Source organism: Meles meles, chromosome 14, assembly GCF_922984935.1.
Source record: "Meles meles chromosome 14, mMelMel3.1 paternal haplotype, whole genome shotgun sequence".
NCBI lineage: Eukaryota > Metazoa > Chordata > Mammalia > Carnivora > Mustelidae > Meles > Meles meles.
Genome location: NC_060079.1, coordinates 7254912 through 7327000, shown reverse-complemented (window position 1 = coordinate 7327000; position 72089 = coordinate 7254912). Strand labels below are relative to the sequence as shown.

The following is a 72089-nucleotide window of genomic DNA, read 5'->3' as shown; positions in this document are numbered from 1 at the left end:
GCTCAGGTCATGATCCCAGAGTCCTAGCATTGAACCCCACATTGGGCTCCCTGCTCAGTGCGGAGTCTATTTCTCCCTCTGCCTCTTCCTGCTGCTCTGCCTACTTGTGCTCTCTCTCTCTCTCTCTGTCAAATAAATAAATAAAATCTTTTTAAAAAATAAATAAATAAAATGTTAAAAAGAAAAGTTTGCAATTTATTTCTCTTTTTTAGATTTAGAAACGTTTGTGGTCCCAGGACCATGGTTAGTACTGTAAAAGCAGGATTGCTCTATGGTATCTAGTATAACATAATAAAAAATAAATAAGTAAATAAAGCAGTACTGTCCAACAAATATAATGAAAGTCACATATGTAATTTCAAATTTAAATTAAATCAAAGTAAAATTTAGGACCCCCATTAAAACAAGACAAACGCATGGAACTAATTTTTTTTTTTTTTAAGATTCCATTTATCCACTTGACAGAGAGAGAGATCACAAGTAGGCAGAGAGGCAGGCAGAGAGAGAGGAGGAAGCAGGCTCCCTGCAGAGCAGAGAGCCCGATGCGGGGCTGGATCCCAGGACCCCGAGATCATGACCCGACCCAAGCCGAAGGCAGCGGCCTAATCCACTGAGCCACCCAGGCGCCCCGGAACTAATATTTTATTTAAACCGAAATATTATCATCTCAATGTGAAATCAATATGAAAATATTAATGAAATATTTTATTCCTTTTTTCATGCCAAGACTTCAAAATCCAGTGTGGGTTTTATACCTAAAAGCTTCTTGGATGCTAAATTTGCTTTGGAACAACTTGATCTGCATGTAGATTTCATAAAATTTGCCATCTAAAAGTAGACTCATATATCTAGGTTGTTTCAAACACACTTAAATGTCGCCCAATATTTCAATTGAATGTCCATTTTCAAACTTAAATTGATTCAAATGAAAATTTTTTCAAAGATTTACTTATTTATTTATTTTTAAAGATTTTACTTATTTATTTGACAGAGAGATCACAAGTAGATAGAGAGGCAGGCGGGGGGGGCGGGGGAAGCAGGCTCCCTGCTGAGCAGAGAGCCCGATGAGGGACTCGATCCCAGGACCCTGAGATCATGACCTGAGCCGAAGGCAGAGGCTTAACCCACTGAGCCACCCAGGCGCCCACTTATTTATTTTTTAGAGAGAGAGAGAGAACACAAGCAGGAGAGATGGTGGAAGAGAGAGAAAGAATCCCAAGAAGGCTCCACACCCAGCACAGAGCCCCATCTGGAGTTCCATCTCATGACCCTGAGATCACAGCCTGAGGTCAAACTGAGAGTCCAAGGCTTAACCGATGGCGCAAACCCAGGTATCCCTCAAATGAAATTTTTAAATTCAGTTTCTCAGTCACACTAGCCATATTTCAAGTGCTCAATACCCACACATGGTGACTGGCTACCATTTTAGATGGTGCAGATTGAAGTACTAATTCTGAACCAAGGCAGAATGACTTACCACACACTCCTGCTTGGCTTATCATAGGTGTTCTTTCTAAATATGTTTGTTACTATCAGAAAGCATAGGATATAAAAAATAGGGAATCTGGGCCACCTTGGAGGCTCAGTTGGCTAAGCATCTGCCTTTCACTCAGGTCATGATCTCAGGGTCCTGGGATCAAGCCCCAGTCAGGTTCCCCACTTGGGAAGTCAGCTTGTTCCTCTGCTTCCAGCCTTTACCATGCTCATGCCCTCTCTCCCTCTCTCTCAAATAAATAAAATAAAAGATTTTTTTAAAAAGAAAATAAAATAAAAAATAGAGAATTACTAATTCTAAAGTAACTGCAAATAAAGCCGTGTATAAGATGGGAGGAATTCTTCCGGAAACCATGAGGAATAAATGCTCGGCACAGTATTTATTTGGGCTGTTATTTAAAAGAACACTTTTCTTTAGACCAGCCCTCTGTTCAGCTACATAGAAAATGTAAACTATGATTAGAAAGAATTATTCTCTGTTATTAACGTACCTACAAAGTAGTAAAACACAAAACACCAGTCCCAACAGGTCAGGAAACTTACACCTCATCTCCCCTGCCCCCTGCTGTCAACTGCCTGTCACTGCAGAGCTCCAATTCTGAATTCACTGCATTCAAAGGGATGACGGATGGCCCAAGGCTTTTCACAGCACCAAGAAATTTGCCAGATGGTGAATACATTTCCTTCCCAATGATTATTTGAGCAGACTAACTATCGTCACTCTCACATCTCTGGGAGTAGGGAAGACTGGGAGCCTGGCTCCCTGCCGGTTGGTTTCCCCACCAGTCATGGCACCAGTAAAGGAGACTGTAGAGAGGACACCTATGATAGTTAAAGGAGAGAAAAGTAATGGACAAGGCCAGTGTGCAACAGAGCAAATGATTATACTGGCACAGTAGGTCATTCAACAAGTGGTGTGACCATAAGAGATGGCAGGGGGCTGTGGGGACTAGAGTACACTGGAGGGTCAGTGACAGCTCTGGACGGACAGCTCCCTGAGGAGGTGGGGAGGCCAATCACTGCTGCCAGATCTATCCACTGTCTGTTCACAAGAGAGAGATTGGGGATTTCATGTAAAATCAACAAACATCCTGTGGGCCAAACAGGTCAAGTTGCAGGTCTTTAGTTTACAACCTCTGAACACACAGTTACAGAAGGTCAAGATTAGGGGTGCCTGGGTGACTTAGTCGGTTGAGCATCTAACTCTTGACTTTGGCTCAGGTGTTGATTTCATGGAATCTGTCCTGTGTTGGGCTCCACAGTCAGTGGGAAGTCTGCTTCTCTCCGTCTCCTGCTGTCCCTTCCCCTGCTCATGCTCTCTCTCAAAAAACAAAAAACAACAAAACAAAACAAACAAACAAAAAAATCTTTTTAAAAAAGGTCAAATGAAAGAGCAACATCAGAAACAGAGTTAAAGTAAAAGTTATGTGGAGGATAGTTATTTTGAAGAAAGAATAATGCAAACTGGATCATAGACAAAAGAGAATAAAACCACTGCTGGGATAGATGCAATCTAGATCAATTTATATCCATATCAGGAATAAGATAGAGTCAATCGAATATGTACCCATTACAATTAAGTAAATGCCCTCTCTTTAGAATTATATTTGGGGGCGCCTGGGTAGCACAGTCAGTTAAGCAACAGACTCTTGGTTTTAGCTCAGATAATGATCTCAGGGTCATGAGATTGAGCCCAGCATGGGGCTCTGTGCTCAGCAAGGTGTCTGTTTGAGATTGTCTCTCCTTCTTCCTCTGCCCCTCCTGCTCATTCTCTTTCTCTATTTCTCTCAAATAAATGAAATCTTTAAAAAAAAATCTATATTTGGATTAGATCTCTTAAAATACACTCCCACTACAAAACACCTAAAAATGATGTGTAGAATTTTTTTAAACACTTTTCTTTAAGTGGGCTCTATGCCCAATGTGGAGCTTGAACTCATAACCCCAAGATCAAGAGTTCCATGGTCTTAACTGACTGAACCTGCCAGTCGCCCCTAAAAATACCTTCTAAACTCATAGCGGAGCTAGTAAGAAAAGGCACATTCTTTAGAAGTAAAAAAAAGAAAGAAAGAAAGAAAATTGAAGTGGAAGCTTGAGGGAAGGAGGAGCACAGATGTTGGTAGCTGCCAATGATCTAGAGGGTTTAGCAGCTGCTTAGGGAACAGACCAAGGCCCGGGAGCCTGTGCAGTCTACCAGTTTTGCCCAGAAAACACTGTCCCCTTCTTCTTTACCAATAGGACCTTTAGCTCAGTGCCTGACCACCTACCAAAAGACATATCCCAACCTCACTTGAAGCCAGGTTCTGGCCACTGTGATGTGGGCAACAGTGACATATGCAACTTCCAGACCACACTCTTAAAAGAAAGAAGGTGTTCTTCACTTTATGCTTTCCCTCTTCCCATGAGCTGATAGGCAAATATATTCCATTGTGCAGACAAGAACTTTACTCTCCAAAGAGCAGAACAACACTATTAGGATTCTGGAACTCTGAGTCTGCTGAGCAGTCATATCAACCCTGGACTGCTGCTTGGACCATCATCTGAAAGAGAAATAAACTATCTTGTTCAAGCCGCTGTGTTTTGAGGTCTCTTAATAAAGTAGCTTTGACTGCATCCAAAGTAATATGAGCCATAAAAGTAAGGAGATGAGAGAAACACCCCCCCCCCCCCGCCACCTTGTAGAACAGGAACACCAAATGTCTACAATGAGAACCACCTTTTTCATTTAATGGACCAGAAGACAGTGATTATTTTAGGCTTTGTAGGCTGTATGGCCTCTCTAGTTAAGAAAGACAATTCTAACAATTAGAAATTCTAATTAAATTCTAATTAAAATTCTAATTCTAACAATTAGAATTTGGAATTAAAAATACAATCCCATTTACATTTAGCACTAAAAATTGAAGTACTTAGTAGTAAATCTAACAAAATATGGGCAAGATCAATATGGAGAAAACTACAAAACTCTAAGGAAAGAAATCAAAGAGAGGTGACCTTGTGTTTGAAGATGACTATAGATACAGTGCCAAAAGAATGATCCATGAAGGAAAAAAATTGCTAAGTTGAACTTTTTTAAAATAAAAAAAAATCCTACTCTGTGAAAGACATTGTTAAAAGGATGAAAAAGCAAACCAGAGCCTGGGAGAAAATATCTGCAAAACATTTCTGATAAAGGACTTACACCCAAAATATACATAGAATATAAATCCACTAGTTAACTCTGCCATTGCAGACCAGAAGTGGCCACAGACAAGAAGTAAACAAATGGGTATGGCCGTGTTCCAATAAAATTACTTACAAAAACAGTAAGTGGGCTTGATTTGGACCACAGGTATAGTTTGCCAACACGTTATCAGTATGTTGCTAAATAAATAAATAAGAAAGTGTCTAATAAAGAAAAGTTGCCTGTTGTAGCTCTGGCTCTCTCAAGTGAAAGAAAATTCTACTGAGAATTCATTACTTACAACTGACTCTCAGAAGCAACTATATATGAGGCTTAAGAAAGTCCTTAGAGTGAGATGTTATTTTGAAGTGGAGCTGGGTCAAGTGCCTAACAAAAGCAAATACAAATCCTCTGGAGGACTACATCTTCAGCCTCAAAGAATTCCCAATGATAAATTCCTATCAAGTATGAGCTCACAAATAAAAATTATGAAACACACAAGGAGAAAGACATTCACATAGAACAAGTCAGAAGAAAAAAGAATCAGACTTTACTGATTTTAAATACTTGACTTATCAATGACAAACATAAAATGAGTGAATTGAATAATGCATAAAGAAAAGAAAGTGTAGGGACACTTGGGGTGGTTCAGTCATTGAGCGTCTGCCTTTGGTTCAGGTTATCATCCCAGGGTTCTGGGATTGAGCCCCACATCAGGCTCCCTGCTCAGTGGGAGACCTGACTCTCCTTCTCTGACTGCCCCCCCCACCCCTCTTGTGTTCCCACTCTTGCTGTGTCTTTCTCTGTCAAATAAGTAAATAAAATCTTAAAAAAAAAAAAAAGAAAGAAAAGAGAGTGTAATTAAGGGTAAAAGAATATCAAAAAATGACCAGACATAGTTTTTAAAGGACTAATGAGAACTTCTGCAAAGGGAAAAAAAATCAAAATGTAAAATTAAATGAATTTTCAATAAAATTACCAAAATGATACAAATTTTTAAAATATGGTCTAAATACATGAAAAAAATGGTCAACATCACTCAGCATCAAGTAAATACAAATCAAAACTATAATGAGATATCACCTCACACCAGTCAGAATGGCTAAAATTAACAAGTCAGGAAATGACAGATGCTGAAGAGGATGTGGAGAAAGGGGAACCCTCCTCCACTGTTGGTGGGAATGCAAGCTGGTGCAGCCACTCTGGAAAATAGCATGGAGATTCCTCAAAAAGGTGAAAATAGAACTACCCTATGACCCAGCAATTGCACTACTGGGTATTTACCCAAAAGATGCATATGTAGTGATCTGAAGGGGCACTTGCACCCCAATATTTGTAGCAGTGATGTCTATAATAGCCAAACTATGGAAAGAGCCCAGAAGTCCATCAACAGATGAATGGATAAAGAAGATGTGGTATATATATATACAATGGAATATTACTTAGCCATCAAAAAATTTGAAATCTTGCCATTTGCAATGACATGGATGGAACTAGAGGGTATTAGGCTGAATGAAATAAGTCAGTCAGAGAAAGACAATTATTATTGATCTCACTCATATGTGGAATTTAAGAGACAAAACAGAAGGTCATAGGGGAACGTAGGGAAAAATAAAACAAGAAGTCAGGGAGGGAGAAAAACCATAAGAGACTCTTAATCATAAGAAATAAACTGAGGGTTGCTGGAGGGGAGGTGAGTGGAGGGATGGGGTTCCTGGGGAATGGACATTAAGGAGGGCACATGATATAATGAGCACTGGATACTATATAACACTGATGAATCAGTGAACTCTACGTCTGAAACTAATAATACACTATACATTAATTAATTGAATTTAAATTTTTAAAATAATGAATAAAAATTAAAAAATAAAATATTGTCTAAAACCACAAAGAGAATGAGAATAGGAAAAAAGTTAATAGCAAAGGAATTTTAGGAACTTGAATGGAAAAGTAACTGACTTAGCAGGTCAAGAGGGAGGGACAGAGAGAGAGGGAGAATCTTAAGGAGGTTTCAAGCCCAGCATGGAGCCCTGTTCTATCCCACAACCCTGAGATCATGACCTGAGCTGAAAGCAAGGTTTGGATGTCTAACTGAGCCACCCAAGCACCCTAAGAAAGCTACTGATACTTCTGCAAGTAGGGGTGAAGACAGGACTGAAAACAGAATTGACTAAAAGCTTCAGGAGGTGAAAAACAGTCACTTCCAAATGGAGAAAAGAGAGACTGCTGCTTTTGTAACAAGGCTTATTGAAACAGTTGATTCTTTAAACTGTGTCATGTGATTTTGATAAAAAATAAGAACCCGGGGCACCTGGGTGGCTCAGTGGGTTAAAGCCTCTGCCTTTGGCTCAGGTCATGGTCCCAGGGTCCTGGGATCAAGCCCCGCATCAGGCTTCCTGCTCGGTGGGGAGCCTGCTTCCTTCTCTCTCTCTCTTTGCCTGCCTCTCTGCCTACTTGTGATCTCTGTCTGTCAAATAAATAAATAAAATCTTTAAAAATAAAATAAATAATATTTTTTTAAAAATTAAAAAATGAAAATAAATTCTATTTTCAAGAGTAAGAAATTCACTAAACATAATTAAATCAGTTAGAAGGACATAATATTGATATACAAAAATATATTAAGATTCATCTTTAATGTTTATATATCATCAAAAATAAGGATGACTTTCAACAATACACTTTTGATCTTATTTATATACAAATGATTTTGATTATTTCTGTATACACACAATTACAGTTTTAGGGGAAAAAAATGCAAGTAAGACCACATCTACATAGGCTCAACACTACCTACATAAGGATTCTAAAAGTAGTAGTTTCTAGAAACTTAACAGATTATTTGAAAAATAAGATAAAAGAATTCTATCAAACAAGGGCTCAGTCTAGAATGTCCAATTAAAAGATAGTTTATCCCAGTTTCCATAATGACACCTACACAGTTCACCATGTAAGGTAAACTCAGGTTGTTTATCTAAGAGTTGGTGTCCATGAATCAAGTTATTATGCCTGTCTAGGAGAAACATTTTTAAAAAGAAAAAAAAAATACATTGGCCACAGAGATTTAACTTTTCTTCTGCCTTCTCAATATAACAATATAGAGGGCATGAATTTGGAAATGACACTGAGCTCAAAGTGCCATCATTTAATAATGGGTTTCTAAAAGACTAGAACACCTGGGATGTTGGAGTTTGAATCTTTAGCATCATCAATTAAGACTTGCATCACTTCAGGCAAATTATTACGTTTCTTCTCTCATCTCTAAAAGAGAAATGGTATCACCTACCTTAATGTTACTGTAATGCTTGAAAACTTCACGACTGCCAACGCACTCTAGAAAGTGGTACGCATGAAGTTTTCTTTCAGTTCTGCCATTCTCTAATTACAACCTGGCACCAGCCACCTCGCTGAGTCTTCTAAAGGCAACTTCATACAATTATGAAGTTGAAGTGGTAAATAAATACAAGACTATAAATTGTATAACTTAAAATGTCTTAATTCCCTTTTTTTTCTTCTCACTGGCTTCTCACTTGTTCCCAGAAGTCATTAAAAAAAAAAAAGACTAATAAATTTTGGCAACATAAAAAATTAAAATTCCTCCACAGCAAAAACAAAAACAACCATAAACAGGTGAGAAGGTTAACTGTGAAACATTTGCAATACATAAGAAATGATATAAAATATTAAGAAAGTTTGAAAGCAGAGAATATTCAGCAAGATGGCGGCGGGGGGGACTCCATTTCAACTGGTCCCCTGAATTTAGCTAGAAATCTACCAAGCCATGCTGAACACCCATGAAATCACCCTGAGATGTAAGATTATATGTCTGGATCTCTATGGGGGAAGAAGATCATCAGTCCAAAGGTATGAAAGATGTTGTGATTGCACAGGTATCCAAGGACAAATAGAAGGGGGAGGGAGCCACCAGAAGCTAGCCACTGGAAAATAATACCCCAGTGCAAGAGTGCCCTGTGCCTGGGGACCAGCGATAGCTTGGAGAGGTGGCAGTGAGATGGGAAGGGACTGATAACAGCGCTCAGATAGAACACAGGCACTTAAGGGGCCAACACTTGGACCCGGTGGCCGTTGACCTGAGCCTGCTGTCCCAGAGTGGCTGCCGCTGCCTGTGGCACCCGAAGAAGACCTGGCTTGGACTGGAGCCCATAGTTCCAGGAACAACAGCTGCCAGGGCCCAGGATCACCAGGACCTGGCTCATTCACAGTTTTGGTGGCATAGAGGTACAAAGACAAGCAAGGGGCCCGGATCCCCTGCTGAAAGGATTGGCAGTGGCATGCACCACCTGTGGGAGACTGTAATTTTCAGTAGCACCTGCAGAGGTGGAGACTGTGTGTTCTGGAGCATTCAGAGAGGAGCAGACTGTGGCTTCTATGCTCTGAGGTAGAGGTCTGGGTGCGGACAGTTTACTTTGCTCTGACCCTCCCAAAAGGCCCAAAAAGGCCCCAGAGAACAAAAGGCAAAAAACTGGTTTCCACAGAGCCCAGACCCTTCACAGGGGAGAGGGTAACTCCGTCCAAGCAGCACTGACTGAAAAATAAGACAGCAGGCCCCTCCCCCAGAAGACAGTCTGAAAGAATAAGAGGACTCCAACCACTGGGTCCCCATAAAACTATAAAACCCCCATGGGGCGCCTGGGTGGCTCGGTGGGTTAAACCTCTGCCTTCAGCTCAGGTCATGGTCTCAGGGTCCTGGGATCGAGCCCCACGTCAGGCTCTCTGCTCAGCGGGGAGCCTGCTTCCTCCTCTCTCTCTGCCTGCCTCTCTGCTTACTCGTGATCTCTCTCTGTCAAATAAATAAATAAATAAATCTAAAAAAAAACACAAAACAAAACTATAAAACCCCAACATCAGGGGAAAACAGTATATTAAGCTCCTGGTGTTGCCTCACAGTCGGTGTATTTCTTAGATACAACTTCTACCTCTCTTCTTTTTTTTAATTCTTTCTCATGTTTCTTTTTTTTTTTTAACCTAGTTATCATTTCAACTATATGTTTAATACAACATATTCCATAGTAACTTTTTTTTTTAAAGATTTTATTTATTTGACAAAGAGAGATCACAAGTAGGCAGAGAGGCAGGCAGAGAGAGTGAGAGGGAAGCAGGCTCCCTTCAGAGCAGAGAGCCGGACGCGGGACTCGATCCCAGGACCCCGAGATCACGACCCGAGCCGAAGGCAGTGGCCTAAACCACTGAGCCACCCAGGCGCCCCCCATAGTAACTTTTTAACTTGAACTTTTTCACACATATATTTTTTTCTTTATATATATAGATAGATAGATAAGAGCTTCAATGTAGTCCTTTCTTCTCTATTCAGTACTACCTTTATATATATACACCAATTTTAATTTCTCTATATCTCTGGGATGTAGAGTTCTCTAACAAAGAGAACAAAATACACCCAGTAAGAACTGAAATACATTTCCTCGCCCACATTGAGGGATTATAACCACCTTCCCATCAACTCCCCTTTTATTTGGGGTTCCCTTTTTTGTTTGCGTGCATGTGTGTGTATGTGTCTGTGTGTATGTTGGTCTTTTCATTTGTTTTTGGTTTTGTACTTTATAAATCATACTCTTGGGTTTCATTTTGACTGGGGGTTTTTGTTTGTTTTTTTGTTTTTGCCTTTGTGTGTGTGTTTGTGTGTGTGTGTGTGTGTGTGTGTGTGTGTATGATGACTTCCATTGTTCCAAACCTTCCCAGGTTGCACCTTGCCTGGAATGTGGTTGATATTCTCAGCTGTACATCCTCTCAACCACAACACAACAAAATGACTAGGAGGAGGAATTCCCAACAAATAAAAGGCCCAGAGACAATGGCCCCTCCCACAGACCTAATGGATATGGATATAAACAAGATGTAAGAAATAGACTTCAGGGTAGCAATTATGAAGATAGGCTGGAGAAAACTATTAAAGGCAACATAGATTCCCTAAGGGCAGAAATGAGAGCTGATCTGGCAGAACTTAAAAATGCTATCAATGAGACCAAATCTAATCTACATACTCTAAAAACTAGGGTAAATGAAGCAGAAGAACGAATTAGTGATCTAGAAGGCAAACTGATATAAAAGAAGGAGCAAGAGAAGGCCTGGAAAAACAGCTTAAAATACTTGAAAACAGAATTAGAGAAATAAATGACACCATGAAATGATCCAATGTCAGAATTATTGGGATCCCTGAAAGGGGTGGGGAGGGGAATAGACAGAGAGAGAGGACTAGAAGATACATTTGAGCAAATTGTAGCTGAGAACTTCCCTAATCTGGGGAATAAAACAAGCATTCATGTTCTAGAGGCAGATCAAGGAGGCCAGACCAATGCCCCAGCATGTAATAGTAAAACTTGCAAATCTTGGAACCAAGGAAACCATTTTAAGGGCAGTTAGGGGGAAGAGATTTCTTGTACAGAAGGAGGAACATCAGAATAATGTCAGACCTGTCCACAGAGACCTGGCAAGCCAGAAAGGGTTGGCAAGACATATTCAGGGCACTAAATGAGAAGAATATGCAGCCAAGAATTCTTTATCCAGCAAGGCTGTCATTCAGAATGGATGGAGAGATAAGGAGTTTCCAGGACTGGCAAAGACTGAAAGAACATGTGGCCACTAAGCCGGCCCTGCAAGAAATATTGGGGGTGGCAGGGGTGTTCTATAAAAGAAGAAAGACCCCAACAGTGACATAGAACAGAAATATACAGAGACAATTTACAAAAACAAGGACTTCACAGGCAACATGATGACAATAAAATCTTATCTTTCAATAATCAGTCTCAACGTGAACAGCCTAAATGCTCCCATAAAACAGCACAGGGTTTCAGATTGGACAAAAAGACAGGACCCATCCATATGCTGTCTACAAGAGACTCATTTTGAACCTAAAGATACATCCAGACTGAAAGTGAAGAGATGGAGAACCATCTTTCATGCCAACAGACCTCAAAAGAAAGCTGGGTTAGCAATTCTCATATCAGACAAATTAGACTTTAAGCTAAAAACTGTAGTTAGAGATACAGAATGACACGATATCATTCTTAAAGGGTCTATCCAACAAGAAAATCTAACAATTGTAAATATCTATGCCCCCAACATGGGAGCAGCCAACTACATAAGTCAACTGTTAACCAAAATAGACAAATTGATATAATACATTAATAATAGGAGACCTCAACAATCCACTCTCAGCAATAGATAGATCATCCAAGCAGAAAATCAACAAAGAAAACAAGAACTTTTAATGACACACTGGACCAGATGGACCTCATTGATATATACAGAACATTCTGTCCTAAAACAACACAATACTCATTCTTTTTGAGTGCACATGGAACTTTCTCCAGAATAGACTACATGCAGGGTCACAAATCAGGTCTCAACCAGTACAAAAAGACTGAGATTATTACACATATTCTCAGACCAAAATGCTTTGAAACTGGAACTCAATTACAAGAAAAAGTTTAGAAGAAATTCAAACAACTTGGGATCTAAAGACCATCCTGCTCAAGAGTGTTTGGGCCAACCAGGAAATCAAAGAAGAACTTAAACAATTCATGGAAACCAATGAGAACAAAGAAAATCAGTCCAAAACCTATGGGATATGGCAAAGGCCATCCTAAGGGGGAAATAGATAGCCATCCATAGCCAATACATAAGAAACAGAAAAATCCCCAATATACAAATTATCTTTACACCTTAAACATCTGGAGCATCAACAACAAATTAAACCTAACCAATGCACGAGAAGGGAAATAAGACTAGAACAGAGATCAGTGAATTAGAAACCAGAAATACAGTAGAACACAACAATGAAACTAGAATCTGGTTCTTGAATTAATAAGATCAATAAACCACTGGCCAGACTTATCTAATAGAAAAGAGAAAGGACCAAAATTAATAAAATTATAAATGAAAGGGGAGAGATCACTACTAACACCAAGGAAATAAAAACAATTGTCAGAAATTATTACCAAGAGCTATATGCCAATAAATGGAAGAAATGGATGCATTCCTGGAAACCTATAAACTTCCAAGACTGAAACGGGAAGAAATTGACAACCTGAATAGACCAATAACCAGTAATGAGATTGAAGCAGTGATCAAAAGCCTCCCAAAAAACAAGACTACAGGACCTGATGGATTCCCTGGGGAATTCTGCCAAACATTCAAAGAAGAAATAATATTTATTCTTCTGAAGCTGTTTCAAAAAATAGAAACAGAAGGAAAACTTTCAGACTCTTTTTACAAGGCCAGCATTACTTTGATTCCAAAACCAGACAAAGACCCCATCAAAAAGGATAATTTCAGACAAACATCACTGGTGAATAATGGATGCCAAAATTCTCAACAAGAGCCTAGCTAATAGGATCTAACAGTACATTAAAAGGATTATCCATCACGACCAGGTGGGATTTATCCCTGGGATGCAAGGCTGGTTTAACATTCCCAAATCAATCAATGTTATAGAACACAACAATAAGAGAAGAGACAAGAACCACATGGTTCTCTCAATTGATGCAGAAAAAGCATTTGACAAAATACAGCATCCTTTCCTGATTAAAATTCTTCAGCATATAGGGATAAAGGGAATATTCATCAATTTCATAAAATCCATCTATGAAAAACCCACAGCGAATATCATTCTTAATGGGGAAAGGCTGAGAGAGTTTCCCTTAAGATCAGGAACACAACAAGGATGCCCATTGCCACTTTTGCTCAACATAGTACTAGAAGTCCTAGCAATAGCAATCAGACAACATAAAGAAATAAAATGTATTCAAATTAGCAAAGAAGTCAAACTCTCTCTCTTTGCAGATGACATAACACTTTATGTGGAAAACCCAAAGACTCCACCCCCAAATTGCTAGAACTCACATGCTAATTCAGTAATGTGGAAGGATACAAAATCAATGTACAGAAATCAGTTGTTTTCTTACACTAACAATGTAACTATAGAAAGAGAAATTAGAGGGGCACCTGGGTGGCTCAGTGGGTTAAAGCCTCTGCCTTCGGCTCAGGTCATGATCCCAGGGTCCTGGGATCGAGCCCCGCATCTGGCTGTCTGCTTAGCGGGGAGCCTGCTTCCTCCTCTCTCTCTGCCTGCTTCTCTGCCTACTTGTGAGCTCTGTCTGTCAAATAAATAAATAAAATCTTAAAAAAAAAAAAGAAAGAGAAATTAGAGAATTGATTTCATTTATAACAGCACCAAAAACCACAAGATACCTTGGAATAATCCTAACCAAAGAAGCAAAGATCTATACTCCAGGAACTACAGAACACTCTTGAAAGAAATTGAAAAAGACACAAAAGATGCAAAAACATTCCATGTTCATGGATTAGAAGAATAAACATTGTTAGAGCAATCTGTATTTTCAACACCATCCCAATCAAAACACCAATGGCATTTTTCCAAAGTGCTGTAAGAAACAATCCTAAAAATTTGTGTGGAATCCGAAAAGACCCCAAATCCTCAAGGAAATGTTGAAAAAGAAAAACCAAGCTGGGGGCATCACATTACCTGACTTCAAGCTATATTACAAAGTTATGATCACCCAAACAGCATGGTACTGGGACAAAAACAGACACATAGACCAATGGAACAGAATAGAGAGCCCAGATATGTACCCTCAACTCTATGGTCAAAAAATCTTTGACAAAGCAGGAAAAAATACTAATGGAAAAAAGACAGTCTCTTCAATAAATGGTGCTGGGAAAACTGGATAGTTACATGCATAAGAATGAAACTCAATGATTCCCTTATACCATACACAAAGATAAACTCAAAATGGATGAAAGACCTCAATGTGACATCAACCACAGCAACTTCTTTCAAGACACATCTCCAAAAAAAAAAGCAAAAACGAACTTTTGGGACCTCATCAAGATAAAAAGTTTCTGCATAGCAAAGGAAACAGTCAACAAAACAAGGAATGGGAGAAGATATTTGCAAATGACACTATAGATAAAGGGCTGGTATCCAAGATCTATGAAGAACTTCTCAAGCTCAACAGCCAAAAAACAAATAATCAAGTCAAAAAATGGGCAGAAGACATGAACAGACACTTCTCCAAAGAAGACATACAAATGGCTAACAGACACATGAAAAAATGTTCATCATCATTAGGCATCAGGGAAATTCAAATCAAAACCACATTGAGATACCACCTTATACCAGTTAAAATGGTAAAAATTGACAAGGCCTGAAACAACAAGGGTTGGAGAGGTTGTGGAAAAAGGGGAATCCTCTTACACTGTTAGTGGGAATGCAAGTTGGTGCAGCTACTTTGGAAAACAGTACAGAGATTCCCTAAGAAATTAAAAAGAGATATCTTATGATCCTGCAATTGCATTCCTGGGTATTTACACCAGATACATATGTAGTGAAAAGAAAGGCCACACGTACCCCAATGTTCATAGCAGCAATGCCCACAATCCCCAAACTGTGGAAAGAGCCAAGATGCCCTTCAACAGACAAATGGATAAAGATGTGGTCCGTATACACAATGAAATATTGATCAGCCATTAGAAAGGATGAATACCCAACTTTTCTATCAAAATGGATGAGACTGGAGGAGATTGTGCTGAGTGAAACAAGTCAAACAGGGAAAGTAAATTATCCTATGTTTTCACTTATTTCTGGAACATAAGGAATAGCATGGAAGACATGAGAAGGGGAAAATGAAGGGGGTGGGGATTGGAGTGGGAGACGAACCATGAAAGACTACGGACTCTGGGAAACACACTAAGGGTTCTATAGGGTAGGGAGGTGGAGGGATGGGTGAGCCCTGGTGATGGGTATTAAGGAGGGCACGTATTGCCTTGAGCACTGGGTGTTATATGCAAACAATGAATCATGGAACACTGCATCAAACACTAATGATGTACTGTATGGTGACTAACATAATAAAAGTTTGAAAACAACATGAAAATACATAATTTTCATTTTAAAAAGTCACATGGATCCAAGACTAAAGGTTTAAAATTGATAGTTTTTCCAACCATCTTTACAAATATAAAGTGATTACATCCAAAGATGGCTAATACCACACAAAAATGTTCAAACATTCTTATAATTAAAGAAGTTAATAAAAATGGATGCCATTTTCACCTATCCTACTAGAATTATTTTTAATAGCAAAAAAAAAATCTAAATTCACTAAATTGAAATTCACTAAATTCACCAAAATGATCTGATTATTAAACACAATGTGGACATATATGCTATGCAGCCATGAAGAAAAACAGTAAGTATCAGAATAAAAAGAAATGTAACTGAAACTTCCTCTGGAAAGTGTGATATTAGTTACCTTTTATTTTATCCCTTTGTTGTTCAAATGCAAAATTATCTTTAATCAAATAAACATTTGGTTCTTTAAATTCAAATTAATACTTCATTAAAAACAAATCATGTTCTGGAGCACCTGGGTAGCTTGTTGGTTAAGTGTCTGATTCTTGGTTTCTGCACAGGTCATGATCTCAGGGTTGTGAGAATGAGTTCTACATCGGACTCTACACTCAGCACAGAGTCTGTTCAAGATTCTTTCTCCCTCTGCCCCTCCCTCTGCTCTCATGCACTCTCTCTCTCAAATAAATAAGATCTTAAACAAAAAAATAAATCATACTCAGTCATTGCTCAAAGCTGCCTATTAAAAAATTTCTTTGAAGTTTCCCCAAGCCAAATTAGTATATCCTCTGTGTTCTCAATAATTTTCTTTGTAGGGGCACCTCAGTGGATCAGTCGTTAGGCATCTGCCTTTGGCTCAGGTTGTGATCCCAGCATCCTGGGATCAAACTCCGCATTGGGCTCCCTGCTGCGTCCCCTCTCTTGCTATGTCTCTGTCAAATAAATAAATAAAATCTTTGAAAAATTTTTTTCTTTGTATATTTATCCTACCACTTAATAGTCTCATGTTGTATTATACTTGTTTACACATAGAAAGGGTTAAAATCCTAGACTCTAGAAAAACAGCCAGGGCTTATCGGCCCATCTACTTATTACCGACCTATTAAGTTACTGAACTTCTCTGTGCCTCTTTCCTCATTTGTAAAAAAGTAATAGTATCCACCTCATATGACTGAGAAATAAATGAGTTCATATATGGAAAGCTCTTATCCGACTGAGAAATAAATGAGTTCATATATGGAAAGCTCTTCAAAGTAGGCCCTCATCTGCACTTAACACTGGATGTTAGCTGATATTATTGAGCACAGAAAAATACCCTACTCAGATTTATATTCCTCTAAACTCCCAGCAGTGACTTGCATACAGCAAATATTAACAAATGTTTACTGAATTAAACTGACTTGCTACAAGGGGATTCAAATGGGGTTGAGGATGACAAAAACAAGGTCTCCGAAAGTTACATTTACAGCCCACTCTTGAGCACTGCAACCTCTATTTCCTGTTGTGCTTCATTGGCAGGTTAAGTAGAGAGTATTAACCTAAATGCATTAGATTGAGTAGGAAAAGGCAAAAAAACAATTTGGACCATGACCAATTTTTCCAGGAATCCCTACTCCATCTGCTGCTGTCTCTGAGCACCTCAGCTTCTTGCCCATTTCCATGGTCTCATTGGGCCAGTTGAGGTTCATCTGCCTGTAAGGAGAGATCTAGTCTCACGTAGTCTGAGCATGTAGTGCTCTCTTGGGCTCCAGGAGTCAGGCAAGCCTTGCTGGAAAAGGCTTTCTTGTTAAGCTTCTTACTGTCCTAAGATTCAAATAGCCCAAATTACTCCCCCTTACCGTTTTCAAGGTGAGCAGAGCACCCCTCATGCTGGAATGACTGGCTTTTCTCTGAGCCTCTTCATAGGGAAGCAGTGGGAAAAGATGGCTACAGGAGTGTGGCCCCTGCTTCTTCCTAACACTCTTTACATCCTCAATAGGATTTTTTTTTTTTTCTCAATAGGATTACTTACCCTCAAGTCCCAAAGCCCTTTGTACTTACCTTGCCTTGATCTATAGTTTATTGTATACTTGGAATTTCTCCATGTAAATCATGTAATGTCATTATAACCTCAGTGCCTCTGAGAGCTTAGGCACAGATCAGTGTGCTATTCCTGTTACCACAGAAAACCGCAGCTCCATGACTTCATAGCCATGTAACCTCCAGTAAACTGCTTAAATTAAGCCTCAGTTTCTTCATCTAGAAATTGGGAGTTTCTGCTTTATAGGATAATACTGAGATTTAACAGGGAAAAGCATCTAAAATTTGTGAGCGTGGCACCCAGAACACACTACACACTCAATAAATGGGAGATACCATAGGCAAAGGTGCCTTTGAGAATGAGATTTAAACTAGGCCCTCCAGCTCCCTGCATTATCAAGTCCCAAGGTTGTGTCCCCTAAGTAATAACTCTGTGGTGTGAGTTCCAAAAGAAATTACAGTACAGCCAGGTTTATACATGGTGAGACTGGAACAAGGCATGGAGGAAGGGGATGCCAGAGCAAATATGATAAATCATTCAAACTCAAATATTTCACACATAAAAATCCCATTTACAATATTGCCAAAAGCACCATTCAAATTCCGTTATTGCCAAAAAACATTATTTGAGATTAGGAAGACATTAACTTGGGTTTACTGTACCATCACAGAAGAACAGTTAATCCGCTTCTGTAATAATGCAAACGACCTTGTACCAAGGGAAGTAAAAAATCCACACTCAGAACTAAAATCAAGATGCTGTTAGGGAAAACAATGAACCAAGTATCTAACAAACACTATAAAACTTTGCTGAAAAAATAAGAGACCTCATAAACACACATATCATGCTATCCATATTAAGATGTCAACTCTCCCCGGTTTATAATCTATTTTATTTGTAAAAACCCAATCAAAATCCCAATAAGATCTTTTAAAAGAAAATATAGGTACTCAAGTTTATTTGAAAGAATAAGTGTCCTAAAATAGCCCCCCAACACACAAAAACAAATACTTAAAAAAAAAAAAGAGTAAGCTAGGGCAGTTGCCCTATCAGGTACCAATACAAAGCACCCAGCTCTAGTGATTCACCAGCAGTGAGGTACTGGTAAGGAGTAAGAGCAGTGATGCCTGCAAAGTATCAGGGGCTCATGCCATCCAAGTGCTTTACAACAGATTCTATTATTAGTAGAATTATTGTCACTTTTCAGATGGTAAGGCTTAAGGTCTAGAAAAGTGAATGACTTGACCATGATCACACAGGTTCGAGGTCTGAACTCAGCTGACTCCAGGAATCCAAACTACCTCACAAGAAAAATATTAATGTCCACTATCTACAGAGATTAAGAAAAAAAAAAAACCTACTAAATAACCTGGTATAAAAATGGACAAAGAATATCAACAGGCAATTACATTCACATGCAAATGGGTATTTTAAAAAGGATATATTAAAAAGCTCAACCTCACAAATACTTATTATTAGGGTTGATAATATCTAGGGTTACAGAGAATACTTGGAAATGGGTACTCATGCTGCAGAAATGTATTACTTATACAGCAAATTTGGAAGGCAATCTGGTATTAAAAAATATAATCTGTATGCCTTTTCAGGAATTCCTCTTCAAGCATCAATCCCAAAAAAAACATGAAGCATAAGTACAAAGAGCCACATACAAGGATATTCACTGCAGCTTTTTCTGTAAAACTGAAATACTGCAAAGAACCAAACTGCTCAACTACAGAGAATATGTTATGGGATGGTACATAAAAAGCAAATTACATGGACTGACATGGAAAAGCACTGGTGCTCTATCATTAAAGGACAAAATAGGAAATCACAGGGCATACAGATTTTTAATCCATTTATTAGAAAAAGGATCTAAGAGAGAATAATAAAATGTGAGAAAATGAGAGAGAAAAAAATAAGAGAAAAAAAGAAAGAATGAACATTTGTACATGTTATGTGGAAAACGGTATTTTTTTAAAAGGGTCTGCAAGGAAAGACACCAAACTATGAAGAGCAGATACTCAAGAGAAGAAAGTGGGATTAAGGCCTTGGAGTTGAAGGGGACTTTCGCATTCTACCCACTATTCTTCTAAATAACTAAGTGTGTTTTTGTAATCTTGAGAGGACAAAAGCAAGTGACAAAGAAGTTACTATCTTGTGTTCACTCTACAATTTTTTAAAGCAATATATTTAACCTGGTAAAAAGAAAACACTAAAAACTGACCAAAGAGAATAAAAGAGCAATAAAAAGAAAGTTACACATTCAGAGCAATTACTGACACCTATAAAGATTCAAAGCAACTGACACAATAAATTTTATTGTTTACATAATGATAGGCTCTGGACAGAGTGAAGACAACGGCGACAATGACAACACGTTTAAACTCCTACCACAAAATGATCTGTTACAAATTTCCAGTGGTTCAACATACTAAAATGTAAAATATATAAAGAAAAAAGTAAGAAATATAAATATTCAGATTTTTGCAACACAACGCATCATCCTTTAAAAAAAAAAAAAGTTTGCTGTAATTGGGTATTTAATTCCAACAGTAATTCAAAACACAAAAATCCTACATTTTCCTACCCTTCCCCAAAATCTGGATCTGGGGATTGCAGTATTAGAGAAGTATGCAAAAATAAAAACAACTTCAGTGCTCAGAAACAAAGCATTTTCCTTATTTTAATGCATCAAGGCGCAAAAGTTTCAATTCCAAAAAGCCAATCATTGCTATAGGCGGATAAATAAAACAGATTTAACAACACTTTAATAATCAAACCCAACTAACATTATACTAAAAATATATATGTGTGTATATATATATGCAATACCTATTTTAGAAAAAAGGTGCCTTGGTGAAAATGATTCTGAAAATATTCACTTGATGCACATTATGTACAAAACCTTCTATATAAAAAATTAAACTATTTTCAATGAAATTCCATGTTCACATCCCATTTGAAAACTGTACTTGAAAGATAAGTAGGTCTACCTAATGGTTTCTGTCTGAAATCATGGCTAAGGCAGTTCTCCTTCCAAGGGCCCTCTTTTTCACCCACTCTATGTCACTAATACTAATATAGACAAATATTACACGGATGCAATCTGACATGCCTATGTGTTATTACCTGGAGTTCTGGTTTACTGTTAAAATGGGAGAGTTAATAGTTGCTACAAAGAATACTTTTTTTCTTAAAATATATTGTTTCTCTATTCCAAATTAAGCACTTACTTAAGACATTAAGAGGCTGATAAACCACTCCATTTGGTGTCAATATCAATAGCCCTATAAGAAAGAACTCTGTATTGGAATAGCTAGAAAAGTTTCCACTAAAGTAATAGTGCATCCTTCACCTGCATAGAATCAATTTGGCTTAATAGCTCTTTGCCCCCAGACACCAGTCTGGAGTTCAAATATGCTCTTGAAATACATTTCAGATATGAGAAAACATCTCATATAGGCAATGTGAGGGTATATGGAATAATAAAAGTTGTTAAAGTCTGTCCAGTGATTCTTACAGCACTCCTCATTCAGAGTAGCTGCTAAAGGTTAAGGTGGAAACAAAAATGGAAAAGACCGGGGGCAATGAAGCGGAGGTGGTCAAATATTTACACCAGTAATCATTTTACTAAGTCTTTAAGCAAATAACTACAATGACCTGGTACCTCTAGCTCATCATTCTACAAGCACTGAGGATTTGAAGCTTAAAAGGTGAAAAATAGAATACCCTTAGAAAAGGGGAACAAGTCTGAGGCAAAAGTTGTAGGTCGTAAATATATATTTTATATGAACACACACACCTGTGTGTTATTATTCTGTATGTATTTACACATGTATTCACAAGATGCCCTGCAGTGTAGCTCAAAAGGCCTTTATCAAGGAACAAACTGATTCTAATATAGGACTTAGAGTTCATACCATCTGTATAAGAAACAAATGTGCATATAGTCACATCGTGTAAACCTTATTAACAAAAACATTGCTATGACACTAGGTTAAATAGGTTTTACCTAATCAGTGATGTAATCAGAACATTTCTTACACTGACAATCAAAATAATGAAAAATACACAACTGGGCTTCAAATTCACAAGAAAAAAATGTTTAGCATGGCAAACAAGAACAAAGTTCAGATTCCGGAGTAGGGAAAAATATCAAAACTTTATAAATCTCCTGGGATGCAATTTAATTACTGCATCGATTTTAGAAAAATAGACTCATAGAATGAACGATGCTGCTATGAATTCTCTCAACCACATCAACCCATTTGTTTATCTCTTTCCTCTTTTGTTTCCAGCTGGAGGTTTCTTCAACTGAAGGAGTTGTCCTCCTGTTCCAAAACCTGCAGAGGCAGGATTGGACACCCCAAATGTCAAACCAGCTGATGCCGTGATGCCAGGATTGCTGAAGTTAAACCCAGATGTACTTGAGCTGCCAAAGCCTTATGTTTAGGGAAGAAAATATTCATATCAGAAGTTAAATCACAAACAAAAATACAAAAAATGGGGATGAGAGATAAATTTCTAGCTAAAAGAATATATAATCTATAAAAACAGCAAATATCTTAGAACCCTAAATTTGTAACATGGAATTTTACAGGAAAATAATTTAGCTAACAACTTAGAGGCACCTTTAAAGACAGAAGTTTAGTGATCCAGGCCGAAAGAGAAACCTTAGCACAAGTAACTGAACTCGATACAAAACTTCAAGTTGTCAGATACTTTCCTGTTAATCAAATATGCCATGGTGCCTTCCCCAGCCCCTCTAGAAACATACTACCAACATGTAGAAGAGAGACTTCACAACCCTTGGGCCCACTCCTATAACCCTAAGTCCTCCAAGAAGGCGTTAGCCCACGATTTTCAGGGCATTGAACATACCAAAGGGTAGTAGCAATTGTTCAGATTTTGTAAGAACTCTTGCAAAACTAAGATCAAGAACTATTACTGCCTACTTAAAAGTACCATATTTAGATTATAATCCTCAAACCACTGAATTCTACTGTTATTTTACTCTTCTGGAACTGCTGATTTTAAATGCCACTTAATATTAAATGGAATTTCCTTAAAATTCCCTCAATTTAAACATAATTTAGTAAGTATTATATCATTATTTTAGACATGCTATTTATCCCTAAGCACTGCATGTTAAAATTAAAACAAGCCATTATTTAAAAGACAGAGAAAATGGAGAAGAAATTTGGAATTTTCTCCTCAAAGACTCAAAAAATTATACACCATGAACAAAGAAACCAATCAATCATCTCTAAGCCCGGTGTTCTTAAAACCAAAGGGACAGGTAACTAAAGAACATTTCTTTGGGAGGAAAATTAGTCTCCTAAATAAATGATTAAAAAATGGGTTAAAACCTTTGTAATGATGGGTTCATTTTTATAATAATGAAGAGACTGGTTTAACCATGAAACTAGTCTTTGGGTTTAAAAGACTCTCTCCTTAGTTAAAAGAGGACACAATTTATACCAAACTAGTAAGTCTTGTTAGAAGTATTTCACAAATCTGACTTTTAGTTTATAAGAGAGATAAAACTATGTGATCTGTTAGGCTTGCACGCTTCAATCAGGGGGTAGAAACTGAATCAGGGATTGTTTTTGGATACTGGAAATAACATTACTTATACTCTTAAATTAAATAATTTGTATCTTTAAATTTGCCTGAAATTCAGGCCAAAAACACACAAACCTGCACTAAGACTTCCTGAGGGTTTATTTGTTGTTCCAAATCCAAATGTGGAGGCCCCTGTGGTGCTGCATCCAAAACCAGAGCTAGTTCCAAATCCTAGTGGAAGGGTAATAGAGAAATATACAATGGTATGTAAAACATAGGTTAAAGGATACTGACAAGTAAAACCTAGTATTACCAAAGATCTAGCAAATACAGTGCTATTACAGAAATCTGCGATTTACTCTGTCTCATAAGACTTTTGGAAGAATCAGGTTAATTCTGAAATAAACTTTTTTTATGTATCTAGACTAAAATTTATGACCCATCATAATTTTTAAGGGAACAAAGCCATAAAGAATAAGATCATATTAGTATTTTCTCTCCCAAATGAACTAGTAATGTTAGTAACCATCCAAACATGATGTCAAACAGATATAAACCTATCTACTTAGGGACAGTTCATTAAAAAATAAAAACAAAAAAAAAACGGACTAAAATCCATAAATAAAGCTGACATGCATAACAATTTAAACACCAAGTACCAAAAGGTAACTTTACTCTGCTTTTTACCAAAACGTTTTCACTTACAAACCTTTACCATTGAAAAACTGCGTAATTACAACATAGTCAACCACGTTAAATCTACTCAGTAATGGTAGGCTTCTGTCACATACCAGCCAACATTAGCAACTGAGAAATTCAGAGCGGGAGCATCATGGTTTTTCTCTTAGTAAAACTATGTACAATTTAAATAAGAAATATTTTTTGTTATATACAGTTGAAGAGGTGATTCTAAGTAAAGACTTTGTTTCCAGTCTCTTAAAAGTACCCTAAAAATAAAATTCAAATTCTTCTTAGGCTACTTTGCAATAGTGTATCTAAAATACTGAGTTTGACAGTGTTATGGCCTATACTGCTAAGAAATATAATAGCAAATTGGGTTATAAATCATGGGAAATATGTTGTCTGCCAAAATTCTACTAATTCCAATAGAGTCTACTATACTGTTACCTTGATTGCCTACTGGCTTCCCTCTTATGATGATGTATTTTAGTGGAAATAAGGGAACCTTATTCATTATATGACAATATGCTTGTTACAATACACTCTACCTTCAAATACCCATACCAGAGAATTGCAAATACATTTGTATTTAGCATAATGACTTGCAGAAGACTTACCTTACTAGTTAGAATTAACTTACAAAACTATTAATTGCTATATATACAAGTATGCATAAGGCAAATATGCCAAAAATGCTGAAGAAAAGACAGAAGCCATGCTGTTCAATTATAATAAAATTATTTCCCCATTTAAAGTGTTCATTTGCAAAAAAAGAAGATAACGATTAGTAGGATGTATGTCCAGAAGTAGTTTGGACTCCAAACCAATGTTATTAAGACTACTGATTTTTTAAATTTATTAAATTTATTAAAACTAAGTAATTTTCAAGTTCATATTTTAGCACATTGCTTTGAAACTATGAACGTCTCTAACAATTAATTTTACTACTCTTTCATATTCACTATTCACCAAAGATGAAATGATTTTTTTAAGTTCTAAATCTAATACTAGAATGCACTAATTATGTTTGGAGAGAACTGTTTTTGTCAGATGGAACTTTCTCTTCCAAAATAGCAGACCCTCTTAGAAATTTTTTACAGGCTAGTATAAATTCAAATGTATAATAGTCCAATGCAATATTAGAAAAGTGAAAGTGTACCTCCAAGGTTTGAAGAACCTAAGCCACTTGATTGCAAGCCAGTGCCAATACCTGAGCCGAATGGCGTTCCAAAACTAACTCCCAGAGATGGCTGTGGCCCTGGTATAACAAAAAACAAAACAAAACAAAAACAAAACAAAAACAAAACAAAAAAAAATGGGGGGAAAAAAAACAAATTTGCCTTACTCTTTCAAGATTCAAGTTTCTTTATGAAATTATTTTTTAAATAAACAGTGATTAATTTTGACAAATTCTATTCGCTAAAACTCAATTTTCAGGATGTCTCCGCAGCCTGATTGATCTATACTAACCAATTTACCTATCCAAAAAAAAAAAATTTGTTTTTAAGTGACTTGTTTGTGCCACACAATTAAGAGGCTTACAACACTGATAGATCAATGTTAATTTAACCTACTAAATAACTTGAAATCTTTAATGTATTGTAAATTATAATTCTTTTAGTTTTACATCTAGAATGGTTTTTGATCTCCCCGCTTGTTTTCTGATAAAATTACTTGGTGTAATCAGTAAAGGTTTTTATTTTTTTTCCTTTTTAAAACGTTAGAGTCAAGTCTCAACTGATCAAAGAGACTGACACTAAATGGCAAAACTATCATGTTACTTCATAAGAGTAAGTACCAAAAAACTAGGCATCACTTTTTAATAAGAAATATAAATGATATATGCAATAAGTAGATAAAAAACAAGACAATGTTTTATTTTATTAAATTTATTGTTCATTTTAAAGCAAATCAATTACACAGTAACATGACAATTCCAACTTGTTCACAAAAAGTGATAACTGAGTTCTATTTTAAGCTCTGCTACATTACACCACTTATCACCTGATTAAATAAGATAGATAATGAACATTTACAAAGGCACCGCTGTGTACCTTGACAGATTCAATACATTCAAGATTTCAATTCAGAAGTTTCTTTCCAACATTTTGGAAAATGTACTCAGAAGCAGAACAATTAGTCATCCTTTTCCCGTTTGTTACTTTAAAGATTTTGGCTGAGTTTGTTTGGCAAGAATAGCATCAAACTTACTAGCCTCTCTTTTTAACTACTTTTTTTTTCTTTAACTAAGCAGAATACAAAAATCTAAAAATCTCTCATTTGATAAATAATTTATGAAAATTATTCAATAAATTTCATAGTACAATCTTCAGTCTTGTCTTTTTCAAGCACAGTGATCAGTGCATCTCAAAGTTGAGGGAACTGCCAAAGTAATATACAGACTGAAAGTTAAACTTTTCAAAAAAATCAAAGTCTTCAAGTTGTTCAATGAAGAATGAGGTTTGTATATTCAAAAGGTAGTGTAAAATTATAAAGCATTAAAAAAAGAAAAAGAAAACTGAGGAAACTGCATTTTGCTACACTGGGACAGAAACTGGACTTTTCAAATAGCTTCTACCCAGAAAATAAAGAGTAAGAACTAATAGCAGCCAGAGTTCTTAGACTATTATTAAAAAATAAATTAAAAAAGGATTTAAATTTTTACATCCAGTTTGAGATCCATTTGAGAATAAAATACCTGCCTAGCAGCTCTTTTGTAAAATGTTACTATAGGAAAAAGAAACTAAGCATATTACCCTCTTACTCCTAACAAGAATAATACGTAGAAAACACGCGTCCAGTTTCTTGAACACTGAGAGACGGAAGTGTCACATGTGGACAGGAGGCACTGCTGGTGGAAGACCCTACAGAATAACGCACACCACAGCCCTCAACCCTCCAAGTCGCAAGAGTTCCTCAAATAACATGCTTTTTGTTGTGTGTGGGTCTGTTTTTAAGAGTAACCCTAATCATCAATATGCAGGATATTGGTAATCAAGAACTCTGACAATGACAAGACTTTCCATTGCACAACAGGTACATGATACTTTGAGTTTTGTACCTTCACACAAATTCTGAAGGCAACATCATTTATAAAACTAGTAGGCAAATGTATAACATTTTTTAATATTAAAAACTCATGATAAATATCTCCCATGCCAAAGTATTAGCATATATTACACTCTGGCCACCATATAAATTAGTTTCACTATTAGAAAGCAGAATCTAAATCCTTCAGGCAAGTCACGTAAACAATTCAAGAATTCTGTTTCAAAATCTGAATAGTCATTCAATGAGAGGCTTAGTTCCATAAATAAAACCAAGTTAGTAGTAATATATCCCAATAATTGCCCAAAGTGAAATCTTCATGTAGAGTAACATTTTACAAAAGTTACCGTATAATATATTCACACACAACAAAATCAAGTTTAGCACTGTAATTCATATTTTCCAGAATAAATTCTACTTTCTTAAAAGTAAAACTGCATTCACAGGAAAAGGACTAAAGTGCTAAAATTTTTTAGTAATTTTCAGTAATTACTCAAAATACCTAATGTAATTAGTGTGATTATTCCTAAGTCATATTTTAAAAATAATTTTTCTTAGAAACAAAAAAATGCCTTTTCCCCAATTTGAAAAATTTTACTTACTGATTTAATGGGGAATGTTCCTTTGGTTGTTAAATACAACAAAACCACAAAACTACAAGAAACTAAAATGAAATACTTAAAGGTTCCTATTTAACACTACATCTTAAATGTCCAAACCTACACTAAAAGCTAGAAATTGGGAATTCCTAACAAAATGTCTCAGCTCTCCTTAAAAATAGCAGCTAAGTCACATGAGAATAGTCTTATTGTGTAAACATCAAGAACTTTTAAAAGCGTCAAAACACAACAGCAAAACTTAATCCCAACACATTAGCTTAAAACAATCTATCCTAAGTTAAAATTTTACTGATAATCCTAATGTAAATGTCTTAAGCTTTTTAAGAGGCTTCAAAAGCACTGGTGGACAAGTGTACTCAAGATCTACTAATACGTCATTTATTCATGTACTGATGCTTATTTCACACATAATTAGCCTGCTCGTTTTTCATCAATTCTCTTCAACCTTCAGAAGCAATAACCATATATCATGCAGGCCTAATCTCTATTTCTTTTTTCATTAAAAAACACCAAAGAAAAGTTAAGAAGTCACTTAAATCCATACCTCCACCTCCAAGAAAGACTATGCAGAAACCACCTTCAGAAGGTAGCAGCCTAAGAGACTATCTGCACTTTTTACATTAATAAGGTCAAGAACCCATACACAATCAAAAGCAAAACCCGTCAACTCAAACCTTGCACAGATCAACAATGATGTATAAAAACAAAAACAGCACACCAGCTTTACCCAACTGAATCTAGATGGTCTTTAAATTTTGTTATTATCACTTTAAAAAAAAAAAAGAAGACATCCTCAAAGTCTTGAAACAAAGAATAAGTCACTGAGTACAAAGCACAATGCAAAAATTCCTCAACAGGCTATAACTCACGAAATGAGTAGGTATCTAAGAAACCTCATCCATCTCCCTGTAGTGGTGACACGACTAGAGTAACTAACATTCTGACTAGATGCATAAAGGAATGCACTACAGAGCTGGGGAGGCCTTCGAAGAAACAAAAAGAAACATAATGCAAAATTGTTATTACTACCGTTCAGCTTCTCAGTTCTAAAAATCCACACAACTCAAAATGAAAACAATGTGAGACTGTTTCCGTTGATAAATTACAATTCCTGCCAGCCGATGAGGAAGCCCTTATGTGGATTTGAAAACTGCAGGGAACAGAATGCAGTCAAGTCTCCCTGAAGCCTGGCAAAAGTCACAAATAAAATTAAATGAGCAAAGGCTCCTCAAGATGATTACTCTAAATCAAGCTAACATTCTCCACCATGACAGAGAGCAAACATCATACTCAACTCATATTGTTTACCTTTGTATCCTGGGAGCCTAGCACATAGCAGGCACTCGTATTTATAGAACAAACATATATCTTCATATGTCCATGAGCCCAAAATTCATGACTTCTCAAGACTGTCTACATAAGAGAATTAAAAACAACAACCCTGACAAGTGGTTTTGCTTCAAATTTAGTTGTATATCACAGAATATAATTAATTCATTTATGCCATGACACTTTAAGTAACTGACCTTTCTCAAGATGTATTTATTAAAATGGAAATCCCTTATGTTTTAAAGAATACTTAACCAAAACCCATGCTTATCTGATGTATTGTAGGATTAATATTGGCTCTAAAAAGTAAATTGGTACTATGTTGGTTTGATTAGCTGGTTAAATATCAGGAGAATGGATAATCATTAATTATGGGACTGATTCCTATACTGACTTGATGGGAAACAGTCAAATACTGATTTTTTTCCCTCCATAACTTGAGAATGGAATCCTACACTCCAGCCAGCTAGAGAAGTACTACAGAGTGCCACTGTGAGCCACTATTCACATGGATCCAGCCATGTGAAATGTGGACGATTTGGCATAAACCAATCATCAGCCATTCACTGATGGTAAGTCAATTCCGTCATCTCCAAATGTGAAGAATAATTTTTAAACTGCCAGTACTGAAAACCAGAGAATGCTTCCCTAGTAAAGGCAGCCTGAATGCAGTCTAGATACACCTGGTTTTTGCTCTTTTTGTACTATAATTTACTATTGGACTATATGGAACTCTCAGAAAGACACATGCTATAGAATAATAAGCGTTACTCAAAAATTTATGAATGAGCAAAGTAAAAATCAATATCCATTAACACTGTATTTTCTATGTCACACTTCAAGCCTGACCAAAAAAAAAACCAGACTGTAGCAAAGACAATACTCTCCAAAAGACACAGAACCAAACTCCATACACAGAACTAGACCACAAAAATGTTTCTCTCGTTAGAAGTGGAATTAAACCAAGGACTAAATTATCTGCTTTCCAGTATCTCACCAATTATTTTCATCATCTGCCCAGCTTCCCCGTTCAAACTTCTTAATGTGCAATCCAGAACATCGCAAAACATCTTTTTCCTGCTCTTGCAACTGTTCTGCTCATTCTGAAAAGGTACATATAATTCTAGCATGTACTTTCTTCCAAATTTGGTTAAGAGGGGACCTGTACTCTGTTTCCAGTCATTATGCATAAAACAACCAAATGATCTTTAACACACCTTCAGTCATAACAATGTACTTCATCCTAAACGTGGGTACTCTGTAATCACTATGTATGAGGAAATGAGAATGCACCATCTATCAGTATCATATATGAAAAATGCAAAGTATGGCTGGATTATCTCTGACTTTAAAACAATAAATGATACAATCACGATTTTAGAATCTAATATTCTTAAATGTAATTCGGTAGTGAAACACCATATTCTAAAGGGCATTTATAGCAATACAGCAAATAACATTAAGTAATTCACAATACTCAATATCTAATTGATGTATTAATTATTGCTAAGACTACCCTGCATTTTTTATCAGGTATGTTTATAATTGTGTCCATCACAATTTTAAGATTGTATTGGAACAGCTACGCATAGAAATTTCTTCAGTGCTAACACAAAAGGAAGACTTATAAAAATGCACATCAATGTTCTGCATTTGAACAATAAGAAGCTATAACTTGAATGCATTCAGACCTGTAGCAGGCTGTTGCTGCTGTGTAAGTGTTGCAGCCATGGCAATGGCTGCCGCATTTGGCATGTTGCTGAAAGGGGTGGGTCCAGTAGTAACTCTGGGTGCATTCTGCCACTTCTTGGCTTCTGCTCGCCTGGCTTCAAACACATCTACAGCATCTCCTAAGAACATTTTCCTGTAGCCAAGGTACTGTTCTTTTAGCACCTAAATGAAAGAAAAAAGAGACAGTTAATAAGTCAAGTTCTTTGTTGACTTTGGTATTGTATGAATAATCTAACTAGGAAATAAGTCCGCACACAGATGAGACATCACCAATATTATACATTCGCCCTAAAGTGCAAATCAAAGTGGGGCACTGTGTGGGAAGTGATGCACGCAAGCTCTATTATTCTCTTGAGTATCTTTTTTCCCTGCTTTTGTCATGTCTTTCCAATAAACGGCCTAAAATATTCTGGCTCCATGATGCCCTTTTTAAAAATGAGTTAGTAAAGCTTTTAAACAAGCAAAGTAATATCTAAAATTCCATTTTCAATACTCCAGTTTTTCATATTTCTCCAACACCCAACCTTTTGATAACTCTTAGATTCAAAAGGCTAAAAACATGTACTAAATAGTATCTGTTAAATCCTTCTTTAAAAGGCCTAGGTGACACAGGTATAAAAGGTCCTTAGCAGAGAGAGCTTGGAGGCTTTAAGGAGAGCTTTCACTTTATCAGTATTAGCTGACTATTTTACAATTAAGAATGATTCATGTTGCGCTTGTGTCACCAAACTGGGGCAGAGGGGCGGGGGCAGGGGCAGGGAAAGTGAACTTATAATTTCGGAGTAAGAAAGAGAAATTACCAAGTTCATAAAGTAGATTGGTTCACACAGTGCAAAATCTGCCTTGATTAAAGCCATTAATAGGAGCAATTCTACTACACATTTTCATTAATACTTTTTCATTAAAGGTTTAATCTAATTTAGATCAGTTTTAAACAATGTTTTGAAAAATTTAGAATTTTCAGATTTCCTACATTCTCAGCAGAAATTAGTAAGTATTAGTCTTTTTGGTCTTAACATGTAGAGTATTTAGAAATCTTACTGTTATTTGCAGTATTTAAACATTACCATCACCTATTTTGTGTAGTCATCAGTATTTGATGTTCCAGTTCCAAACTTTCCTACCTCTATAATGTATTGAAGCAGGCCTACCAAGAACTGAAAACTAGGAAATCCAGTCAGATGTAGGGTATGTGATACCAGAAGAATGAATTTTATTAAAACTGATCTCCCCTAGTCCATCCTCCCTTTTCTCTGTGCATATATATATATGCATATACCCATGCAATGTTTGGCACCAACAGCCCATAAATTTTAGTTCTACTAGTACTAGAAAATAATGACCTGCCTTCGAGACTTGAAAGACAACTGGTTTCAGGAAAAGGGGGGAAAAAAAAAGAAGAACTGACCTCAGCCATGATTTATATAATTACTGATACAATGTCCAATTTTGTTAATGTCCCTGAAGACTGGCTGGCTCAGGTAGTTTAAGCCTGTTTCAGCAGATTATCTCGTGAAAAAACAACACACAAGAAACAAAAATAAAAAACCAACTCACTGGAAATTTCTGTAAGTAAGTCAGTCTAGAAAGTATAGTTTGCTCACTAAAAGCAGCTGAAAATAAACGGCAACAAAGCAAATCTGCTCACAGAACATCCTTTGGTTCTTAGAGATGTGCATTACAAAAAAAAAAAAAAAAAGAGGTCAAGTTGTCAGGTCTAGTTTATCCAACATGATCAGAGGAGATTTTGTGTGAATCCGTGTGTTTTATGGTCATGTTACTGAAAAGGGTAGTTTTCAAACCAGAGAGGAGAAACTGCCATTGAAAAAGCATGTATACTTATAATTGATATGTCTAGAATTTGCTTTAAAATATTCCAGAGGGGAAAAGCATCTCTGTGTGGAAAAATGATAAAACAAAACAAGCAGGATCTTGGTAATGGTTGAAGCTGAGTGGTGAGTAGCTGAGCATTCATTACAGTAGTGCCCTATTTTTTGTATGTGCGTATATTTGAAAACTTTCACAATAAAAATTAAGAAAAAAAAATCTGCACAACACAGACTTCAAAGCAGCAATAAGGAATCATCTTTAGCCCTTTAAAAAACTAAAATAATATTTATTACAGACCTATAAATTTCAAGAATATTTGTTAACAATTCTTTAAGACTTTTTTAAGATTTTATGTATCAACGAGAAAGGGCTAGGGTGAGAGAGCACAAGAAGAGGGGGCACCAGGAGCAGTGGGAGAAGAAGAAGCAGACTCCCCGCTGAGCAGAGAGCCTGATATGGGACTCAATCCCACCACCCTGGGATCATGACCTGAGCTGAAGGCAGATGCTTAGCCGACTGAGCCACCCAGGCATCCCTAAAACTAAACTATTTAAAAAATTTGGTTTAGAATTTTAAAGATATTAAAGCAAAAGGTCCAAATTATGCTCACTTCAAACATGGTATATTTAAATGGTTAACTTCTTAAAACATTTATTACCATGAACAGATTAAAATAAAAATGAAAATAATGGTAATCTCAAACTTTATTTAGACTCAGGTTTGGATACTTAGAATATTAAAGATTTTTCTAACTATATAACTCCAAGAAAGGATTTAATTATATTTGCCCAACTAGTTGGAAAAAGTATATGTATATTTAACATTCACTTAAATTTTAAAAACTAACATTACACAAGGCACAAAATGTTCAGTGACAAATTATTTTATTTTTATTATTTAATAAACACAAATAGTTCCCTGTATTTAAAGGGAAAAGTGTTTGAAGTACGTGATGATCAATAAGCATTTACATTATTTGTAAAGTTAAAGCAGTGCAAAATGACTTTGCTAACTAAGAATGTTTATTTTCTGTAGTGCTGCTTAAGCGGTACAGATGGAAACAACCTAAATGTCCAACAAAAGAGGACTGGGTAAGGAAACTATACATGTATATACAATGAAATCCTATGTAACTACTAAAAATGATGTTGAAGAAATATATGCATTAACACAGGAAGTTGTTTACAATGTATTACTGAAAAAAGTTAAAATAGCTGATTGCATAGAATACTTAGATCTTTTTGGGAAAAAAAATAGATCTGTGATTGTGTCTGAGCATGATTATGGATTATTTTAGTTTTAGTTTTTTTCACTTACATGTAATTTTATCTAATCCTATAACAGGCATGAATGCTCTGCAAATAAATACTTCACTTGGGTCTAGATATACTGATATGTGAACTGGTAATGAAAACTTACCTTTACATTTTCATGAATAGACTGAAGTTGTGCAGCTAAAGCTACAAATGTTTGATAAATTTTCTGCATAGCCATTGACAAATCTATAAAAGAAAATTATATTATCACACAAATATCTATGTAACACAATCAGTATTATTTTTCTGTAACTTGAGTCCAATTTTTGGTACAAAGTCTAAGAAGAGAAAACTACATGAATATTTGTATGAATAAGACAAGACAGCACAGTGAGCAGACTGAGAGTGGGGTGTTTGCATCAGTCATTGGGGGAAGGGAGGAGGCCCTGAGACTTCTGCCCTGGTTAGCATAGTAACAATTCACAATAATGTACTTTCTATTAACAGAGAATAAAGATCTAATCAAGGCTTTAAGGAAATTTTCTTACAGCAGTCTAAGACAACTACTAGTAGTTATTTAAAATATCTACTATGTAATAACACCTTAACTTCTCTTACCAAAAAATAGTGCTATCAAAAAAAAAAAAAAAAAAATCACCAAAGAAAGCATGTTACCTTGAGGAGTTATATGTGAGTTATTCGCTTGAGTGGCAAGATGGTTTTCTAGTTCTTCAATCTGCTGTCTGTACTGCTGAAGCTGTACCTCAAACTGCTGAACCAAGATTCTGAAGTAGCTACACAAAAACATTTACAGAGTCAGAAGTTTTAAAAATATTCCTCTCCTTACATTCAAAATACCAAATAAATATATGCTCCCATTTAAGTAGGCCTTTGACTTAGTCCAACAACCTAATGACAGAGCACAGATATTACTGAAAGAAAAACAGGTTATCACAAATAGATGCACACCCTTACTCTAATCATGAAAAATCCCAATTAAGGGATAATCTACAAAGTAGTTTTATATTCTTTAGAAGAATCAGGGTCATGAAAGACAAATAAAGATCGAATAACTGGGGCGCATGGGTGGCTCAAATGTTAAGCATCTGCTTTCGGCTCAGGTCACGATCCCAGGTTTCTGGGATCAAGCCCCTCATTGGGCTCCCTGCTTGGCGGTAGGGCTGCTTCTCCCTCTCCCACTGCCCCTGTTTGTGCCCTCTCTCACTGTGTCTGTCTCTGTCAAATAAATAAATAAAATCTTAAAAAAAAAAACTGAATAACTGTTACAGATTGGGAGAGATCAAGGAGAAAACAACTAAATGCAAAGTGAATAGGATCCTGGAATCGGAAAAGTACACTGGTAGAAAACAGATCAGATCCTGGAAAAGAAAAAGCACTTTAGTGGCAAAGTCAATAAAACTCAAGTAATTTCTGTAGCTTGGTTAAGAATATCATGCCTATATTAATTTTCTATTCTTGGTTAATTTCCTATTCTTGGTGGTTACGCAGTATGTATGTTAATGTTAAGGTTGGCAAGGTAAGGGAAATAAGGAAATTCTTTGTACTACCATTTTTGCAGGTTTTCTTAAGGTTTAAAATAAGTTCAAAGTAAAAAGTTTTTTTAAGAGTGCAATTGTCAACCAGAGTTTACAAGGAAGCACTCAAGGTTCTTTTATTTATAATCTGAAAACACTATAGTGTTTACAGAAAGAATGTGTAGTACTACTAGTATTCTGATAAATTTAACCAAAGAATGCTGCTAGAAAGATAAAAAGGGACCTTAAATAGCATGCAAATCAAGCTGAATGTTATTCTGTAAGAAATGGAGAACTATAGAAGCTTTTTGCAGTGGAAAATGATACAATTCACCCATTTTAAAACTAGTTCTGATGGCAGCATGGAGAACAAGACAAAGGAATAAAATATTAGAGGCAGTCCAGTGAGAAAGCACAGACCATGCCAACCTGAATAAGGGGAGCATCACCATCCTTGTTAATTTCCTAATTTTGATCACTGAACTGTGGTTATGTAACAGAATATTACATTTAAGGAATACAAACTAAAATATTTTAATATAAAGGGCATTATGTCTGCAAATAACTCAAACTGTTAAGGGGGAAAATACATATATACACATAAAAAGCAAAGGAAAAAAAATATACAGTAAAAATATTAACATGTAAGGAAACCGGATAAAAGATATATGGGAATTCTTTGTTTTATCCTTGAAACTTCTCTATAAGCCTGAAATTATATCTAATAAAAAGTTAAAAGAGAAAGTGAGGGATCAGAAGTCAGACAGACCTATACCACTCACAAGTTCAGGGCTTCACCTCTTCATGCCTCAGGCTCCTCATCTCTAAGAATGGAATAACAATTGTAGAGGTTTTGTGGAAAATGAGATAAAGCAGGTAAAGTGTTAAGCATACCCCTTGGCATATGGTAAGCATCTGATAAGTATTAGCTATTATTATCTCTAGCAACACAAAAGGATATAAAGAGAGAAGATAGAGATTACATGGCAACTTCACAAATATACAACCTAGGTAGAGATTACAGATGAATTTTTTTCAATTTTAACTTATCTACATTTTCTAATTGCTCTTCCTGAAGACTTACTGCCTATGTGAATAAAACATTTTAAGCAAATAAGTAAAAGGGCTAAACTATTTCTAGAATGCCCTCTTTTAAGAAAGGACTATCATAAAATTATTTTTAAATTAAAAAGTCCTTATTGGTAAAATATAAGATTCTACTACCTGCAAAATTTAATATAGTGGAATAGGCCCTGTAAGTAAAAGGTAAATAAAGTATAACTGCATAATAGTGGTTAAACGCTTAGATCTTAGCTGTTAGTTACCCTCCAATAAAATGAAGGTAAGAACTGCCTTCTTAGGGTTATTATGAGAATTAAATGAGAAATCCACGTTAAGTGCTTATTAACCCAGGTCTGCTACAAACTAAACTAAAAATTCTTAGCCCCTGTACTGGACTGTTTTGCTTTCTTAAAGTGAGAAAATCCAGTAACTTACTCAGCAGGAGCTGTGTTTTCATGTTGGAGTCCAGGTGGTGTTTTCTGGGTTCTTAAAGCTATTTCAGCATTCTTTAACTCCTAATAGATCAGAGGTTTTTAAAAAACAAAAAACAAACAGAAAAAAAAGTTTAAAAAACCAATTTTCTCTGGACTGAAATTTCAAACAATGCCACACACGTTATGAGAACATGCTATATATAACCTGCTTTACAAGTTGCTAAAACCTCTTCCCAAACAAGACAAAGTACATATTTAAAAAAACTTTATGATAAATTTATAATGACTTGCTGATCTATTTTAACAACTATGGACTTCAGGGTGCCTCGGTGGCTAGGTCAGTTAAGCGACTGCCTTCGGATCAGGTCAGGATCCCAGGGTTCTGGAATTGAGTCCCACACTGGGCTCCTTGCTCAGCCTGCTTGTCTCTCTGCCTGCCACTACCCCCGCTTATGTTCTCTCTCTCTCCCTCTTTCTGACAAATAAATAAATAAAATCTTAAAAAAAAAAAAAAAGAACTATGGACTTCTGTAAAATTCATGAAGTTAATTCATCTACAGCAAAAGACTGCTATTATTTAAAAATCTTTAATATACAAATATAGAAAATGCTGTTTTAAAGAAGCAAGGTAGCAGCAGTAATAATGTCGAGGCTGATGTAGCAGCAGTTAAAATTCTGGTAACTTACTATGTACCAAGCACTATGCTAAAAGGCTTTATGTATACTATATCATGGTCTATCCTCAATAACGACCTTCTAATCTACATGACATCCCCCTTGTGACGTCTCCCTTATACCAATGAAGAGGAGAACTTATAAGGACATGAGGTAACTTATCCACACCCATGTAGCTGGAATACATGAGAACTGTATCAAAGCGGCCCCGTTTTAAAGCTTATACACTTAACCATTCTTATATCGCCTTCTATTGTTCTTTAGTGCAATTCCAATCTTCTAACCAGTGGTTTTTCAAGACTGATATTCTGGTTTTATCACATTACATCCCATTCTGCTAGCACCTCACTGATTTTCAATCTCTATTTAAGTTCTCTTACTTAAAAAAAAAAAAGTACCTTAACTTAGTTGACTTGAAGACACATAAGCACATACAAACTTCTAATTTTAAATCAAGTAAGTCCTAGGTATTTAATGTACAGCATGGTGACTATAGTTAATAATACTGTATTGTATATTCACAAGTTGCTAGGAGAGTAGATCTTAAAAGTTCTCATATCAACAGGAAAAGTTTTTTTGCCTTAGTATAGTAGTAGATATTAACCAGATTTGTTGGGTCATTTTGCAATATATATAAATACTGAATCATTACATTGCACACCTGAAACTAACATAGTTTTATATGTCAATATTTCAATAAAAAAGTATACAAACTTTTCAAATTTTTACTTAACATAGTATCTATTTATGAAGAGCATAGCACTCTGATAAGCCCATTTTTTTTTAAGATTTTATTTATTTGACAGACAGCGATCACAAGTAGGCAAAGAGGCAGGCAGAGAGAGAGGAGGAAGCAGGCTCCCTGCTGAGCAGAGAGCCTGATGCGGGGCTTGATCCCAGGACCCCGGGATCATGACCTGAGCCAAAGGCAGAGGCTTTAACCCACTGAGCCACCCAGGCACCCCTAAGCCCATGTTTTAAAAAGGCATATCACAGGGGCATCCGGGTGGTGCAGCTGTCATGAGATCAAGCCCCGCATTGGGTTCCAGGCTGAGTATGGAGTCTGCTGGAGATTCTCTGCCCCTCTCCCTCTGCCCCTCCCACCGGTGAGTGAGTGTCCTCTAAAAAATAAATAAATCTTTAAAAAGACATTTCACATAAAGTTCTTTAACAGATGAGAGAAAACTTTAGGGAAAGATTTCTAGACTGCCATGAGCCAATGAAGTATATTTTATAATTGTGAAATATAAAACAAATCATCTACCATCATTCTTCCCCAACAATGTAGATAAGAACAATGTATTATATATTTTACATATATTATACCATAGAAAGAAAAAACAAGTACACATGAATGGCAAAAAGCATGAGACTCTTTAACATTTTTAACTAAGACATAAGACTGGCAAGTCATCAGAATTTTTAATACTTAAAAAGCATAATATAGTTTTTATTTAATGGCTGGCAGATTTTTAAAAACATATTTTTCTGCCTCACTTGTACGATATAGCAATTTAGCCAGCAGGCACTCTTAGGAAACAAACTAGTTAAGAGTATCAGCTCTTCTACTTACTGACAAACTCTTCCATTTATTAACAAACCTCTCTGCCCATATTCTTATTTATATAACCAAGATAAGACTGCCTACCTCATAGAGCTGTCATGAAAACTAAACTGGACTAATATAAATTGCTTAAAATACTGCCTCATAAATAATAAGAACTCAATACAAACTAGTGACTACTATTATCACAGCAACTTAAAAGTACTCAAGCTAGGGCTCCTGGGTGGCTCAGTTGGTCAAGCGACTGTCTCCGGCTCAGGTCATGATCCTGGAACCCAACACTGAGTCCTGCAACTGACTCCCTGCTCAGCAAGGGGTCTGCTTCTCCCTTTGACCCTCCTCCCTCTCATGCCCTCTTTCTCTCTCTCTCTCTCTCAAATAAATAAAACCTTTTTTTAAAAAGTACTCAAGCTATGCAGTTTTCTTACAGTATATCTGTATCAAGTCTTATAAACTATAAAATAATTTCTACTTAAATAAAACAAAACAAAACCCTACAATAAAATTACTGTAAGTTAGTTTACCTGAGCAGTTTCTATTTTCAACTTGTCAATATTGAGGGTGTTCCTCTGTAATCCACTGGCAGCCAGTGACAGAAGCTGCTTCAGAGCTTTAATATCTTCCTGTACTTTGAGCATGGCTTTTGAAGACATTCTACTAATTTCTTCTTGTACCTGTTTCTGTTCCTTCACAAATTTCCTAAAAAGATACATAAAACTGAATTTTAAAAAAATACACCTTTGGTTTCCTACAGGAAAAAAGTACATTTACTATAGGCTGGTCAGAGTCCTAGTGTTTTAAAAAGGAAATACTAAAAATTCATTCACAGTTCACATGCTTTTTTCAGAATGACAGTAACAATTTTAATTCCCATTATTCTGCTTTGTTTATAAAAATATTAAAATTTTTACCCAAGTTAAAATGTTAAAGAGGAAGAAGAGATGTTCCCCTTAAAATAGATTCTAACATTCTTCAACATGCTCTATCCAATTCTATTTGACACACTTACTGGAGGTTTTCAACATCCTGGCAGATGACAGGAGGTAGGTTTTCATCCTTCAGTGCTTTACTATCCCTAAGAAAAATGCCACAGATATATTAAAGCCATTGAGATTATAAAAAGCTGACAGCTGAGTTCCACTACAGTTAAGTGTTAAAGGGGAGGAAGTAAAACAAATATTCCCCATTTATAGCTCTCATGCTTGATTTCAAATCTCTTTATAAAAAACTGTTAAGTTTCCTGACTTTTAAAGTAGCTTTAACAATTCATCTGACAGGGAGATTTCTTTTCTAAAAAGACTGGCATATATCATAAGTACACATAAATGCATGTGACCAAATGTTTAAGAAAAAAATTAGAAAATACAAGAGATTAAATTTTGAACTAAGTTTCCCTGGCTCAAAAATTCTATGACTGGCCTTTTATTCAGTTCAAAAATATTAAGCATTCAGTAAAGAAAGTCTACAAACTTCTCATAACGAGATGCTCATTATATTTTACTTGATTTTAAAATTTCAATTTATTCTTCAACAAAATAAAACCTACGGATAGGCTAAGGGAATCATACATATTTAAGGATAGGAAAAGGTGAAATTTGGCATGCTGTAATGTAATTATGAGTTAAATCTCAGTCACAGATCTGCTACTACTTCCTTGATATAACCCTAAGCAAACCTCAGTCTCTTCAAGCTTTCTCATTTATGTAATAGAGATAAAATATACATAAGATATTTTGAAGGCATGAACTTGATCATTTATTTACAAATATTTTATCTAATGTAATATAAATTAGGTGAGAAAATATAAGTGGTAATAAAAATAGTGATCTTCAAACTTATATGATGTATATGGAGGCTTTCCTCCCTCTTCAGAAAATAAATGCGACTGGTATAGTAGTTTATATATAAAAGGTATATACACGTAAAACTGAGCATAAAGTATTCCAGAAAGAATTGGTTATAAACTTTCCTAATGATTAAAAATTAAAGATCTGACCTTCCAAAATCTTTCCAGAGCATATGTTTATTATTTTATTTTAGACAAAAACTGATTCAAAGAATTTTTCTTCTAAATGTCTATATAGTTTCATTTACTTCCAATGATATCACCTGCCTATAAATTAACAAATAAAATTCTTCAAATAAAATATTTTAAATGTTAAATTGTAAACTTACTCTGGTCTTGTTCCTGTTTTATCACCTAGAAAATTCAAGAAGCTTCATGTAAAAACAGGTCATTTAACAATGTATTCCAAATTCAAGTTTTAATTCAACACAAACTTAGGTATAAACAGAAACTTCTAAGCATTTTACGGACAGACTTTTAGACATCATGTGAGGTCACCTGTCACAAACTCCAAACACAACATACTATGGTGACATGTTTGTATACATATAAACAGAGAGTTATGTAGCTGATTTGTATCTATTTCTTTCAAGGGCAAGAATCTTCCTCTTTCAACTATCTTCTATGAAAAATATTCTTGCTTAGCACAGTTTAACTCCTGCAAGTACTACTTGATGCTTTCTTAGATTCTATCAGTTTATAATACTAAAATATGTCAGACTACCTGGATGTCTCTAAATATTTACAAAAGAAGCAATTTTTAAGATGATGTTTTTAATGTGTGCAGATATATCAACACCTTTCTCATGAACACCTATTTAGTGGCTATCATTATTAGTGTATGTCTAAAAGTAGAAAAGTAAAAATGCTCCGTCAGCAAAATGCAGTGACTCACTTTCTGCTTTTCCAGAATTTATTTCACACTACAAAATAAGACCCGCTTAATTAAGAAAATACAGGAACACACAAAACTTCATCCCATCAGAGAACCTTAATGGTTTCTCTTACAACCTGTTTTGACACTTTTTTGGCCACACCCATTTTTAAACATGATCAAGATGACCATAAGTTATGTTAACACACTTTCTCAGGATGTTGTAATTAAGTCTTTTTCATGTCACTTAACGTGATTTTAAATGACCACAGAATACTGATGACATAGCTGTATCAGAACCTTTAAGCCCAGCCTTCTTCTTAACATATGAACATTTACTATATAAACAATGCTGCTACAGTCAATGTCTTTATCTCCAAATACTTGTGCATGACTTTATTTGTATTCCCAAAAAAAGAGGAATTTATAGGTCAAAGGTTACATCAAGGAAAGCTGACGTATTATCAAACTGATCCTTTAAAACAACTATTCCGGGGCGCCTGGGTGGCTCAGTGGGTTAAAGCCTCTGCCTTCGGCTCAGGTCATGATCCCGGGGTCCTGGGATCGAGCCCCGCATGGGGCTCTCTGCTCCACAGAGAGCCTGCTTCCTCCTCTCTCTCTGCCTGCCTCTCTGCCTAGTTGTGATTTCTCTCTGTCAAATAAATAAAATATTTAAAAAAAATTTTTTTTTAATTTAAAACAACTGTTCCAATTTATCTTCCCACCTACTATGAATAAGTAATTTTTCCATCACACCATCAACAATAATGTACATTTTTCTAAAACAATCACTGCCAGTACATAGGTGAAAAATGCCACTTCATTATAATCTAAATTCCTATTTCTGACTGTACTAAGTAAAACATTTCAAATAATAATTAGACAAATCTATCTCCTTTAGTGAATGGTCTATTCAGGCTATTTGTTCATCTCTGAGGCATGTTTCTCACTGACTTCTAAGAGCTATTTCAACATAAAGCATATTAATTGTCTCATACATACATTTCATGTGTCTATTTCTAAAATGAGAACCTAATTTTAAGATACATCTCAATTTCAGATGTTAAAATGTGAAAAAAAATAAGCATCTAAACATCAAGTATTTTACTTCCAATCTGTCATTTACCTTTGCCTTTGTCAATAGGGTTTCTTTTGTTTACCTTTTTAATCTAACTACAATTTATTTTTCCTTACTTTGTATTTTGATATTTCTCTTTCATAGTTTAACATTTCTGAAATTGGTATCCAAGTTCTACAGATGGAAGCCTTTGATTGGATGAGACACAGTAAGATAAAGTAGGGATTTAATTTTTTTCCCACAGACTTCAACTTTTTTATTCATTAACGTACTATTTTGCTCTTTCTTTGATATTCCATTTTTATTATATTTACAGACATTTATATACACATAAACCTGTATACATAAAACTTAGGCCTGTTTTTAGCCTACCATGGGCCCTGACTGGTCCATCTAGCTTTGCATCTGTAATACCTGTGGACTGCTATAAAAGCTCGCTGTCAGCACTCCACCTCTGTTCCTGCCCTCCTGCACATTATCTTCCACACGGCTGCCAGAATGCTCTTCTTCAAACATGTATCTCACGTCATATTATTCACATGAAAACCCTAGTGTGTCTCAACAGTCCTCCGTGTAATTACAAAACTCTTTAAGATGATACACACGGCCCTTCCCTTTATGACATCTGGAATCTGACTTTCCCATGCTGCAACTTGCTGGTTTTCCAGCAGTTCTTCAAAAGAGTAAAGATCATCCTCGTCTCTAGATCTTACTCCATGCTGCCCCCACTTACAGAGCATTGCTTCCTACCCCTCTTCATCTATCAAACCCAAAACAGTAGGTCCAGGCTAACTGATGCAGCTGCTAGGGAAACAGAGAAATCCTTTAGATTAAGAAAGAACCCCTTGACACGTAGAGCAGATTAAAAGGAACTGGATGTGGCCTATCAGGTCATGTGCACTTATTCTACATACTCCTTCTGTTCAACTCTGAGGCACAACACAAGAGGAAGACAATGGGGGAAGGCAGAGTTTGGGGAGGGCGAGGGGAGATTAACTCCTTATATTTCTCTTACTCCTTTGCTCAGTCAGGTCTTTCACGTGGAGCCTAAAAGCAATTACAATAAAGAGAGAACCAGTTTCATAATTAAAATCAAAATAGTTCAAGGATACCAGACTGCTTCAGCTGATTAAAAAAATAAGCTGCTAAAACATCTAAGATTATTTTTTCTAATTTTGATGTGGCTACAAAGAAAACTAAGTAAAAACAAGAGACAGACCCCTATGTTTAAAAATCAATTTTGGGGGCACCTGAGTGGCTCAGTTGTTAAGCATCTGCCTTCAGCTCAGGTCATGATCCATGGTCCTGTGATCAAGCCCCACATCAGGCTCCTGGTTCAGCAGGGAGCCTGCTTCTCCCGCACCCACTCCCCACTTGTATTCCCTCTCTAGCTGTCTCTTCTTCTCTGTCAAATAAAATTTGGAAAAAAAAAAAAAGTAAAATAAAATAAAAATCAATTTTCATTCAAAGAAAAGTTATCTTAAATTTTCTAAGTTTAAAAGGATTTTAGGATAGGGCAACCTGAGGGTTTTGAAGGGTCAGGGGTGGGAGGTTGGGGGAACAGGTGGTAGGTAATGGGGAGGGCACGTTTTGCATGGAGCACTGGGTGTTGTGCAAAAAGAATGAATACTGTTACGCTGAAAAAATAAATAAAATGAAAAAAAAAAAAAAAAGGATTTTAGGATAGCCAGCTTTTAAAACAGTACTTCACCCTAGAATAGTATCTCTACATAATAAAAACCACATCCAAATAAAAATTCTTACATAGATATACGGACACCTTCATCTGTTACCTCATTCTAAGTTCTTCAGAGGATTCAATGCAATACGCATTTAAGTACCCTAGTGAAACATGCTTTCATCAGAGGCAGAAGAGACATTGCAAGACAAAACAAAAAATCATGCACAGGGAATCCACAAAACTAAAACATCTTTCAGAATGAATCTGGATTGGTAATTTTTAAAAAGAATATTCTGCATTGCAAGAGCACAGTGAGAAGGGCATTTTCATACTGGCTGGTGGGTAATAAATTGGTAAAATCTTTCTAGAAAGTAATTTCACAATATTTACCAAGAGTCTCCAAAACTCTCCCTCTCTTTAAGCCAACGATTCAGTTTCTAGGTATTTGTCTTAAAAAAATAATCAAAAATATGTATGAAAATTTATAATAAAAGCAAACACATAGACAGATTTACTACATGCCTGGCTCTACTGAAGTTTTATAAATTGTAATCCTCGGACCAACAATGTCAAGTAGTTACTGTTCTTTTCCCCCACTTTACAGATAAAGAAACTAAAGCACAGAGGGATAAGTAACTTGACCAAGGTCACAGAGCTTCTAAACAGTTGAGGGGATTTGAAGCCAGATGATTTCAGCTCAAGTCTATCCCCTTAAGCTACAATACTACATTGCCTCTCCCCATAAAGATGCTCAATATGTTAATACTTCCTAGAATATGAACTGAAAACAAACACTAACAATGGAATGATGGCTGATTAATGATATATCAATTCATAAAGCTGACTCAAGCAGCAATAAAACACTCCTAAAGAATTAATGAACTGACAAATATTGGTGATATAACATATGAGAAAGAACAGGTTACAAACCAATACAGTTGACCTTTGAACAATGCAGGGATTAAGGGCCCTAAACCCCCAGGCAGTTGAAAATCTGTACATAATGTGACTCCCCAAAATCTTTACTAATAGCTTCCTGCTGACCAGAAAGTGTACTGACAATATAATGTCTATTAACACACACTTTGTATGTTATATGTACTACATACTGCATTCTTACAATAAAATAAGATAAAGAAAAGAAAATATTAAGAAAATCATAAGGAAAACACATTTACAGTACTCCACTTTTATTGGAAAAAATTCACATATAAGTGGACCTAAACAGTTCAAAGCATGTTGTTCAAGTATCAACTTATATACACCATATATGTGTTCATGGTCCCAACTTAAGAACATATATTAATACACACAATGATAGCCACATAACCATATCCATATACAAAACTCAGTTTTCTATAAAAATAAAATCTTAAATACATAATACACAAAAAAATTTGTGAGATATAAAGCAGATTTAAAAGTAAAAACTTTACTACTGAACATATAACTAAAAATCTTCCTGACATAGGAATTTAAGTTATTGTTAGAACGTAACATTACTTACTCTTTTTATCTGATGAGCTACTAAAATCTATACCACCAAGACCTTCACTGCCTGCAGTTGAAGTAGCTGCTGTGGTTCCCAAAGTCAAGCCTAAAGCATTCTGTCCAAGTCCTACAAATAAGCCAAATATAATTTACAAAGAAAGTCTTTACAATGATTTTCCCTTAATGGCCAAAATTCTCAAGCGCTTTCAAGCTGGATCCCATTTTTCTTCATAATTGATCAAGCAAATAACACGGAATCAATCTAAAGCTGGGATGCAATGGTGTATGTCGTCTGGATAACATAATTTTACTCTTTACTTGTGAGGCACTTTTTTAAAGTGTAGACACATAATGTCACACAGTGCACAACGGTGACTTGACGAGTCTCTACGTGCCATGTGCACCACAAGTGTCATCACCCTATCTGTCGCCACACACCCTTATTGCGATACCACTGATTATATTCATCCCTGGGACTTACTCCATAACTGGAAGGCTGCACCAACCCCCCTCACCCATTTTGCCTGTCCTCCCTACTCTTTTGGCAACCATCGGTTCTCTGTATTTATGGGTCTATTAATTTTTCTTTACTAAAAAGGTCAGAGTTTATCTGTTACATGAATCATTATATGAAATCATTATGCTCTACACTTTAAATATCTTACAATTTTACTTCTCCATTATATGCCAATAAAGCTGGTAACAGATAAATTACATAAATAAAATAATCTAGTAATGATTTATAAGATTTCAGTATAACATAAAGCAAACAGTTTTATTATTCATGAAATTTAAAGAACTGAGAGTTAGAAGCCTTACAGTTCAAAATCAAATTTCATACTCCCAAGCTTTTTCAAAAAAAATTTAATGAAAGAAATAGACTTCATTTATTTAAATGCTACCTCACTGACAAAAGGAATGAAGGGGCTAAACTACAGTTAATCTTAAATCATGAATGTATGCTTGTAAATCAAGTAGCAAAATTTTAAAGACCACACATTGGTAAATCATCTAAGTCCATGCATTACCAAGCTCACATAACTGTGGTTCTTTTTGGACAGATGCTATTTACTTTAAACAGAGGAAAGAGTAGATGTACTAATAAGAGCATGGGATATATGAAAACTGGGCTTAAATACTGACAATGTGTGAAAAAAATACAGCTTAATAAATGTCCATTAAAAAAAAATCAGGGGTGGGGCGCCTGGGTGGCTCAGTGGGTTAAAGCCTCTGCCTTCAGCTCAGGTCATGGTGTGGGATTGAGCCCCACATCAGGCTCTCTGCTCAGCAGGGAGCCTGCTTCCCTTCCTCTCTCTCTGACTGCCTCTCTGCCTACTTGTGATCTCTCTCTCTGTCAAATAAATAAATAAAATCTTTAAAAAAAAAAAAATCAGGGGTATCTTCAGGTTAGCACAACCATAAATCAAGCACTGACGTGTGTCTAGAGCCTAATAAAAATTATAACAGGCCTAAAAACTCATTAGCAAGACACAAAAACAATCCTCCACCTCCCCTTTCTGTTATTTTTGTGTTTTGCTCTCTTAGGAATCTTTAGGAGAGATGTTTAAATACTTATCCTACAAAGAACTGTATGTTACAAGTCATCCAGTGATTTAGTTATTAGGAGACATTATGAATATCTACAAGGTGAGACAACAGTGACAAAGACAAGTATTTGAAAAATAATGCAAACTTGAATGCTACAAATTTTTACAGATTATCTTCACCAACTCCTTTTTTCCCCTTCCACTGACCCAGAGTTTCTTCACTAAATTTAGTACCTGAACAGAGTACATGAAAGAGCTATTTAATAGAACACACTAGGTCATACTCTTTCACCTCTCCCACACAACCAAGTATTAGACACCTATGAGGTGTTGAGTAAAATTTCTGAAATTAAATAGCCACTATACATGAACATATGTATTATTGGAAATGCTATGATTTTAATATGTTTCAATGCCAAAAAATGTTGTTCCTAACAAAAATTGTTAAAGAGAAATTCTTGATGTTATATTGCTATGTGAGATAATTATACAATGTTTTCAAATCAGAGGAAAACTTTTTTTCACTCGTACCTTATATTACATTATATATGGTATCATGTTTCCTCTATTATTCATTCCCAATACTCAAAACATCGACAGAATCCTTAACATGAGGCTAATTTCAAAATAAGAAAGAAATGAAAAATCAATCTAAGATGGAAAATATTAAGTATTCTCTGCCAAGTGAATTGATACTTTAGTATTTTGCCTGACTATAATAAATTTAATTGCCTTCAAAGCACGCTAATACCCTTTCCTGATGTCTGTAATGGAAAGCCATTCTTAAAGCCAGGGCTTAAAAGGTCAAGTTGTTTTACAATGAACTTAGATACCAAATGATCCAAGACTCTACAACTGCCATTTATTGATAAATTTCTCTAGAATAGTTTATAGGCTCCTTAAACAGGCCCTTCTTTGTTTCTTTATATAGTCAGTCAATATTGAGAAGTAGAAAAATTTATTTCTACAATATGGCTAAGATGTCCAATTATGCATGGAAGCCATTATTTTATAATTCAGTTTTCATACTAAACAAAAACATTCAGGTTAAAGAGACAAAGTGGTCTGTTCAAAAGGTCAAAATACAGATAAAGTAAATTTAAATATAAATATTTGCTATTTTGGAAAATGAATACCATCAATTACCTGATGCTGCTGTATTTGAACTCTGGAAAAGTGAACCTCCCAAACCAGCTAAGGCTCCCCCTAAGGAAAGGCTTGTTGATGCAGTAGTAGTTGTAGCTGTTGTTCCACCCAAATTATTTAGGGTAAATCCTGTAGATGCTATAAAAAGTAAAACTGTAAGGCTTCAAAAGGAAACATCATTTCTAAGAACACCAGAGAAAATACAAAACATTCCCCCACCACCACCAAAAAAGACCGCCCTCATGTCCATGACAAAATTCACTCTAGTTTTTCCTAAAAAACTACTTGCTAAAGATAAAATTACATATACTTAAGAATAAAGAGAAATAAGACCTTCAGGCAAATGCTAGTGACACAAATAAGAGTTCTAGGTAACACTAGAATGGTATAAGGTAACTGATTCCAGAGAATAATAGTTTTCAATCCAGGACACCAAATTCACTTCAAAATGGAATGAATCCTAAGGCAGGCAAGGTTTACGCAAGTTCTTTATCCCTTCTTCTCACCAATATGCTCCTTGAAAACAAAGTGAATATTAATGGTTTTACATGTTACCTCTCACCCTGTCCCTGCTTTGATCTGTAAACAGAGATCAACTTCTAGGATGACCCCTGCTGCTTTAAAGCCAATGATGATCTTCTTTGTAGGATCATAATTGCTGAGTGATTAAAATAAAAACTTTCCAAAACTGAAGTTATCTTTAATAAAGGTGAATACCTGTATTCACTAGCCAAAAACAAAACAAAATTCAACCACAAAACGTGGCTTTTCCCATTCTGCCTCACCTGCTGGAGTTGACGCCAGAGCAGATGAAAGAGGAAGACCACTAGCTGAGGTAGAAGTAATAGGGAGAGCAAATGGTGTGGCAGATGCAGCGGGTTTACTGAATCCTAAACTGAAACCTGTTGTAGACGCAGATGTAGTAGTTGGCGTTCCTGTGTCAAACAAACAAACAAATCCTATTTTACCATAACTATGTATGTATTATACCAGTTTCAATCAGGATCCCTAAAAGTTCGTGGCCCTACTTTTGTAGCTAGAAGGATAGGTGGGTAGGTGTGAAAAAGGAAAGCATAGAAATTGGAACCAAATCATGATGAATACTTAAAAGAGGATGCTATGATTTAGGAAAAGCAAGAAAAAGTCCCATCAATGTGGTAATATTGAAATCCAATTTCAGTTCTACCCCTGGATTTACCTAAAACTGGATTTACCTAAAACAGCACTTACCCTTCCTTTGCTTTATACTCAACAGAAAAATATTCCTTTCCTCCAACGCTATTTAAACCACCGTTTCCTCTTCTACTGTTTCCTCTTCTTTTCTTCTGTCAACTCCTGCTACTCCTTCCAGTCTGCTTTTGTCCATCTCCTTCCTCTGTTCTGTTCTTAAATGATACTGCCTGTTGCTCTAGGCCTGCTCCCATACTTCCCAACTACAGAATCTCAGCTAGGGGAACACGGGTCGAAATCTATACCTACCAGAGTCTCCACTGATTAGTTTTATCAGGATGTCCCTTCACTCTGCACCTCTACGCCTCCCTATATAAAAAATTTCCTAAATCCCCTGCCATGGTCCACTCAGTTGCTCAAGCCAGAAACCATAATCACTCCTGACATCCCTTCTCTCTCCTGCATTCTACTAGTCACAAATTCTGCTGATTCTACTGCAGAAATATCCCTGGATTACAAGCATCCTCAAAACCCTTAGCTCAGGTCATCTCCCTCTTAAGAACAATTATAACCTCTTAATTTGTTTCTGTGCTATCAGGCCTTCTAAACTTTAATCTATTCTTGGAACTATTTGTTACTTTAAAAACAAGAGAGAACACCAACAAAAAATAATACCCTGGTGATTCTCTCTGACTGAAGGCTCTTATCAGGTCCATACTATCTCTACACTAGAGTCAAAAGGCGTGGCACACAACCACCTTTCCTATCTACTTCCAACCTGCTCTTCACACCCCCTCTCTCCCTACCATTCCCACTTTTGAACCCTAAACTCTAACCAAGTACTTTTCCTATTTCCCTGAACCCCCTTATGACTGGACTGTTGTACTTCTCCATCAGGAATGATGTTTCCTGCCCCCAAAATAAACTCCTACTCTTATCTTCCTCTACTTCCCTTGGTGCCTTTCATACATCTGTTAGAGCACTTACCAGGTCATACAAGAACGTATTACTATACCTGCCAGCCACCTTCACCTCATCACCCACAGAATGCCTTACTCATACTCGTGCTCTTGACATCATTAGTATCACCCTCACCACCAGGATCATCACCACACCAACAGCTAACACTAAATGTTCCAAGCATTATGTATACTCAAGGCCACAGAGTTAGGAAGTAGTAGCTGCTCAAAACTATTAAATGAGGAAATACATAATGACCTGCATTTTGGCTTTCTCTAAAGGCACTGAGAGAAGCAGCTGCCAGAAATTAAACTTCTGGATTGCCCTTACCACAACCAGAAATTCCTGCCAGAGTACAGTGCTTTGAAATCCTGTATGGGTTCTATAATCTCGGGAAATAAGAGAATCCAACTGCTTGGCCCAAAGCCAATCCTGTCCAAAACTCTGGTAGTGAACAGATGTGTTACACTTTCTGCTGGTAACAGGCGAGTAGCATCCCAATGAAGAAAGCCCACCAATCTTTAGTTTATTTCAAATTTTAATTAAATTAATAAATTTAATTAATAAATTTAACTTTAACTGTCCTTTCATTCATTCATTTCCTTTGACATTATTAACTGTCATCCTACTTACTCACATTCCCTTTGGCATATCATTACAGAGAACTATGGCGTTTTTGAGCTGGAAAGAAATCCAAAAACAGTCCTACCCTTGTTTTACAGGTAACCAAAAGCTGCCAGATACTACATGACTACCTAAGACCGCACAATGATTTGGAGGTACAACCAGGGCTTAATTCTAAGACTTCTGGTCTATAGTTTGTTGTTTTTTGGTTTTGTTTTTTTTTTTTTTTTTTTTCACTAAAAGGGTTCAAATGACTACAGAAATACAATGTAAAATAAACCTCCAGAGAAAAACCATTTCTGTATTTAAAGGCTTTTTTCTGAATTAAAAAGTCATTGACTTTTTTAAAAACTCCAATACTGAAAGGTTGTATGATGAGTCAGTGTCTCTGATCTATATTAGATTCCTTACATGCTTCCTTCTATACCCAAGCTCTGTGAGATATTAAGAAAGAGAAGAGTAGAAAACCACAGATCTGGGATCTTTCCTCAAAAATTCTTACCCAGAGTTAATCCTGTAGTTATAGTTGTTGCTATTCCTGGGGACAAAAAGAGAAATAAAATTTAATCATCAATGGAAGATGACATTTTTGGGGGTTTATTACAAGGGCAAGACTTAAGAGTCATCCTCAGGATATGATACTACAACAACCAGTATCTTCTACCAAAACCGCTAATAGAAATGTTCTTCCTATAGCACTGGTTTTCATATTACAGGCTATATATAATTACATAGGGAATAAGATTTATAAATGCAAACAACTACTGCTTATAACAACATTAGGCAAGGAGAAAAAAAGCTACTCCAAGCAAACACTGGCACACAAAGTTGTTTCAAGGAGCTCACTGGCGGCTCCCGCATTCCTGCAGTTCTTACATTTTCTATGTGTGGCTGTGAAAAGTTGCAATCAAAGTTGGAATGTCAATGCAAAAAGTGGTAACAGAGACCAAGAGGCCCTGAGGGTAGAGAATAAAGAGTAAATAAAGAAATAAGCTTTTTAAATGGCAGCATTACTGAAACATATTTTTACCTTAATAATAACCAAATATCTCTAAGTATTAAAAAACAGATTTTTATTATTGAAATGTCTACCAGAAACCTTGACCTCTTGCCCTTTTCCCATCGAAACAACTGTTTTAATAATACAAAAACTTAAAACGTCTCTTAGGAAGGCAAATTATAACGTTATAGCAAGACAGGATGCTGACTGCCCCACATATGCTAAATTAAATTAATGTCCAAATTGGTAAACTTGACTTATCTTCACTAAGGTAAAACACTGCATTATATACTCTAATGTAAAAATTAAATTAATTCTTTGTATTTAAAGAGGCGTATCTTCTTTGTGTCAAGTACACCAAAAAAGAAGTTATTTTAAAAAAGAGATCTTGGGATGCCTGGGTGGCTCAGTTGGTTAAGCGGCTGCCTTCAGTCAGGTCATGATCCCAGGGTCCTGGGATCAAGTCCTGCAACAGGCTCCTTGCTCGGTGAGGAGCCTGCTTCTCCCTCTGCCTCCTGTTCCCCTGCTTATTCTCGCTCTCTCTGATGAATTAAATAAATAAAATCTTAAAAAAAAAAAAAAACCAAAACTCATTTCTTTAAATTTGTTTTTCTTCTTTTTTTAAGATTTATTTATTTATTTTTGAGAGAGAGCTTGGGTGGGGGGCAGTTCACAGCAGAAGGACAGGGAAAGAGAGAGAGAATCTCAAGCAGACTCCCCAAAGAGCTTAAAGCCCAAAGAAGGTCTCATTCTGCAAGCAAGAGATCATGACCTGAGCGGAAATCAAGAGTTAGACCCTTAACCAACTGAGCTACTCAGGAAGCCCTAAATGTGTGTTTTCCTTTATACTAAAATAGATCATAACCAATGTTAGGCCTATCACTGGCCCTTAATTGCACATCCCTATATATTTTTTCATCTTACTATTTACCATTTTTTAGGTCTGACACCAATGACAATCCCTATAAAGGGAAGAAATATAGACCAGAACCTTAAAAGGAATAGCCCATAACTACTCCTTGAAATCTGACAATCCTCCTTACCTGTATTTGTTCCTCCTAGAGTGAACCCAGTGGTAGGTTTCGATCCAAAGAGCCCGGTTCCAAAACCACCTGAAGGAGCAGATGTCGTTGCAGGAGTTGCAGTGCTTCCAAGAGTTCCAAAATTGAGCCCCACTGAAGGGTTGCTTATTTATAAAAAACACAAAATAAAGTCTACTAGAGCCAGTATTTCCTTAAGAAAAATAAAAATTAACTCTTCAAGGTTAGACACATTCTTTCATTTGACATATTCAATATATTGCCATAGAATACAAAAAGAACTAACAATTTATTTTTAACCAACCAAATTCAAATATTTTCCTGTTCTCTTTAAAAATAAGTCACATACAAAAGATTTCAGATCCCAAGGAAATCATAAACAGTATCACATATTCTCCTTTTCTAAGTTTTATTGAGAGTTAGCATATTTTAAAATGGCCACAGAGAAATCCTATGAATGTGGATCATTTTCCTCTTGAATGACTCATGTATAGTTCACATTTCTAAATACATTTGCTCTTTCCCAACTACGAAATAAAGAAAAATAAAACGTACTCAGAAATAGAAAAGTTATTTTAAGTGGTCTTTGCCACCTCTCTGTTGCCATATCACCATATTTATGGATTTAGGCGGGGACAGGGGGATACAGTTACTTTTCTTGTCACCGAAACAGCATTAAGAACTGGGGTAGGGGTGAGAAGAGGAAAAGGACAAAACATAACCTGGCAATAGTAAAATAGAAAGCTAAATTACCCTCTATCCAGATTATGTGTTCATCAGCAGAAATTCTCTTCAGAGTTTCTGAAAGCTTAAAAAGAACAGCTGGTAATAGCAAGTGATGTGAACAAAGTTCACAACTTTCAACTGTTCTTATCAAAACTCAGGGGCTCATATTTGCTATCTACAGTGGGAGAACAAATTATAAAAATAAACAAAAAGTCTTGACAACCTGACACTCCATAAATTGTACAGGAGAGTTAAAAGAGATTATATCATATACATAATGGGAGCTCCCATTCATCCTATATAGGTATCTTTATCTGTCTGCCGGCCCTTCCAAACAGACATAATCACAAGGGAAGCCAAGGTCAGTTTTAAAAAGCTTATGTCTGGGACACTGCAATTTAAGGAGGCGGCAGTATTATGGCTGCGTTCCAGTACTAGCTCTCCAATGTCCTGCGACTTGAGTGCCATAACTTAGCCTTCTTGATCCTCTATTTCCTCATATGCAAAATGTTAATAACTATGCCCACTTAACAGATTTTGTGCAAAAGATAAAGAGATTATGCATGGTAAATTAACTTCACTTAATAAATGTTATTACTATCATCATTAGGAACTTAATAAATTCAACTAAACACATTTTATATAAGGTATTACGCCAGCCAATCCTTGTGAGGAGAACAGAACTTGAAATCAGTCATCAACACTGAGTAGGGGGGCAAAAAAAAGGGAGCGTGCCCTGTGTCTTAGTTTATCATTGACTTTAAAATGATCTCTAGGAACATAGGTATGTGAAGTACAGAAGGATGGCAAAACAGGGTTGAAAGGTCTCACTAACAAAGCACAAAACTTTGAACACTTAATCAACTGAGCTAAAAAGGTATTCTAATAAACGTTATTGGCAAATTTTGAAGACCTCAAATTAAGGAAATGGTTATTATGCTCTCCTCCCTCCCAAATAATTCAGTGATCCCATTTGGTTTTACTGCTATTCCATAAATATATAAAGATGCACAGTGAAATTACGTATTTTTATTTTTTCTGAAATTATGTATTTTTAGACAAAATATTTAAAATTTCTTGACAACTTAAGATAACTGAAGACACAAGGCATTGTTTCATAATTAAATGTGAAAACATTACCAAAGAAATACATCAAAGTAGTATATTCTTACTCAAGAAAGCAAAAGAGAAATTCCTCTGCAGGAGAGAAATTTATTTAAAAGCTACTCCAGGGGCGCCTGGGTGGCTCAGTGGGTTAAGGCCTCTGCCTTCGGCTCAGGTCATGATCCCAGGGTTCTGGGATCGAGCCCCGCATCAGGCTCTCTGCTCTGCGGACAGCCTGCTTCCTCCTCTCTCTCTCTGCCTGCCTCTCTGCCTACTTGTGATCTCTGTCTGTCAAATAAATATATAAAATCTTTAAAAAAAAAAAAAGCTACTCCAGACAGGACCAAGTTTTGCCTCAACCCACTATTATCTGCCAATGGCTCATCAGAATGTGTTACAGTTGACTCCGACAGGTCAGGAATATTGTTTTAACTTCTCCAGCATGCTCTAGTGTGGACTTAGAAAGTAACATTTATGGAGCACTTACCAAGTGCCAGATATGATGCTAAGTACTTTACTCATCAGCAACTCTGTTCCAGATGTGGGAACTGAGGTTTGGAGAGTAACTTCCCTAAAATGATTTACCTAAAGAGACCAAATCATCAGATGGCGCTAGGGGAAGTCAGGTCTCCAAACCAGCACTCCACCAGACAAATGTTAAGATTGTTTCCCTTTCATTCATTTATCCAAGCCCTTCTAAAGTTTCTTTCTTTCCTTCTTTTTTAAAGTAATCTCTCCACCCAGTGTGGGGCTTTCACCATCCCGAAACCAAGAGTCATGCTGTTCTGACTGAACCAACCAAGGGCCCTTTATCTAGGCCCTTCTAAAGACTGTGTCCATGTTTCTAGCTGATCACTATAATTCTTTTACTCAGTAATTCAACAAATATTTATTAAAGTCCTCTTCATGTGCCAGGAACTGTCACAAGGACAGAGGATGGAGTGGTAAATTTAAGACTCTGATCCTGTCTTCAGGAAGTTTCTAGTCAGTGAAAGAAAGGGATTAATCAATCATTCATTCACTCAAAAAATGTGTAGAGCTCCACTGTCTACTGGGGGTAAAAAAAAAAAAGTATGAAAAGGTCTTCGCTTCGTGGAGCTTCCATTCTACTGCTGCGATCAGAAAATAAGTCAAAAAATGCAATGAACTGATTACAACTGTGATTAAGTGCTACGTTACAGAGTACGATGAAGATGGAAACCTCCTCTACACTTGCAGATCTAAAAAGTTCTCTCTGGAGATGCCAATATTTGAGTCCCAAAAGTAGACACTAGCTTGGCATATGAGGAAGGAGGTGGGAGGGGAATTCTAATGAGAGGGAAATGCCCCTAAGCCAGAAGGGGTTTGGCCAAGCCTACCTGAGGAACTAAGAAAATGCCAAAGTTGATACAGCAGTATTTTTCAAACTAAGATTAGGAGTCATCAGGAGTATAAAATCAATTTAGCAGATCATAACTGGCATCTTAAAAAATGAAATGGAACAGAACAGAAAATATCAAAGTGCATCACATAAATTAAGGGTAAGTATCTTTCTTTGAAACTTTGTTTCAGTTATTTCTTTCCCTGTACCTGAAATGAAATAATTCCTTTCCCAGTAAGTCTGTATTACTGAATTGGAACAAATTGAAATGAGGAGATGGGCTCAGGATGAATCTGAAGAGGTTCCAGATTATTTGGGTCTTGTGGATCATGGTAAGATTTATTTTTACTTCATTCCAAGGGATAATGAAAAATCATTAAAGGAAGGCAATGGGAATTTTAAAAATGACTCTGACTATAGTGTGTTAAAAAAGATTGACATCAAAGTAGATTTTTGAGACAGCAATTGCAATTCCATTGAACTAATCTAAGTAGGAGATGATAGGAATAGTTTTCACCAAATATAAGAAGGGTTACTGGTTGAAAACCTGGAAGAAAGAGCCAGTACCCTTATTTATCTCACCATCTGAAACAGAGTCCATTATATGGGAGTGCGTTCAATAAATATTGGTTCCATGAATGACAAGAGCTTGCAACAGGGTGGTGGCACTGAAGTGAAGCAAATGGAAACTAGGTAATTAAAATTAGCAGGCCTTGCTGGTTAAGGGTGCAGAGAGAAAAGGAGGTATTAAGGGAAATTCCCAGACTTTTCTCTTGACTATGTAGTCTGTACCTCCCCCCCTTTTTTTGTAAATTATACGTATATTTTTTTAAGATTTTATTATTTGACAGAGAACGAGCTCTCAAGTAGGCAGAGAAGGAGGGAAGCAGGCTCCTTGCTAAGCAGAGAGCCCCATGCGGAGCTCAACCCCAGGACCATGGGATCATGACCTGAGCTGAAGGCAGAGGCTTAACTCAATGAGCCACCCAAGCGCCCCTGTACCTCCACTTTTTAATGTAAGGAAGATATTTTTGGCTTTTTACTCTACGATGACATCCCTCAAGCTTCAGGAGATACCTTGTAACATTTTCTATGAATACTTCTTGATGTAATGAACTGCTCCCCTTTTACCTTAAAACGACTGAGTTCTAAAAATTAAATCTCTCGCCACGAAAATGACCTTTGACTATTTTAAATGTCTCTTTCTAAACCTCTGCTGGCTGTATTTCGTCATCGCCTGAAGCGGTGGTTTAGCAGGTTGCACAAAAACGATAAATATGCTACCTACATTTTTCAGTGTAACTAGAAGACAATGTGAGTCATTCCAACATAACACTCACGTATACTAATACGCACACTGTTCAAAATTATCACCAAGAAATGCTGCAACACGTATTTAAAACAAAAACCACAGTAACAAAGGACAGAGTTCCATGAGGTACAAAGATGTGAGCTCGTTTAAAATACCGCGAAATCATTAAAGCAGTGGAATGTCCAAAACCGTATATCCTGCAATGAATTCTGAATTATCAGCGATAAAACTGTAATTGTCCCCCTTAAAATTTTTCTATTGTCCTTTTCTGAAACCCCAGAATGACCCACAATGTCGTTCATTCGTTCTGTGCCTCAGACTGCCGCACTGCTAGGGCTCAGCGTGAAATCCCAGGCCCTTTCACCCAGCCAGACCCCACTCGACAGGGACACTGGGTGAACCATCGTGGATTCTGGGGACCTCACAGCCCTATGACCATCCTCCCGACCAGGCCCCCAAACGGCAGGACTCTGAGACTGGCGCTGCGCAAGTTTGTCTTTTTCCCAGACCCACTAGAAAGGAACCCAGCGGGAAGGGAGAGGGACGGGCCCACCCTCGGTAGTCTCGCGGAGAAGACCCGGGCCGGGAAAGCGAAGAAGCGCAGTTACCTAGATGCCCCCGTCCCGAAGGAGAAACCGCCGCCTGCGCCGGTCCCGCCGGGGGCTACGGTGGTGGAGCCCAGCGTGCTGGTCCCGAAGGAGAACCCCGTGGACATGGCTGCCGGGGTTCAGCGCCGTCAGGAAGCTGCAGGGGGTCTGGACGTTCCTCTCTCCTCAAAGCCAAGGCGGACCAGGCAGCATCGCTCTCGCCCAGCCACGACCTGGCGGGAACTTCAAGCCCCAGAGGCTGAGAAGACAAGGCCGAGGTGGGTGGGGCAACCACCCGAGAGCACGTTCCGGCACCCGCCGCGCGCACGTAACCCAGCAGGAGCGAGCCCGCCGCGCAAGGTACCCTGGGATGGGGATGGATCGCGCGCCGCGCAAGGCATCCTGGGAGGAAGCGGGCTGGGCGGGGTGGGGCTCCGGCCCTCTTAAGGGGTGGGTGCCCGGCGTTAAGAAACAGCAGAACCATTTCCTTTAGTTCCGTATTTGCATATGTGTTGACGTCATCTGTACTTCACGGCTGTTGAATCTTACTGCTTATGTCTTTCCCTGCTGCTAAAAGGGATGCGCGGAATCCCAAGGTGGGGATGGCCCTCTTGAGCAGTCCAAGCCCGGTTAGAGAAAGGGAGGCGCGCTCAGTCGTCGGTTGGCTGCCATCCCTTCCCGGAGAAGGACGGGTAGCTTGTCTTTCCCTGACAGTTCGGAAATCAACCGATAGCAATTCATTCATCCGCTCCACAGCTTTTGGAGCCCGCTAAGCGCAGTCATTGCGGGTTGCCACCCAGGAGGCTCAGAGAGCGTCCTTTGGTGGGGGGCTGGCCGACGCCGTTGGTGGTGCTGAGCAAACCCCCTGGACGTCAAACGATGTGGTCAAGTCCACGAAGTTTTTGCAGCGTATCCTGCTGGGTAGGAGTCTGGGTCTCCCGGCCCATCGCGTGAGGTCCCGCGATGGCTGCCTTCTGGCTTTGGGTTTTGCATTGCTCTGAAGCCTCTTTGCTACCTACCAGAGGAACTGCCAAGTGGAAGGGTTAAGTACAGAAACAAGCACAAGTGCAGAATTTAAGAGTTCCATGAGCAACCCCTAAACATAAGAAAAATGTAGATTTAAGGAAGAGATCTCCTCTTGTAGAAGCATCAGGAGAGGCTTCATGTCTGGTGCATTTGAGGTGCTGTCATCATAATGTGGGTCTTTATTCAGAGATTGTCACATTACTCCTGCAAATGATTTTCCTACTTGTGATTTCTTCCAGTAAAATTCATCCCATAAGCAACCACCAGATTTGCTCTCCTAAAACATAATTCTCACCACTGCACTGCCTTGATGAAACACCCAGTGGCCCTTTAGGCTAGCATTCGTCCTCCATAAGACAAATCTAAGATCAGGCCTCACAACTCCGCTTAATGCAGCACTTTCTCTAGTGTTGAGGTGGGGCATTGCTGCCTCCTGTGGACTGAATCCCTAAAATTCATGTGTTAAAGCCTTAACCTCCAATGTGATGGTATTTGAAAATAGGGCCTGTGGAAGGTAATTCGGTTTAGATGAGGTCACGAGGATGGGGTCCTCATGATGGAATTAATTCCCTCATAAGAAGAAACATTAGAGACCTCTATTTCTCCATTTCTTGAGGATACAGCTAAAAGGCAGCCTTCTTAGGCAAGAGGAGAGCTGATGGGCACCTTGATCTTGAACTTCTCAGCCTCCAAAACTGTGAGAAATTTCTGTTGCCACCCACACTGTAGCATTTTGTTATGGCAGCCTGAGTGTTTACACATTACCTCTGTGTTTGTTTAATTAAAAAACCGAAATAGCATTTTAGATATTATGGACATCACCATAAGGATAAAAAAGTAACATATTTGAACTGTAATTTAAAGAAAAATTTCATAGTGACTGAACAGGAGGAGGAAAAAATGAAATATTGAGGGTTTTAGAGCTTCAGTGATCTAGAAAATGCTATTATCAGTGATAACTTGTAAGATGTTTAATAAGAGGACTATGAGGGAAAATGTAGGGTATTTTGACTGGAAAAAAAAAAGATCCAGATGATTTTTGGAGGGAGATAGAATGTGGCTCCCTACATCTTTTAATTCCATTGTGTATTCTTTCCAAAACTTTGGAAAAATATCAACATAAAATTAGTAAGTTCAAAATGATTGACCTGGGAGCCCCTGGGTGGCTCAGTCAGTTAAGTGTCTGCCTTCCACTCAAGTCATGATCCCAGGGTTCTGGGCTGGAGCCTAGCACCAGCCTCCTTGCTCAGAGGGGAGCCTACTTCTCACTCTCCCTCTGCCTGCCACTCCCCCTGCCTGTGCTCTCTCTCGCAATCTCTCTGTCAAATAAATAAATAAATAAAATCTTGTAAAAAAATGCTTGGCACATACAGTTTATATGTTGATTAATAAAACATGTAAGGTTAGCTGGAATGAAAGTGCATGTGAAAATGTATAGTAGGGACTGGGGCTGGCTCAGTGGGTTAAAGCCTCTGCCTTCGGCTCAGGTCATGATCTCAGGGTCCTGGGATCGAGCCCCGCATCGAGCCCCGCATCGAGCCCCGCATCGAGCCCCGCATTGGGCTCTCTGCTCAGCGGGGAGCCTGCTTCCTCCTCTCTCTCTGCCTGCCTCTCTGCCTAGTTGTGGTTTCTCTCTATCAAATAAATAAAATATTTTTAAAATGTCGTAGGGACTAATGTATATTAATAATAAGGGAAACTGATGTGGGCCATATAGGAATTAACTTCGCAATCATTCTGTAAATCTTAAACAGTTTTAAAAATAAGTTTATAAGGGGCACCTGGGTGGCTTAGTTGGTAGAGCATGCAACTCTTGATTCTCAGGGTTGTGAATTCAAGCCCATGTTGGGTGTGGAGTCTACTTTTAAAAAGCTAAATAAATAAAATATAAATAAGTGTATAAAAGAAAGTAGTGAGAAATATGAGTTAGATAAAAGTTTGAGTTTGGGGGAGCCATTCAAATTGATAAAGTATTCCTCTAACTTTATAAAAGTTTTAGTATGGCATTTTTGTCTTGTATCTGGCAGAGTAGTTTAAATTATGCAGAAGTAACCCCTGAGCTGCCACAGAGAGGAGGGCTGCAGAGATGGAAAGCGGACTACTTAATGAACAGTAGTATTACAATCTATAACCTGGCTCTAGATACACCGAGTGTAAGACTGGACATAAAAGACCTTTTCTCATATAACTTCTTCTGCTTGTCATATTAGCAAAAAGAAAACACTTTACCTCCTTTATTCTACAGAAATAAAACTCCAAAGAAAGCAGTTTCTATAAGCCAGTAATGTGGTTATTAAATGGAAAGCTTGATGTAAAATGTCCATGTAAATTTCATGCCTATTTAAGCCTAAAGTCTATGCATCCAGGCAAAACCATGCAGCACAGGCATTTGGCTTAACTGTTCTTATTTAGAATAACACATTCTATTCCAAAGGATGTTTCACATATTCCTCTTTGACGTTGGGGGACCTGAATCCATATATCAATTCTATGGGAATTACCACTTTCCAAGGATGAAGCAAATGATTCACATTCTAAATTATGTAACAAACCACATTCCTTCCCCTTGTTTTTTTATATTATGTGAATCATGCTAAGAAAACCATCTTTTGCAGATTTACTGGCTGTATGGTGATGTTGCTAATGTCAGAATCAAACTGAATTATCCGAAAGGCAATAGCATTGTAAAAAAAAAAAAAATTTAATTTCAACTTGCATTAGAATGGCTAAAGAAGCTTGTTTCCGTGGTATGCTCAGATCAGGATAACTCTGAGAAGTATCATTTGAGAAGTTCTAACATAGAAAGGAAGCTGGAATCTTAAGTCTATTTAAGTGGATCCTCAATATGTATGGTCTGAACCTCTGAAATATCCAAGAAAGAAATTGTAATTTAAAACCTATATATAATCAATTGACCTCTGTCTTGAATTTATTCCTGGAGATCTATTGACTTTAAAGTTTTATACAGTGTCCTAACTTTTTATAAAAATCCTATTAAAGTTTCAAAAGATCCAACAACAACAAAATTTATAGAAAGATAGATCAATAGTCAAAATGCGACAAAATGTTAATAACTGCTGACTCTGCAAGAAAGATAGATGGGTGTTCATTGTACTGCTCTCTCAACTTCCCTATAGGTTTGAAATTTTTCATACTAAAAAATTGGAGCCTGGGGCGCCTGGGTGGCTCAGCGGGTTAAAGCCTCTGCCTTCGGCTCAGGTCATGATCCCAGGGTCCTGGGATCCAGCCCCGCATCGGGCTCTCTGCTTGGCTGGGAGCCTGCTTCCTTCTCTCTCTCTCTCTGCCTGCCTCTCTGCCTGCCTCTCTGCCTACTTGCCTACTTGTAATCTCTATCTGTCAAATAAATAAATCTTAAAAAAAAAAATTGGAGCCTAAATCTAAAACAAAAGTTTCCAAGAATAGATCTAATAATGATCTGTTTTCTGATAAAATTTTCACTCATCACCCAAGAAATGAAAAAAAAAATGAAAAGCAATATAGGGGGTCATACATGAAGCTAATTTTATTCATTTGTTTTTAAATTTTTTTTAAGTAATTTCTACACCCAACGTGGAGTTCAAAATCACAACCCCCGGCACCTGGGTGGCTCAGTGGGTTTAGCCTCTGCCTTTGGCTCAGGTCATGATCTCAGGGTCCTGGGATCGAACCTGGCAATGGGTTCTCTGCTCAGCAGGGAGCCTGCTTTCCCCTCTCTCTCTGCCTGCCTCTGTGTGGTCATTTGGTTTGAAATTATGTCCTTCCTATTGGTGAGTGTGGATGATGGGACATGAAAAGGTTGCTTTCATGTGCTGATAATGATACAGTATAAGAATAAAACCAGGAAAAGAAACTTAGCAATGTCGGCATAAAATAAATAAGGGAAACTATCTCGTTGCCATTCATTTTCATGCTTCCCTTTTTCCTTAAAAAAAATCCCGGTTTTGTGGGAAACATTTACCTGTGGCCAATTAGGTGTATGTGGGAAACTTGAAATAAGACTCACCGCATGAATGAATACGACTCCTTTAAAGGAGTAGCTGCCATACATCCCTTTTGCCATTCTTCTTCTCGCCTGCTGCCTGGTGCTTACACAGGTGGCTGGGTCTCAACAGCCATCTCGGTCTGTGAGAAACTTAAGAATGAAAGTTATATGCTAAGGAGGATGTAACAGAAAATAGTATAATTGAGTCATCATATCAGTTATGATTTGCCTACCTTCAGACTTCTTTTTTTTTTTTTAAGATTTTATTTATTTAGGGGCACCTGGGTGGCTCAGTAGGTTAAAGCCTCTGCCTTCAGCTCAGGTCATGATCCCAGGGTCCTGGGATGGAGCCCTAAATTGGGCTCTCTGCTCAGCAGGGAGCCTGCTTCCTCCTCCTCTCTGCCTGCTTCTCTGCCTACTTGTGATTTCTGTCTGTCAAATAAATAAATGAAATCTTTAAAAAAAATTTTAAAAGATTATGGAAAAAATTTTTATTTATTTATTTGAAGGAGAGAGAGTGCTCGAGCAGGGGGAGGGACAGAGAGAGAGGAGAAGAAGACTCTTCCACTGATCAGGAAGCCTGACATGGAGCTCCATCCCAGGATCCTGGGATCACAACCTGAACTGAAGGCAGACGATCAGCCAACTAAGTCACCCAGTTCCCCCTTCAGATTTCTTTTAAATGAAAGAAAAAAAAAATCAACTTCTGTGTTAAGTTATCATAGTTGTGTCTCTGTTATTCATAGCTAAACTTAATATACCAGTTTAAGTAGGAACCCACACTAAAAGGTAAATTTTGCATGTGTTACTGAAGAAACAGGAAATAGCCATGATGAACCAAGGTCCAGATTATCTATAGGACTGGAATACAGTGATAAAGGCAACAACAAAATATCCTGTTATCTAATGTATTCTCTAAGTCGAGTTCTAGTCTCAAAAACATGGGAGCCAAAGAGGAATAATGTATCTGCATTCACTGTTCTCACATTTTAAGGAAACAAGTCACTGTACCTGATGGACTCAGCATCCACTGTCATGAAGCAGAAATACATTCATAAGACTATTCCATAGCATGCACAAAATTTCCCTCAATTCTCTTTGATCAGTTTTCCCACAACTTGAGTAGACCTCTTTTGGTTACAAGGACTAGAAATCCTCTCGAAGTAGTTTAAGCACAAATGTGTATAAATGTGTGGGGAGATGTGGGAAAACAGAGTTACTGGTAGGTCTTGTTATTAAGACGTGGGAGACAGACTTGGAATACAGAGAAGTTTCAAGTGAATCCAGAAGAAAAGGAATAGCCAGGCCTCAAGTATATTAAAAAGCGACACCTAGACAGTTCATAAGAAATGAACAGGAGATGGGGCGCCTGGGTGGCTCAGTGGTTTAAGCCGCTGCCTTCAGCTCAGGTCATGATCTCAGGGTCCTGGGATCGAGTCCCACATCGGGCTCTCTGCTCAGCAGGGAGCCTGCTTCCCTCTCACTCTCTCTGCCTACTTGTGATCTCTCTCTGTCAAATAAATAAATAAAATCTTAAAAAAAAAAAAAAAAGAAATGAACAGGAGAGAGTTGCACTTATTTTGGAACTGAGAAGATCTGGAGGTCCCAGAGGATGGGGGAAGGATTAACTAACTGGTTGAGTGCCCAGGGGAATCAGAGGGGCATTCAGGCATCTGCCACACAAGAATCTGAGACCCAGCTCTAAGGAGCAAAGGCCAGTAAGCAAAAGGGGAGAAAGTGAAACAAACATGGCAGCATGGATTTCCCCCCCACCCTGTCCCCACCTCCAACCCCACTGTTATCAAACAGGGGAGGTATAGGGGAAACGAATCTTTGAATAGGATAGAGGGGCAAATTTATATTTATGTTAAACTAAACTCTTGACACCTAAAAATAAGATTTTTCTAGGGGCGCTTGGGTGGCTCAGTGGGTTAAAGCTTCTGCTTTCGGCTCAGGTCATGATCCCAGAGTCCTGGGATCGAGTCCCGCATCAGGCTCTCTGCTCAGAGGGGAGCCTGCTTCCCCCTCTCTCTCTGCCTGCCTTTCTGCCTACTTGTGATCTCTGTCTGTCAGACAAATAAATAAAATCTTTTTTAAAAAAAGATTTTTCTAAAACCCAGAGTAATCAGAATAAAGTTATTGAGAGGTAAAAGGAGAGCCAACACAGCAGCCTTAAAGGGTAACTGTGAAGAAAAAGCTACTGCCTGTTTCACCCCATAAGAATCCAGTGTTCAATGAAGGGATTATGCAGAATAGAGCACGACTGACCACTGTATCCACCAATGTTAATAGCCAGTGTGAACGGACAGAAAGATCAGACATGGATACCACTTGGGCAAATCATCAATATTTACTCATCTAAAGGATTCAGAGAGAAAGTCACACAATCAGGATACACTGAAAAATGATGAGTAATTTTCTTTAAGACAGAATGAGGAGCAAGCCAGCCTCCAAACTCTCAAATCTGGAGACAATGAGAGTTATACTAACTTTCTGGAAATACAGTATTTCTCCCTCCAAGTATGAGACTGAGGCAAATCGGCTAACTTGGCTACGTGCACTTTCCTGGGCCAGGTGCACATCCTTAACCTGCAGGTATAGAATACAGAGTGTGATCACTTGCATACAATGTACAGTCACTCCGATAAGAACAAATGTTTATGCTGTCACCCATTCTCCTCAAATGAATACATCCTGATCCAAATAAATTCCTAAACTCAGGGCTGAAGAGGAAGAACGAGGATCAGCAGGTACGCAGACATCTCCAGGGATTCTGGGATGCTTTCTTAAAACACTTGCTCACACCTATTATTTATTGAGCATTCATTGAGGCCAGCCACTAAGCTTGAGCATTTCTCTTCATTACATCATTTCACTAACACAAATAACTCAGTGGAGAAGATGATGGTAAGTACTACTACTTACAAATAAGTAAACTGAGAGTTAGAGAAATTAAATAATTTTGCTAAACTCACACAGATAGTGAACAGCAGAAATGAGATTTGAATTTAGATAGCTTTGTTTCCAGAAAGAATTCTGAACATAGATTTCATCTTCTGCAATAATATACCTAAAAATAAAAGTTAAATTTTATTTTAATAAAAATAAAAGTTAGGGGCGCCTGGGTGGCTCAGTGGTTTAAGCCAGTGCCTTTGGCTCAGGTCATGATCTCAGGGTTCTGGGATCGAGTCCCGCATCGGGCTCTCTGCTCGGCAGGGAGCCTGCTTCCCTCTCACTCTCTCTGCTTGCCTCTCTGCCTACTTGTGATCTCTCTCTGTCAAATAAATAAATAAAATCTTAAAATAAATAAATAAATAAATAAATAAATAAATAAAAGTTAAGAAATATACCTAAAAATAAAAGTTAAGTTGGAGTCAAATGAAATTTCTTATTCTTTCAATGACTTATGTTTATTTAAGAAACAACCAAATTAAGAAATATAATTGCTCTTACAATATCTCATTAGGTGGCAAATAGTAAACATAATTATAAAAGCAACAACATTTGCTTTTAAAATATAAATGTTATCTCTCATGACAATCATAGTATCAGACAACTCTCACACATTTTGTAGGGGAAGTAAGTGTTTTGGTTTTTTTTTTTAAGAGTGTTAAAACAAACGTTAAGCATTAGGGAGAACGGAATGCAGGAGATTCTGATTCCTCATTATTTCAAAGCATCATGATTGTTTATTTAATGCTTTATTGTGTTTGTTATTTTTGATGCAAAAAACTTCCGTCTTTAAATAAGAAAATGCCATTTCATTAAAGTCATCCAATAACTAGTCACATCACTGTTGTAAATTGTTTTTGTTGGCACATAAAAGGAAAAATTTAGGTGTCCCTAGAACTTGGGTGACCAAGGAAGTTATAACTAGACAACAAAACAAAACTAATCAAAGAACTAACGTTTAAGGACTAAAGTTTAAGTTTAAGTTTAAGGACTTAAGAAACTTAAGTTTCTTAAGGACTTAAGAAAGACAGTGTGATGTCTAGACCATGACTTATAGGAACTTAATTGGCCAAATGGCATAGTTAAAGAAACAACAGGACCCTCAGACGGAGGCTTTTTTCAGCAATAAAGCCTAAATTAGGGTTACTTGATATACCCCTATAATAATGAACATTCAGGGCTGCCTCCAGAGGCTACCCTGGCCCAGAAACACTACTATTTTGTCCTGCAGGCGATTCCTCCCAATAGGATTTACAGATGCATCAAGATTTTGGCTGAATGAGAATAGCCTATCCACATTTTTTTCCCTTGTTCTGAATTCATGCTAACTAAGCAAACTTCTCCACTGTAAAGTGTCTGCATACCTTTATAGGAAGAGAATATGTTGACCTCATTACTGTTTGCTTTAAAGTCTATTTCTCATGGTCAATGATTAAGTTAGTATTTTGATATTCACCAGTCTAATTAACCCTAAAAAGCAGATCTCTTCTTGGCTGTCTGATCTTCCTTTGGGTTAGCCTCAGTGGACTGACTCCTTCACTGGAAATGTGAAGTTAAAGGTGAACTTATAACTGTTATAAATGCCCTATTTACATAAGTGATAAGATGAAGACAGCAGGGAATATTTAATCTGATTAATTTTATTGTGCTTCCACTTCTTGAGGGAAAGAGGATTTAGGAACATTGTTGTGCATTGAAGTCCTCTTAAACTGGACCATATGCTTGAAGAACATTAATAAGAAAACACATCTAAATGGCTGAAACTCTTCTCCTTTCTGGTGTCTCTTTATTTCCCTTGAGTGAACCACCCCTTTGTCGTGACAGAGGAATTAGCGCTCTTTGTTTCCTGCAGTAATAGCCAGTGGCAGAACTACTGACAAAGAAGCAAATGGCCTGGATCCTTCAGGGCTGCTGAAGAGAGAGAAGGAGAGAGCAGGGTGGGGATATGTGGGAAGGGGCAGACGAAATGGGAGAAAGAGAATCTTAAACAGGATTGATCTCACAACCCCAGGATCAAAGCCAAAATAAAAAATCAGATGCTCGGGGCGCCTGGGTGGCTCAGTGGTTTAAGCTGCTGCCTTCAGCTCAGGTCATGATCTCGGGGTCCTGGGATCGAGTCCCGCGTCGGGTTCTCTGCTTGGCGGGGAGCCTGCTTCCTCCTTTCTCTCTCTCTCTCTCTGCCTGCCTCTCTCCCTACTTGTGATCTCTCTCTGTCAAATAAATAAATAAAATCTTAAAAAAAAAAATAAAAAATCAGATGCTCTAACTGACTGAGCCACCCAGGCCTCCCTAAACACAACTTTTTAAGACTAAAGTTAACTAGCATTCCTAATTTCTACCAAGATGATGCAAGGATCCTAAGATACTTTATTTCAGTCCTCACTCATATATTTAAATTGCTTTTCAATTTTATAAAACTTTATTATTGTTGTTTTATGCAGTCAGTGTTTATTTACATTTATTCGTTTCTTTACATTAAAAAAAATCTTCATTTCTTTTGTAGCTTAGATCTTCCACCTGTGATCATTTTCCTTATTCTAAAGTATAAATTTAGAATTTGCTTTAGTATGGATCATGGCAAACTCAATCTTTTTGTTTGTTTGTTTTTTGGAAAAATGAATTTTCCTCCCTACTCTTATTTTCTGGAAGATATTTTTTCCTGGGAGAAGTACTTTATTTATTTATTTATTTATATTCATTTTTTGAAAGATTTTTTTTCTTGGTAATCTCTGCGCCCAACATGGGGCTCAAACTTACAACTCTGAGATCAGGTGTCGCATGCCCTACTGGCTGAGCCAGCCAGGTGCCCCTGGGAAAAGTACTTGAGATTGTCAGTTGTTTCTTTCTGTATATGGAAGATACCATTGCAATGTTACATGGCTTCTATTGCTGATAAGAAGTCTACTGGAAGTTTAATTGTTGATCTGCTGGAGGTAATTTGTACTTCTATTCTGAATGCTTTTAAAATCCCCATTTTTGTCTTTGGTGTTGCCATAATGAATTCACCATAGTGAACCTATAGTTCACTCGCCTGTGTCTAGAGATGGATTTCTTTTTAATATACTTAGAATTCATTGGTTGCTTTATTCTGTGGATTGGTGTCTATCATGCATTCTGAAAAAAAAATTTCAGGCATTATCTCTTCAAATATTATCTTTGCCCCAGTCGCTCTCCTTCTCTTTTATTCTTGTGAAACTATGATCAAGTTTGCTTTAGGTCTTTTAATTCTATCCTTCATTTTTCTTAATCTCTTTTCATATAATCTTTTTGTCTCTCTGTATTCCTTTTCTTTGTGGATAATCTTCTTTTAGTAACTTCCAGTTTTCTAATTCTTTTTCTAATTTGTCTAATCTGTTAAACTCACCCAATGAGCTTCCCATTCCAATTTTTGTATTTCAGTTTTAGAACTTATATTTGGTTCTTCTTCATATTTGCTATATCATTCAAAAATCATTTTCCCATACACTGCAGATGTTTTAAAGGTCTTTAATTTCTTTAAATAAAACAGTTGCTTTATAAACAAAGCCTGATAATTATAAAATCTTTTATTGCCATCAGGTTGTAACTACCAATGATCTCTCGAGAATTGTTTCCTTGTGTACTAGTTTTTTTGTTGTTGTGATGAATTATTTTCCTTTGAAAACTAATTGTGAGAATTATTTGAAACCTATCATAGAGAGACAGTCCAACCAAAAAGAATTTGTATTTGCTGTAATAAGATTCCTAGGCACTACTAATTCCAAGCACTTTCAATTATATGCACAGCTTGACATTTGGGAGAAGTTTTTTAGGTAGTAAGAATATAGGTTGCAAATCCATCTATTAACTTTTTTGTGGTTGTAATATATCTAAGACAGGCAATTTCTCAATGTCAATGCAAATTTTCTGATGCATTCTATGGTTTGGGTTGGTTGTATTTTTATATGGCCCAGCTTTATGGAGGAAGAGTACCTCATTAGACTCCCCATTCATTAGGCCCTAGTTTTTTTTTTTGTTTTTTTTTTAGGCCTTAGATTTTAACTTCTGAATTTCATGTCCTGTAAGAAATGGAAATGGCCCTTTTGCCACAATTTCACTATCCTGCTTACCTCTCTTGGTATACACTTTCTTATAGTTTGCTCTTGTCCCTTCTAACTAACTTGTCACTTACCTGGTGCTTTACAGAACTTGATTTCTACTTTGTTATTTTAATTCTTTTTTTTTTTTTTAAGGCAGGGTCATTTCCTAGCCTATTATATTATCATAAGTGGAAGTTATATATAGATTTTGAAAAACAAATCAGTATAGAATAGCTGTTAAGAATACAGACTCTAGTATGAAAAAAAAAGAATACAGACTCTATATTCAGAGAAAGACAATTATCATATGATCTCTCTGATATGAGAAATTTGAGAGGCAGGGCAGGGGGTCATGGGAGTAGGGAAGGAAAAAAATGAAACAAGATGCGATTGGGAGGGAGACAAACCATAAGAGACTCTTAATCTCATGAAACAAACTAAGGGTTGCTAGGGTGTGAGGAGGTAGGGAGAGGATGGTTGGGTTATGGACATTGGGGAGGGTATGTGCTATGGTGAGTGCTGTGAAGTGTGTCACAGACCTGTTCCCTGAGGCAAATAATACATTATATGTTAATAAAAATAATTCTTAAAAAAAGAATGCAGATTCTAGAGTCAGACTATCTGGCTTTACATCATGGATCTAGGTTTTAACTCTCTGTGATATTGGGCAAGATATTTAACTTCATTGTATTCCACTTTCTTCATCTTTAAACTGAGGAAAGGAGCAGTAATTTCCTCATAACACAGGTGATGCATTTGGTACACTTTCTGCCTCCTGATGACCCCTTAGTAAGTGTTAGTTATTACCTTTCCACGAAAATTGGTAAAAGAGAAAAAAATGAGAAATGATAAGAGAGAAGAGTGGGAGAGGATAGCCTGGTATGTGAGGGCAAACTGCAGATCAACAAGAAATAGGGAAAATGACAAAAAATGTGGGAGAAACAATATACAAAGAAGTTTTATTAAGAGAGTCTCGATGTATGTTATTCAGTATATTCACCCTGTTCTACCTTCTCAAGTGATCTTCGGTAAGAAGCTATATCAGTTTTCAATGTTTTGTTTTGTTTTAAAGCAGGATTTGTGTTTCTTTTGGATGAGATACTGTACCAACACTGGTGTGTAGGTGCCTTGATCTTATTCTTATTTCACATATACCTACAGGAGTAAGTAATTTCACCACGAAGACTGCTGTGTTTAATAAGCATTTGCTTTGTCGATCTGTCTGGAGCAGAGCAGGCATTCAAAACATAAAACAAAACAAAATAAAACCAAAAAACAGACAAACCAAAACAAACCAACACCAAGACAAGTTGAATAAATATTAAAATAAAATAAATATAAATAAATAAATAAAAAATAAAAAATGAAATGCTGGCAAATTTTTAATTAGGTAGAAAACTTAGGTGGTAAGCCTTTGTAGCATCAAACACAGCAAGAAAGATGATGTAAAAATGATTTTGGTGTTTTACAAAGAGCACTTTCTAGTTACAATAAGTGAAATTGCTTACTACAGAACCCCTGGGAGACATAAAGCAGGACTTCTCCACCTCTTCACAGTTGACCTGTTGGTCTGGATAATTCTTCATGTGAGGGGTGGGACGGG

The 72089-nt window shown here is 37.0% G+C and overlaps 1 protein-coding gene across 3 annotated transcripts; it reads right to left on the bottom strand.

The window, feature by feature from the left end:
* Positions 1 to 19553: 19553 nt before the first annotated feature.
* On the bottom strand, positions 19554 to 58805 carry NUP58 (nucleoporin 58). 3 transcript variants are annotated; one of them, XM_045978052.1, is made up of 16 exons: positions 58490 to 58805; positions 53383 to 53525; positions 51842 to 51877; positions 49371 to 49520; positions 48586 to 48714; positions 45909 to 46019; positions 41098 to 41122; positions 39932 to 39997; positions 39447 to 39621; positions 36685 to 36764; positions 34328 to 34446; positions 33816 to 33898; positions 30527 to 30728; positions 24998 to 25096; positions 23293 to 23388; positions 19554 to 22034 (listed from the first exon to the last, which is right to left on the bottom strand). In XM_045978052.1, exons 1-16 carry the CDS (start codon positions 58594 to 58596, stop codon positions 21865 to 21867), a joined length of 1791 nt encoding a protein of 596 aa, XP_045834008.1. In that variant the 5' UTR covers positions 58597 to 58805; the 3' UTR covers positions 19554 to 21864. The 3 variants fall into 3 exon arrangements, with proteins under 3 accessions (XP_045834008.1, XP_045834010.1, XP_045834007.1); XM_045978051.1 differs by having other exon boundaries at positions 19558 to 22034; positions 48586 to 48723; positions 58490 to 58804; XM_045978054.1 differs by lacking the exon at positions 51842 to 51877 and having other exon boundaries at positions 19555 to 22034; positions 48586 to 48723.
* Between the last annotated feature and the right edge of the window lie 13284 nt (positions 58806 to 72089).

Excerpts from the sequence above, each read along its gene's own strand:
- NUP58 (XM_045978051.1), bottom strand. The coding sequence starts at position 58,596 with ATGTCCACGGGGTTCTCCTTCGGGACCAGCACGCTGGGCTCCACCACC. Across the intron at positions 53,526-58,489 it reads TTCGGGACGGGGGCATCTAG|CAACCCTTCAGTGGGGCTCA; the intron begins GTAACTGCGCTT and ends TTTATAAATAAG. Across the intron at positions 51,878-53,382 it reads TCTAGGAGGAACAAATACAG|GAATAGCAACAACTATAACT; the intron begins GTAAGGAGGATT and ends TTTTGTCCCCAG.